General features: G+C 34.4%; 1 protein-coding gene across 1 annotated transcript; it reads right to left on the minus strand.

Annotated features, from left to right (window-relative positions):
- Positions 1-45,077: 45,077 nt before the first annotated feature.
- On the minus strand, positions 45,078-47,461 carry LOC121205033 (uncharacterized). The gene is made up of 5 exons (XM_041075962.1): positions 47,378-47,461; positions 46,421-46,762; positions 46,083-46,167; positions 45,537-45,982; positions 45,078-45,227 (listed from the first exon to the last, which is right to left on the minus strand). Exons 1-5 carry the CDS (start codon positions 47,459-47,461, stop codon positions 45,078-45,080), a joined length of 1,107 nt encoding a protein of 368 aa, XP_040931896.1.
- Between the last annotated feature and the right edge of the window lie 17,960 nt (positions 47,462-65,421).

Consider the following 65,421-nt stretch of genomic DNA (forward strand, 5'->3'; position numbering starts at 1 on the left):
AAAATAAAAAAATAGTGAAGGAAAAGAAGTTAAACTTATAAGGAAATTCATTTAAAATTATAAGATCTATATTACGGAGAAGTGCAAAAATAATATTCCTTAATGCACACGTAGAAGTTCGAACACAGGACCAATGAAACAGATAAATGCTTAATTATTGAACCACTAGGCTCATCGTTGACACATCAGCGCACATGATTTAACTTATGTGACACATGAAAGTCTAAAATTTAATTAAAAAATACACAAAACTTCAAAAGATGTCACTCGACCCTCAGACCTTTAGTGAGCAACCAGAGCACATTACCACAGAAACACCCACATTTTCATTGACACAACTTAATAAGAAAAGTCACTTTTTTGGGGCGTTACAGCTTAAAAGTAGCCTAAACCCCTCTCTAAATTCTGAGTGTAAGCTTTCTTATTCCTCTCATTTATTTTGCAAAAGTTGTGACTTTATGTTGTGGATTGAGTAGTATGATGTATAATGTGATATGTAATATATTTTATGTTAGTTTTTGTGAAATGTTTTAGTTGTGAGCATGCTAAACATACCAAGTGATAGTGATGATGTTGTGTTAATAATGTAAATGTGCAGTGAAAGTGTGCAGAAAATAGTAAGTAAATATGTGTTTTATTGTGGATACTTTGGACTTGTGATCTTTTGAGACCGTTGGATGTAGTTGACATGCCATAGGATTTTGTGAGTACTCACCCTTGTGTTGTGATTTTGGAGCATTAAGGTTCAAGATAGTTTGGAGAGATAAAGGAATGTGATATAAGCTCCATTCATCAGGATATGTTGGTGTGATAGAGAGTGTTAGCTTGATGCTACACTTTTGGGATATGTTTGACTCCTCAAGTCATTGGTTTGTTGGACATCCATGCATCTAAAGTGTGATGATAGAACCCATGTTTATATTTCACAATCTCAAGTTGCCAATATATCAATTAATGAATCATTTGTGAAATATAATGCATGTGTAAATATGTGATTACAAAGTTAGATGTATAAGTAAGTGATGCATAGATATGTTAGTTTGGCACTATAGTTAAACTCTGTTGTGAAGTGTCTTTTGTGGCTTACGTTTAAAGTATGGTATTATGCATCTTTTCGTAATTCTGTTCATTGAGCTTGTTTAAGCTCACACACTCCATTCTAAACCATTTTAGATATTTAGCGTTGCGATGTAAGCGATGCAGTCCCAAGGAAGTGATCCAAGTTAAGCTTAGTAAATTGAGTAGGTGACATTTGATTATTCTTTGAACTGTGGAAATAAAGGCAATGTGGCTAGAATTTTGGTTGTTTATGTTATTATGTCCTTAGTGTTTTGATATGATTATAGACTTTTAAGATTTGATGGATGTTTACCATTATTCTGCTGGTTTTGTTATAGTTTAATTAAATTGAGGTAGTAATATTATTTTAGACTATGATTATGATCATTTTGATGTTGGATAGTATATTAGTTGATGCCTATTGGATAGGAAGATGTTTAAGTATGAATTTTTGCCCTGTTTTGTAGTGTTTAAATGTCTTGTGTAGATGTATCAATATTCGGGCATAAGTATTGATACCTCTATATTGTAACGATTGTGAAAGAAAACAATAGCTCATTTTGGTATCGATACCCTTTCACAAGTATTGTTACTCAAGGTAAAAATATAAATATTTTGCTTTGTATTGATAATTTGCTTGGTTTTAAAATTTGAGGAAAAATAGAATGCTAAAAAGGTGCCGATTTTCCTAATGGTATCAATATCAATCTTCATAAATACTGATACCTGCGATTGAGTATTGACGCTTACGTGAATGTCTTTGAAATTGTTAATTGGTCCTTCAACATGATTTTAAATTGTTCCTAAAGCCGATTAAAGGTTGTCAAGTCGTGTGAATGATGCCTAAGGTGTTTTAGCTTCAATACTCTTATAAACATTTGAATGTGACGATGGTTGTACGTAAATGTGACTATACAAATGTGTATGAAGTTGCGAGGTTTGATGTAGTGTCTTGGTACTCGAGTTTGGTGGTCGGGCCGGGTGTACAGTGTTATACTTATTTTGGTATCTTTTGTAGATACTCGAAGGTTTGATGTTAGTTCTTTGATTTTAATTTTTAAATTTCTTTTCTTAGACTAACAAAGTCACTCTCTTAAGCTTTATTTGTTGATTTTTGATATAACAAAAAGGGGGAGAAGAAAAGAGAAGAGAAGAGAAGAGAAAGGTAATTTTAATTGGTATTTGGTTGAGATTTTTTGACTAATCTTTTAATGCCAACACCTAAGTGACCAGTTTTCACTCTCAAGTCTTTGTTTTAAGTTCATAAAATTAAGTTGTTGATTCAAGTTAAGCTTTAACAAGGGGGAGTAACAAATTCAAAAACAAATTTACCAAAATGCTTTGTTATATAAAAAAGGGGGAGATTGTTAAACTAGCTTTATTTGATAAATTGTTTTGATATAATAAACAAAAATGCTTTTGAGTAAAGTTTGTTTTTGAACAAAGAAATTATAAAGTTCAAAGCATAAAAATCATTTCAAGACTTTCAAAAATCTTAGAAAATGTTTTGAAACACTTAGAAAATTTTTGACAAAGTTCAAAAACAATTTTAAACTCTTTAACACAATTTAAACATTTTTAAATCGATTGAAAAACTACTCTCTACAAAAAGTATCAATACTCATACAATTTTTATTGATGCCCTTTTCTATATCAATACCAAACTTGCTCACTGACTTGAAATAAAAATTAAACAAAAGTAAAAAGTATCGATACTTTTCAAAATATATTGATCCTATGGTGTTTTATCGACACCATCATTTTATATCGATACCACTTTTGCATTCTGTGTAACACCCCGTACCCGAGACCGTTTCCGGAGTCAAACACGAGGTGCTAACGGACTTAATTCCTTACTTAAATAGCTCATACAATTCATTTTTAAAATTTCCAGACGAGCTGGCTAACTGTATCACAGTCACTCTAAAAATCATATCTCGATGTCCAAAACTTGAAATCCAATTCTGTAAATTTTTCCTGAAACTAGACTCATACATATATTTACTAATTTTTTTCTAGAATTTTTGGTCAGGCCAATTAGTATAGTTTATTAGTTAAAGTCTCCCCTGTTTCAGGGTTCGACTACTCTGACCTTCATGCATTACGACTTGGATATATCCCTGTACAGGGCTTCAATACTTATGCCATTTGTTTTTGATGAAACTAGACTCAAAAAAGAATCTGTAAATATAAAGCATGACTTCTAATTATCTCTGATTAATTTATGGTGAATTTCCAAAGTTAGAATAGGGGATCCAGAAATCGCTCTGGCCCTGTTTCACGAAAACTTAAACATCTCATAAAATACGGCTCATATGGTCGTTTTGTTTCTTTCATATGAAAATAGACTCATCAAGATTCAATTACGTAATTTATTCATTATTTAATTCCATTTCTACTATTTTTAGTGATTTTTCAAATTCTCATCACTGCTGCTGTCAGCATCTATTTTAAGGTAAATTTTACCTATTTCATAGTTTTCCATGAATCAACTAGTAATTTGACATACATTATTTCCAAGTATAATCACGATTAGCCATGACATACGTAGCACCAATAGGACCATGATTGGCCATTCCAATGGCTAATCATTACCAAACATTTCCACACCACTTAATAACCATATCATAAGACCATATATACAAAATGATCATAATGTTATACTCAAAATATACAAGCCATTTTCGCATGGCTATACGAATATACATTACCAAAAGACACTTAATTAACAACAAGGGTCAGCCCTATACATGCCATTATCAAGTTCAACTGAAGAGTACCAAAAAGTGGCTTAGATAGTGTGGATGACTTCGACTTTGACACCTCCGAGTCCGATAGCTGACGAACAAAATCTATAATACAGAGAATTTAAGCAACAGAGTAAGCGTTTCGTTGCTTAGTAAGTTTATAAGTAAGGAACTCATTTGAAACAAAAACACAAAAGAAATAGCATTCATAAGGATAAGTAATGCCTATGCACAAGATCACGTATTCGTTTTAATTTACACTTTTATCAATAGGTTTATACATTCGAAGTCAAACTTAACTAAATTTCATTTGATTCAATTTCATGTAGCTCGAGTGAGCTATATAGACTTCATATAATCCTAAGAAATGGCCGGAAGAGCATTATTCGATTATGTAATCATAACTGACACTGTACCAAATTTTTCCAATGTATATACGATCCATACATGGTCATATTAGGGATTATGAGCACATTAATCGGAATTATTACGACAGAGTCGCACCTTTCCAAACATAAATACCTTCGGAATTTGGCTCGGATGTAACAACCAGCACAAATGCCTTCGAGACTTAACCCGGTTATAATAACCCGCACGAATGCCTTCGGGACTTAACCCGGTTATAATAACCCGCACGAATGCCTTCGGGACTTAACCCGGTTATATTCTTTTTTTCCAGCTCATAGCCTGCGGACCTTTAGTTTGGATAGATTCTATCAATATACATATCATCATTCACATTTCAACTCCAAAGTTATACTCAAATTCACATGTTCATAACACCATTACAACTTAACTCCAAATGATCCTCACTATGAATCGCATACCCACATTAATTAATGAACAATTTTATTCAAGTGCCAACCAAAAATTTCGATTCATTTACCATATTCTTATAGGCATCTTTAATTATGTATACTAGAAGAGCCTACTTAAAAACTTACCTCGGTATATTGAAACGGTTGTGGATTGATTACTCTATTTCTTTCTCGTTTCCCCGATCTAACTTTGATCCCCCTTGCTCTTGAGCTTAATGAATACAAGTAGAAGTATTCAATATTTTTACCAATAATGTTTACTTGTTAGTCACATTCGGCAATCACATATCAAACTCATTTTACTCATGTGGCCGATTATACTTGGTCATACATACACATAATCAAAAATAAATTCCAAAATTTTCACATCATTTATGTACTAAGCCGAATTCACTTGCCAAGTTCATATACATTCTTCAATAATTCCTTCTTTGAACAAACACATATTCGGCTAAAACAATGAAAATTTTAGCAGCTTTTAATTTAACACCTAATCAATTATAACACCTCTAAGCATTCTTTTGATTTTACCAACTCTAACCACATGCATTACTCAAGCATAACATTTTCATATTCGGCAATAGTATCAAACTTAGTAGCCGATTCTTCCCACTTTGTATCTATGCACCTTAATGAAGACTTGAAATGGCCGAATGGCTCCTTTCTTCCCAACTCCCCTTCACTTTCGGCCTTTTGGAATGAACAAGGTGAACACTTTGTTGTTTTCACCCACTTTCTATATTTTCTTTTCATTAATTCATGGTATTATGCCATTTAGCTAATTAAAGTTAATAGAAAATTCATATTTTATTATATAATTTGTACCATGGCCGGCCACTACCTATAGTTTGGCTAATTTGACATGCAAGTACAAGCACTTTCCAACATATATTAATAGGCCACTTTAGCATTTGCCTAGCACATTTCTAAATTTTCTCATACAAGTCCTATTTAATAAATTTCACATGCTATATACAAAATTTAAGCATGAATTTTTCACACATGCATATTCATATATAATAAGCATCAAATATGACTGTTAATTATTTTTATGACTCGGTTTCGTGGTCCCGAAACCACTTTCCGACTAGGGTCAATTTAGGGCTGTCACAATTCTCCCCCACTTGATGATTTTTCAAACAATCACAAAAAGTATCGATATCTATTCAAAAATATCGATACCTTTTGCCATGAATAGATAAATGGTCTTTGGTATCGTTGTAAACTAACTTTAACGGCCACTGAATTAGACATTAAATGATAATAGTATCGATACTAATAGAAAAAAGTATTGATACTTTTTGTTGTAGGTGAATTTAATGATCTGATATTTTCATCCCCAACGATTCTATTTAATTCCTTAGCAACCACAACAATTGGAAATGAATTAGAGGGTATAAATACCAACTTCTAAAGGTCTTACAACAAGAAGAGAGAATATTCAAGCTTAAAGATCAATTAAACAACCTTTGTGCTAAAATTCTCTATACTTTTCTTACAAGCACTTGTGAGCTTTATTGTTATTCTATCAGCTCAAGTGTTCTTCTTTGTAATTGAGCTTAATTTGCAAACATTCTAATATTGTAAGGGTTTGTTCTTAGTTTGCTTATTTGTATTTCTTTGAGAGGGTTTGTGTTTTAAGCTTTGGGTAGAAATCTTAAGGAAGTTTGTAAAGTTAAACCTTATCCTCAAAGGTTGTCAAATTAGTGAATTTGAGAAAATCCTTAGTATGAAAGTTGAGGTAGCGGAGTAGGCAATTGGGGTCGAACTGCTCTAAATTTTTGTGTTCAATTTTTCTATCCTTATTCTCTAGCTCCCACAAAATTTTAAAAAACCAATTCACCTCCTCCCTTGGCAATTTCGATTTGATTATTTGAGCTAACAGAAATAATTTTAAAATAAAATAGATTACAATATTTTTAAATTGTCAACGTGTTCACATTATAAAAATTTAACATGGGGTAAGGAAAGAGAGTAAGCATTTGTGGAGGGAAAATTTACAACATAAATCCTTCCGCCTTTTTTTTTGTATAATTTTTAATGGTGTTTTTTAAGTTATATTTTCATAATAAACCCTTTCATTTTGCTTTTATTCAATAATTTAACGTGCAAATTTACATAATAAACTACAGTAAATTTTAAAACAATTAAAAAAATCTTTTTAAGTTTATCATTCTTTTTACAAATTAATACACTATTAAAATTGAAATAGATATTTAAAAATATAAATAATGATACAATAAATTTGTTAGTAGTCACAATATTTAAATTTAATTAACAATTTACATTCACTAATTAATAATTAAAATTATGTTAGAAATTATATATAAAAATAGATTTTTCGTACAATCTACTATTATAATATTTATTCTTTAAAGTAATTTCAAGATATTGTTTATTTAAATTTAGTCTTCAGATTATATTGTATTTTTAAGATTAAACTTATATATTATTATGCTTTAATTTTAAAATTATATTATTAATGAAATTTTACAAAATTTAAGAAATAATTAAATGTAATTTTATTAATACATACAATCAATGTATAGATCGTGCAAGTAAAGAAAACTAATCTATATTTATATCTATACTTTAAGATTAAACTTATATATTATTATGTTTTAATTTTATAACTATATTATTAATGAAATTTTACAAAATTTAAGAAATAATTAAATGTAATTTTGACGGACACCTGTCCAATTTTTTTTCGACATAATGACTTATTTGACCCTTCAACTTTACAAAAAGAAGAAGAAGTAGTTTTAGCCGTTTATTTAATCTTTCGATTTTTTTTTAGTATTTAAACTTACTTTGTTTGTCAAATTACCTAAAAATAGATGAAAAAGTTAGCATTGCTGATGTGGCATACATGTGGATTACTACATGGATGCCATGTCAGCAATTAGTTATATTTTAAAATTTAATTTTTTTAAAAAATTAAAAGATATATTTTAAAAATTAAAATTAATAAAAAGTTTTAAAATATTTTTAAATTTAAAAATAATTAATTAATTGCTAATGTAGTATATGCCATGTTAGCAAAGTTAACAAATATTAACTTCCAATCATTTTGAAATGATTTGACAAATAATATAAATTTAAAAATTAAAAAAAGACTGAAAAATTTAAATGGATAACTTTTTTTTTTTTTCAAATTAGAGGCAAAAATTCGCGGCAAATTTTTATCATTATTTTCTAAACGATGTAGTTAAAGAGATGTACAAGTTTGATTTAATATATGCATCTTATTTACTCAAGAAAATAATTAAAAGGAATTTATTATATTAATTAATTTTATTTTTTAGATTAATTTTATTTTTTTAATTTTTTATAAATTCTATTTTACTTTTAAATTACACTTAGGGTTGATTGACATTTGTTGTAGACCCATTGGAAAATAAAAAAAAGGATATATTTTATTTATTATTTATATTATTTGTATGACCCGTATTACACTTGTATTTAAAAATATTAATTATTTTAATCTTAAATCAATATTTAACAGAATTAGTTTGAATCTTAATTTATTTATTTATTTATAAAAGGTACCTTTTAATCTTAAAAAAAACGTCGTTAATTGGTAATTTAATTAATGAGATTAGTGAATTAGAGATGCTGTTTTGGTGATTGTCAATTCTCATAATTTATGATTCATTTTTCTTTTCTCATAAGATAAGCTTTTAATTATGTGAACAAGAGGGGCTACGCCGACTAAGCTCAAGAAAAAAGATGCATGTGATTCACAATCATTTACATGCACATTGATACACTATTATTTTCTTTTTCCTTGTTTTGATACATAAAAACAACATCAAAATCCACAATCATACATATCTTTCATATTTTTACCCTACATTGTTTACAAACACCTACGCAGGATTTGTTGGCTTAAAGAGAAAATGGCATGCCGTCTACTCCAAACCTCATCTCCTTTTGTTCTCCTATGAGGCTAAAATGATTCTCTAGTGGAAAAAATTGATTTATCTAATTATTTATTCAAGTTAATGAGCATCTTTATCCTTAAATGATAATTGCCAGACTTGGTAAATGAACAAAAATTCTTTCACTATATATATATACATAAATGGATTATCACTCAACATTGAAAAAGTTTGATTCAATAATTTTGTTCAGATTTTAGCTATCTTATTATTGATATTCATCTCATGATCAAACAACTTTTTGAACTATTTGCTTATTCTTATGTTTGAACAGATGTAAACAATCCGGATGTGTCTTCAAGACAACTCAAGTAAGATTAGTTGTTGGTCTTTTTATTTTTTATTTTTTTTTATTTTGACCACTATGGTTCATTTCTCTATAAGCAAATGATCCTAAGAGTATGTTTTATCCTTTCTTAAATGATCGTGATTGAGATTGACTAAAGAAGAGATTGGAAATCGACTAAGGCTTATATATCCTTAAGCCATTTACTTGGTGATTATGTTGTTGATTTTACTTGGCTTAAAAAACTTTATTTTGAGATAAATATTGGAAGTTTTTATCTAGGATAATCATATAATTAAAAATAATAATTCTATCTTCACATAGTTACTTGAGGAAACTGTCATATTATTCTTATAAATAGGTTAGCTTATTCATGTAGCTTCACACATCTTTGAGAGAGTGTTTTTGTATTATTTTCTTGTGTAATTATTGTCAGCGTTTACTTTGTTGTTTGCATTCTGTTTTAAACATTCTTGGAGAGTTAAAATTTATTGTAAGTGAGTTGATTTGGGTAAGTGGTTGTAACAAGTTGGGATTATCTATTAGGCTGCGTTTGCTTTTTGTGGAAGGTTATTAGGCTTTAACCAATAGTTTGTTGGAACGATTGTTGAATAAACCATTCACTAAGTAAGGGCACACAGAGTAGATTGTTTCCAAACTATGTTGTTAGAGATTGTATGACCTGAATCCTGTCACTTGTTGAAGAAATAAATACAATGGAAAAATATGTGTGTTCTTATTTTTCCTTTTCTTATTGCTTTGCGATTGTTCTACCGCCATTAGGTACGTTTAATATAACAAACTGGTACCAGAGCTTTTCGGTTTGCTCATCTCGATCACGGTAATGACATCAATGAAGTATGATATTCCGCTATTGGATCGCAACACTAGATTCACGTTGTGGCAGGTAAAGATGCAGACAGTTCTTGTGCAGATGGATTTAGAGGATGCCCTGCTAGGGGTAGATAAATCCCTTCGACATTGATGACTGAAGAGAAGTAGCATAAGGATTGAAAGGTTCTAACGCAATTATATCTGCATCTGTCAAATGATATTCTATAGGACGTGTTGAAGGAGAAAACCACCGTTGCATTATGGGCAAAGTTGGAGTAGATTTGCATGTTAAAAACCCTAACTAGCAAGTTGCATTTGAAGCAACATCTTTATTCTCATTGTTTGGAAGAAGGTACGTCTTTGGTCGAACACTTAACTGTGTTTAAAGAAATCATCTCAGACTTAGAAGCCATGGAGGTTCAGTATGATAAAGAGGATTTAGGGTTAATTCTGCTTTGTTTGTTGCCTCCGTCTTATACAACCTTTAGAGATACGTTTTTGTATAATCGTGAATCTCTCACAATTAATGACGTTTATGATTCCTTAACTTCGTGTGACAAAATGAAGCATTTTATTGCTGGATTCGACTTTCAGGGAGAGGGTCATATTGTTCGTGAGAGATAAGAATGAAATACTAGTGATAATCGTGGGAGGACACAAAAATGAAATCCTGACAATAAATCTAAGGGTAGATCAAGATCTTTAAAAAGAGGTAAAACCTATAACTTCTGCAAAAATAAAGGGAAAATTAAGTCTGAGTGCTATAAGTTGTAGAATAAGATCAAAACAGAGGTTGCGAATCAAAAGGGAAAACAACCAGAATAGTCTGTTGAAGCTGATGTAGAAGAATACTACAACGATGGTGAACTCCTAGTTACTTCTAATGGCAACTCTAAAGTGAGTGAGGAGTGAATCCTCGATTCTAGTTGCACCCATATGAGTCCCAATCAGGCTTGGTTTACAACATATTAAACAGTGTCTAATGGTTTTGTTTTGATGGAAAATAATACTTCATGTAGAATTGCAAGCATTGGTAAGATCAAAATTAAAATGCTCGGTGGAGTCATCAGAACACTTAGTGATGTCTGACATGTACCAAAATTGAAGAGAAATTTGATTTTATTAAGTACTATTGATTCAAAAGGGTACAAGTACACAGTTGAAAATGGGGTTCTAAAGATTAGCAAAGGTTCCCTCATTGTGATGAAAAGGAAAAGAAAGACTGCCAAGTTATATGTTTTGCAGGATTCAACTTTTACTGGTGATGCAGCTGTTGTTTCCTCTTCTTTGTTAGATGGTGATGTAACTAGACTTTGGCATATGCGTCTAAGGCATATGAGGGAGAACAACATGATAAAATCAAGTAAAAGAGGGCTTCTTGATGGACAAGGTATTAGCAACTTGAAGTTTTGTGAGCACTGCATTTTTGGAAAGCAAAAGAGAGTTCAATTCACTAGAGGAATCCATAACACGAAGGGAACACTAGATTATATTCATTCTGATATTTGGGGACCACCTAGGTGCCTTCTAGGGGTGGTGCTAACTATATGTTGACAATTATTGATGATTTTTCTAGAAAAGTTTGGGCATTCTTCTGAAGCAGAAAAGTGATGTGTTGCTCACGTTTAAGCATTAGAAGACTATGATCGAGAAGTAGAAAGGAAAACAGATAAAACACCTTCACACATATAATGGCTTCGAACTCTGTTCTAATAAATTTAATGAATTGTGCAAATCAGAAGGGTTCTTGAAGCATTTGACAGTTCGCCATACTCCAAAACAAAATGGTGTTGTGGAACGAATTAATAGAACAATTATGGAAAAGGTTCGATTTATGTTATGGAATGCTTGTTTACTGAAGTCGTTTTGGACTGAAACAACCTCTACTGCATTTTTCTACTGCAAGTTTTGCCCAAGCTCATCCATATTTGACAATAGCCCACCCATTTTATTTTTAAAAATATTTTATTTCTAATTTAATATTTATTAATTAAATATTTTTCTTTTCTTTTTTTGAATTTCTTTTAAACATAGATAACTTAACATATCCTTTAATAAGGCTGAGCAACAGATCAAATCAATAAAATTAAGTTGAACCGATAATTTGGTTCAGTGTGATTTGGGTTTTTTATAGTTCAATTCGATTTCGTTTCAATGATGCCATCGAACCACATCAATTTTGTCCGTGTCTGATTTATTCTTTTGGACACCAAAAAGTCTAAAAAAAACTTGATTAAAAATTCCAAAAAGAGACCAATATGTTTTTAACAAATAAACCCAATATATAAATTCATTTAAAACCCAAAACAAAAAGTTATTGCTTCTAAATTTTAAATATAGTTTTTATCATACTTTTACATATTCTATAATTAAATAAAAACCTTAAATCAAATTTCATTCTCAGTCTCTCACGATTTCATTGTTTTCTATTATTATTGTTAAAACTTTTAAGAATTCGAGTGTTAATCTCTTTTTTGCTTATTATGTATTATGTTTTTTTTCTATTATTTTTTTCATTATACGTTAAAAGGTATAAAATAAAAAAAATTTAACATTTGATTATGTTCAATGAAGATTGAGAGTAATTAAATCAAGATTTAATTAGATTTTTTTATAAAAATTTATAATTATAGATTTCACAAATTATTTTTCAGAAAAATATATTAATTGAGATTTTATGTATAATTGAAAACAATTTGTCAAATAGTGCCTTAAAAACATAAAACAAATATAATTTTATAAAATTAAAGTTGAAAAGTCCAAATCCAAAGTTAATTTTGTCTAAATAAAGTCCAACTGCTCAAAGCCCAAAAACAATATAAAAACCCAAAGCCCTAGTTCAGTTCAAAAACTCAAAAAAACTTGATCGATCTCACCCTATCCTTTAATGTTTCTATTATAGTATTATATATTTAATTCTACTTTATATAACTCACATACTGTATAAAAATATATTACAAAGTAGAAAACAGGTTGGGCTTGTGTGGCACCTCAAACTTGGCCAGGACAGCCCGACCCGAATTCGAAAGTCACATTAGTCACTTACATGACCAAACTACAAACCACCATTCACACCACAACGATATCATGCATAATTAACAATAAAAAATTAAGGATAGTTGTTCAAACCCTAATAGCATGCTTTATCTAACAAAATCATTCAAACGATATCTTAGGGCAATTTTGTCATTTTACATTCATCACACAAAAACACTCATAAAATAACAAATTAGATATACCTTTAGTTCTTAGAATTCTATTAAAATCATTATTGAAAGAATAAGTTTAAATTGATTAATATTTCTTATCTAATTTCAAAAAAAAAAAATTTAGGGACTAAATTGTAAAAACAAACAAAATGTACAAAATAACCATATTACAAGATTATTTATGAAATTATGAAATTAAACATCTAAATCTTAAGTATACAAATTTTCAAAGAATTTTATAGCATTTTTGGACTCCAATTTCACTGATGATATGTTGGACTAAATAGCAAAGAAAGCAAAAGAAGACACAAACAATTAGCGTGCCGCATCGTAACAACACGATCTGTAACCTCACTGACTCGGCCTAGATGTTAGACCTAAATTCGAAAGATTACAGTAGCCACCAAACTAACCCAATAAGCTATCGGGAATTTGAAAACAATCATTTTAAAACATTTGTTTATTTTAGAAGAAGACTTAGTTACATACTGATTTATTATTCCTCAAAATTTTAATTATGGTTTAGTAGCGGAAAAGTAATATCTATTAGTTTTTAACAAAAACCAGGTTCATGCATACTAATCAATAATCATAACATATTGTCCTAAAATTTTAAAATAAATGTCGTGCAAGATAAAAAACAAACTTCAAACCTAAGTCTCATGCCACAGTTCAAATTAAAATAAAAATAAAACCTCTGAATAATAAAATATCAAATAATATATTTAAAAATATTTTAACAAAACCGAGCCGAGACCCTTCGAATGCCACGTCTGCATCCTAAACTTGTAGGTTATCTATAAGGATAGACATTTAAGGGGGAGTGAGCTACCACGCTTAGTGTGAGTTCAATCACAAGAAAATCAGTGTGACAACCAGCAAGGCATATTAATAATAATGCATAAAGTAATCGCAATAAAGTAGCAATTCAGAATATCAATTCTCAATTTAGCCATCATTAGCATCAAGAATTCACTATAGCAATATTAGAATATTGATTTCATAGATAACTCATTCAAATAGGTAAATATAAATATATCCTACTAAAAATTCCAAGTTTGTATGCACATGCTTTCATAGATGCCATAAAATATCGGTTTTAACAAAAAAGATCCTACCCCATTGTTACACACCACAATGGGAGTTCCCCAGAACTCCAACTACCAACACACCAGATTGTAGATTGACCACTAATAGTTTACAGTTTTACTACTAATGGTTGTGGACACGCAACAAAGCTAAGCTAAGCTTCCAAATAACTCATTAAATTATGCTTACAAGCAGCAACTCCATATCACTCACCGGTTTAGCTTTCGCTTGACTGTTAGAAGCTTAAACGATCTTCTCTTTGCCTTTCGCCTTACTTGTAAAGGACTCCGATGGATTTGTAACTTCACATACACATTAAACATAGTATAATATGGCCATTAACAACCACAACACATCAAAATTTCAACAAAAATGTAGATCCGTCCTCTCCCCTCTTAAACCAAAAATTTGACTAGATTTATTGAAATCTTAGTTTTCCTTGGTTAATTCTTGTTTCTGTTGCTTAAACCTGATTTTAAAAATCTTATGTATCATTTTAGAATATACCTAAAGACACATTTTCAATTTTTTGAAAAATTTACCACATATAAAAATTTAAGATTAACAATCATTAAATCTTTAAGATCTCTTAATGGTCTGTTAAATTAAGTTTAAAAAACCTTTTAATCACTTCAAAAGAATAAAATCATTTAAAAGTAGAGTTTAACTTAGAAATCCAAATTTCACCATTTTAGAGCTCAATTTTGGCTTAAATCTTTAGATCCATAGAAATCTCGTTATAAAGGATCAAATCTTGATTTGAAAAAGCAATATGCATAAAAACACCATCAAGAATCAGAATCTAATCTTGCTTGGGCAAGAAAAATGAATTGAAGCTTGAATTTCTTGAAAATCCTTTGGAGAAGAATAAGAAAATTGATGAAGAAATTGAGAGTTTACTAGAAATTTGAGAGAAAATTGAGTGTTTGGGAGGTAAGAAAAAAAAAGGTTTAGTTGTTTGGAGAGAAAGATATATAGATTTGTGTTTGGAAAAAAAAATCAAATGAGAGAACAAAGGAAGGAAGAAAACATGAAAGGGGGTTTAAACTACTTGAAAAAAAACTTATTTTTAAATCTTGAATTAATTGCTTTTGAGCAACTCTCAAGTTTGACCCTTTTACAAATTAGTCCTCTTTTAATTAAAATATATTTTTCTTAATTCTTTTTAAATATGATTTTATTTATTTTATAAGAAACCATTTTAAGGTAAATAATTTCCGAAGTTTATATTCCCGAACCTAATTTTAGGCCCTCAATTTTTGAGATTAATTTTGAGATCTAAATCGGATACTTGATCCACTAACCCAAATTTACTAGACCAAATTTTGGGATATGACAACTTGAGTTTTAAATGTTGGAGCGCAAGCCTGATTCATATTTCAAACGAGTCTAATTTTTTCTTAAGCCCATTTTTCGAGCCTCATACTTTTGTCAAAATCTTCCCATACCTTTGAATAAGTCTATTTTCAAAAAAAAAGTGTGAATATCATATAATGAGTAGAACCTCACACAAGTGAAAAATATATATTATATATAAATTTACATTTAAAAAAATAATATGTCGTATATAAAATTTACATTTAAAAATAATAATATTGAAAAAAAGGCTAGATGTTGTAAATTAAATGGATCTCTTAACCCCCTTTAAGCATATTAAAGTAATGAGATAAAACTCTTTACTTAATTTATAATCAAGAGATTATTAAATAGAGTAATTAAGAAACTTTAATTCATTAAATGTAATACCTTTATTAATTGAATGTAAATGAACTTATAAATAGCACATTGTAAGTGAAAATAAAATAATGAAATTCTCTCGTATTTTCATCCTCTTTTATTTATTGTTTTATTAATTTTTCTATAACACGTTATCAGCACGAGCTTCTATGAGTTCAGAGTGAAGTTCACGTCATTTTGACTTTATATAATTTGCCCGTGTAACTCCCGTTAAACTATATACGGTATACGTATTTTCATAATTCTTTTATTTTATTTTCTAGATGAAATATTTGCTTTGGGTAACATTTGCACATTTATTTTTACAACTAAAATCTAATAATGATAATTATATATACATTTTTTTATTTAAAGAAATTTCAATTAATTTAATTTGTGTCAAGTTATTGTTATGACTATTCCTCTTTATGCCAATATTTGACATACATATTATTTAGCAAATTTGGTATATATAATTGAATTATTTTACGATTGAAAATACTTATTAATTTACTAATATTTTTTTTATTTTGATTCAAGTGATTATAATGTCAAATCTTGCCAAACTTGAATTTGCGGCCTTAGACATCTCAGGCAAGAACTATTTGTCATGGGTGTTTGATGCTGAAATTCACCTAGATGCTAAAGGTCTAGGAAATACTATATTAGCAGATAAAGAAGCATCTAATCAATACAAGTCAAAAGCAATGATTTTCATCCGTCATCATCTGGATGAAGGATTAAAAATGGAATATCTCACTGTGAAAGGCCCTCTTGAGTTGTGGAAAAATTTGAAAGAACTATTTGACCATCAGAAAACTGTGATACTCCCTAAAGCTCGTTATGATTGGATGCACTTACGGTTGCAAGATTTTAAGACTGTAAGTGAATACAATTCAGAACTTTTCAAAATTAGTTCTCAACTAAAATTATGTGGAGAAAACATAACTGATAAGGACTTGTTAGAGAAAACATTTTCAACCTTTCACGCTACTCATGTGCTCCTGCAGCAGCAATACCGTGAAAAAGGTTTTAAAAGGTATTCTGAATTGATTTCATGCCTTTTGGTGGCTGAACAAAATAATGAGCTATTGATGAAAAGTCATGGAATTCGTCCCACTGGTTTTGCACCATTCCCAGAAGTGAATGTAGCAGTACACAATAATTATGAAAATAGAAAATATAGAAGTCGCGTCCGTGGTCATGGACGTAGTGGGGGACGTGGTCGAGGACGTATTAGTAATCGTTATCATGGTGGTCATAACAATGATACTTCTAACCACTAGAAAAAGAATAACAATGAAAGACAAGAAAGAAGTGGTCAAAATAATCCTTCAAAGATTGCTGAGAATATATGCTACCGATGTGGTATGAAAGGGCATTGGTCACGTACCTGTCGTACGTTTGAGCATTTAGTGAAACTTTATCAAGCATCCATTTAAAGGAAGGGAAAGCATATGGAGACAAATTTTATATCACAAAATGATGAAATAGAGGCAAAAGATGAAGATATTCACTATAATAATAAAACTGACCATGCCTACGAGGATGATAAATTTAATGACCTTAATAATATAACTCACCTAGATGTGGCAGATTTCTTTGAGAATCATTAGAAAAATTGATGTTATTTTGACATTTTTTTAAGTATATTTTGTTTTCTTGCATAAAAAAATAATTTATATTTAATAAATATTTGTAATGTTTCTCATATTATATTTTGTTTGTTTTTATGAAGAATATGAATATTCAACAAAATTTCGATAGACCCAAAATTAATAAAGACATGTGTCTTGCAGATAGTGCTACAACACATACGATACTCAAAGATAAAAAATATTTTTCTCATTTGACAATGAGTAATGCCCATGTTAATACAATATCAGGTAGTTCAAAACTTATTGAAGGCTCTAGAAGAGCTATTATATTATTACCTAAAGGTACAAAATTTATCATTGATGATGCTTTATATTCCACCAAGTCTCAAAGAAATTTATTGAGTTTTAAAGATATTCGTCTTAATGGATATCATATTGAGACTATGAATGAGAAAAATGTTGAATATCTATATATTACAAATGTTGAATGTGGAAAGAAATATATTTTGGAAAGGCTACCTACTTTTTCATCAGGTTTATATTATGCACATATTAGTGCAATTGAATCATATGTTACTACAAACCAGAAATTTGTAGAACCACATACGTTTACTATTTGGCATGACCGATTAGGCCATCCCGGATCTATTATGATGTGAAAAATCATCGAGAATTCAATTGGACACCTATTAAAGAACCAAAAGATTCTTGAATTCAAGGATTTATCTTGTGTCGCTTGTTCTCAAGGAAAATTGATTATTAGACCATCACCAGCTAAGGTTGGGATTGGATCTCCAACATTTCTGGAACGTATTCAAGGTGATATATGTGGGCCCATTCATCCACCATGTGGACCATTCAGATATTTTATGGTATTAATAGATGCATCTAGTAGGTGGTCACATGTATGCTTATTATCGACTCGCAACCTGGCGTTTGCGAGACTACTTGCTCAAATAATTCGATTAAGAGCACAATTTCCAGATTATGCAATCAAAACTATTCGTCTTGATAATGCTGGTGAGTTTACATCCCAAGCTTTTAATGATTATTGTATGTCAATTGGGATAAAAGTTGAACATCCTGTAGCTCATGTTCATACACAAAATGGTTTAGCTGAATCATTTACCAAACGCCTCCAACTAATAGCTCGGCCATTGCTTATGAGAACAAAACTCCTTGTTACAGCTTGGGATATGCTATTTTGCATGCAGCAGTACTTGTGCGCTTAAGGCCAACAAGTTATAATAAGTACTCCCCATTACAATTGGCTTTTGGTCAGGAGCCAAATATTTCCCATCTTAGAATTTTTGGATGAGCAGTATATGTTCCAATTACTCTACCACAATGCACAAAGATGGGTCCTCAAAGGAGGTTGGGAATATATGTTGGTTATGAATCTCCTTCTATAATTAAATATGTTGAACCATTAATTGGAGATTTATTTACTACACGATTTATTGATTGTCATTTTGATGAGACAATATTCCCAACATTAGGGGGAGAGAAAATACAACTGGTCAAAGAAATTACATGGAATGGATCATCATTATCTCAATTAGATCCTCGTACAAGTCAATGTGAACAAGAAGTTCAAAGGATTATACATTTGCAAAACATTGCCAATCAACTTCCAGATTCATTTACTGACCTAAAGAGAATCACAAAATCTCACATACTAGCTGAAAATGCTCCAAAACGAATTGATATCCCAATAAGGCAAATTGTTAGTGCAAAAGAAAGTAATCCACGCCTGAAGCGTGGAAGGCCAATTGGTTTCAAAGATAAAAATCCTCGTAAAAGGAAAGGATCAATTATTCAAGATGGTACTATTGTGGAGGAAAGTTCCCCAGAAGAGTCCAAAGATATAACTGATCAAAAACCCCCAGAAGAGGTTCAGGTACCTGAAAATGGTGATAACGAAGAAATCTCAATAAGTTATGTTACTTCAGGAAAAAGATGGAATCGAAAAAATATAGTTTCCGACAACAATTTTGCTTATAATGTTTCTATTGAAATAGCAAAAGAAATTGAGGATCCTGAGCCTAAATCTATTGAGGAATGTAGAAATAGAAAAGATTGGCCAAAATGGAAAGACGCAATTCAAGCAGAATTAAATTCACTTTTTAAACGTGAGGTTTTTGGACCTATAGTCCAAACACCTAAATATGTAAAGCCAGTAGGATATAAATGGATATTTGTGCGAAAACAAAATGAGAAAAATGAAGTCGTGACATATAAATCACGACTTGTAGCACAAGGATTTTCGCAAAGGCCCGACATTGATTATGAAGAGACATATTCTCCTGTGGTGGATGCAATCATGTTTAGATACCTTATTAGTTTAGCAGTACGTGAAAAACTTGACATGCGTCTAATGGATGTTGTTACAGCCTATTTGTATGGTACACTTGATAGTGAAATTTATATGAAAATCCCAGAAGGATTTAAAATCCCTGAAGGATATAGAGTTTCCCGGGAAAATTGCTCAATCAGATTAAAGAAAAGTTTATATGGATTAAAACAATCTAGGCGTATGTGGTACAATCGTCTTAGTGAATATTTGTTAAAAGAAGGTTATAAAAACAATCCAATCTGCCCATGTGTTTTTATAAAAAAGTCTAAATCAAACTTTGTGATAATTGCTATTTATGTTGATGATCTAAATATTATTGGAACTCCTGAAGAGCTTCAAAATGCAGTAAATTATTTAAAGAAAGAATTTGAGATGAAAGATCTCGGAAGAACAAAATTTTGTCTTGGCCTGCAGATCGAGCATTTAAAAGATGGAATTCATGTCCATCAGTCAACTTATACGAAAAAGATCTTAAATAAATTTTATATGGATAAAGCACATCCATTGAGTACCCCGATGGTTGTACGATCGTTAGATGTTAATAAAGATCAATTTCGTCCTTGTGAGAATGATGAAGAGTTTCTTGGTCCTGAAGTACCATATCTAAGTGCCATAGGAGCATTGATGTATCTTGCAAATAACACAAAACCTGATATAGCTTTTGCTATAAACTTGTTAGCAAGATTTAGTTCTTCTCCAACACGTAGATATTGGAATGGAATTAAACATGTATTTAGATATCTTAGAGGGACCATTGATATGGGGTTATTTTATTCAAATGATTCAAAATCCCTATTAGTTCGTTATGCTGATGCTGGATATTTATCGGATCCACATAAAGGTTGATCTCAAATGGGATATTTATTTACATGTGGAGGTACTGCCATATCATGGCGTTCGACAAAGCAAACATTAGCTGCTGCCTCTTCAAATCATGCTGAAATAATTGCAATGCATGAGGCAAGCCGAGAGTGTGTTTGGCTAAGGTTATTAACCCAACATATCCAGAAGATATGTAATTTGCCTTTACAGGAAAATATGCCAACTATCTTATACGAAGACAATGCAGTATGTATAGCTCAATTAAAAGGTGGTTATATCAAAGGTGACAGAACGAAACATATTTCACCAAAATTATTCTTCACTCATGATCTTGAGAAGAAAGGTGACATAGAAGTTCAACAAATTCGTTCTAGTGATAATTTAGCAGATCTTTTTACCAAGGCATTGCCAACTTCAACATTTGAAAGACTACGAAACAAGATTGGAATGCGTCGACTCAAAGATATAATGTGATGTCGCCATTAGGGGGAGTCTAAAACATGTTGTACTCTTTTCCTTTAACCAAGGTTTTGTCCCACTGGGTTTTCCTGTTAAAGGTTTTTAACGAGGCAACTTGTAATAGGAGATTGTGTACTCTTTTTCCTTCATTTGGTTTTTATCCCACAGGGTTTTTCCTAATAAAGGTTTTAATGAGTCACATTCTTATTTAAAAGACATCCAAGGGGAAGTGTTGTAAATTAAATGGATGTCATAACCCCCTTTAAGCATATTAAAGTAATGAGATAAAACTCTTTACTTAATTTATAATCAAGAGATTATTAAATAGAGTAATTAAGAAACTTTAATTCGTTAAATGTAATACCTTTATTAATTGAATGTAAATGAACTTATAAATAGCACATTGTAAGTGAAAATAAAATAATGAAAAACTCTCGTATTTTCATCCTCTTTTATTTGTTGTTTTATTAAATTTTCTATAACACTAGATAGTTTCTTTTCTAATAATTAGAAGTTTTTCTAAAGCACTAATAACTAGAAGTTATGTATATAAGTATGGATAGATTATTTTTTGACAAAATCAAATAGATTGATTTAAATAAGATTTATTTTTGTAGTTAGTTTAAGTGTACTAGATAAATTTAATTTATAAAATGCGTAAATGATGTATGTTAGGCCGCCAAGACCTACGAAAATAAAATGATGTATGTTAGGCCGCCAAGACCTACGAAAATAAAACTTACTTGAAAAAGGTGAATTAGTAGAAAGTGGTGATAATGCACATATGACCTAGTTTCTTTAACAAGATCGTATCCATATAAACTGGTGATAATTTTATTTCTTTAATTAAAATAAAAATAAATGAGGGTTTTGTAACATCTTTAAAACTCCCTTAGTAGAAAATTATATGACCTATATTCTTAGTGAAATAAGATATAAAGAATGTAAGTGGTAAGGGATGTTAGAGAAAAATGAAATAAGAAGTCTGTTGTGAAATATTAATTTGATTCAAGGACTAATCTAAAGATATGAAAAGTTTTATGGTTCAAGTGGAAAATTTAAATGTGAGGGGTTGAAGTATAAATATGAAAAATTTGAAGGGTCGATAATGCAAATATTTTAAGGGTTGAAGAGCCTAGAAAATAAGGAAAATGGATGATAAAGACTGAATTGAATAAATGGAGAATTGTGAGGGACTAAATTACAAATTTACCAAATTAAGTGATGATTTAAGGATGGAATTTTTAAGGATTATAAAGGGGAAAATGATCAATTAGCATTAGAGAGAGTTCAGTGTAATGATAACATGAGATATATTTTAATGATATTTTAAATTAAATAATTAGATAAATGTTATAATATTAATATTGTAATTAGATTTTTGTTAATATTTTATTATCAAAGTGATTGGTATAGAAGGAGAGGAAAGATAAAGAGAATTCATCATCTTTTCACATTCCAACGTGAGAGATAACTAGAGAAGAGAAAGTTTTATTTTTCTTACAATTTAGTCCTTTGCCATGAAAACCCACATTTTCAACAAAATGTTTTGAAAATTTCCTTATACACTAAAGAGAAAAGATGAAGTAAAGAATTTAAAAAATATATATTCATCAGTTTGGAAGCAATAAAATATTAGATGAAAGTGAAGAAAATAAGAAAACGGAAGGAAAGTGGTGAAGATGAGGAAGGAAGGGAAATGAAGAAAAAAGAAAGAAATTGTTGACAAAAGGGGTAAGTTCCATACTAACCCTACTTGTATTTCACTGGATTAAGTTAAATATGTAGTGAATGAGATGTATAAAAAAATGTTTTTTAATCTAAATAATAGAAATAAAAAGTATTTGATGAAGTACAGATATTTAAAACACTAAATTTGTAAGTAAGAAAAAATGTGATTTGTGTTGTGAAAAATATTAAGATTAAGAAATGAATATGTAATATACACATAATTATTAGTGATTAAATTTAATAGTAATCAAATTATGATGATTATGTTTGATTGAATGAAAGATAGTGCAAAGAACCATGGAAAAGAAAATATTTTCATTAAAATAGTTTGGACAACAGTAATGGCTTAACTTTGAAAATTCAACAAAAATCATATAAACTTATTTAGAGGTTGAATTAAATATGAAATTAAAACTTATTGAGCCTAGTTTTGTATGGAAGAAACAGTGTAAGCAATGAAGTTGTATATTTTGAGATATATTAGTTTTTTGGGACAAGGTTAAAAAGGATTCTGGTTCCTGTAACACCTCAAACCCGACTTAAATGTTATGGCCAAATCTAGATATGTCACAAGGTAGGGTTTTGAAAACAAATTCATTTCGTCAAGTCATTCTAGTTTCATAGTTCATATATGTTTATAACTATTTTCGAAAGTGTTATTTAATTCATTTATTTACCAAAACATAATTTACAGCGGAAGTTTTAAAACCGCTATATTTTAGAAATCTAGTTCGTGTTTTCAGAAAAACCTTTGCTTTCATAAAACCGTATTTTTCATCATGCATCTCAATGAAAGAGTCAAAAACTGCGTCCAAAACAAAAATAAACTCCAATAGCACGGAGAGCCCTAAAAAGTACAAACTCTCTCTAATGAAGCTAGAATTATAAATAAATAAGAAAAACATAATTTACTAAGTAAAATAGTTTTCAATCAAGTGGTCACCGCTGAGCCTCCGTCACACCGACCCGTCTAAGCTTGTGGATTACCTGAACAGAACAGATAAACAGATGTGAGTTTTCGTAATCTCAGTGTGTAACCCAACAAAAATAGACATGCAATACATACAGTGAACTCATACATAGTCTGATACAGATTCAGGTTAGGACCTAAGCCCTTTACAGTTTCAAATAACAGGACAAATATGTAGATCAGAAATACAGAATCCTACCTCCATCCTTTACACACCAACTCTGACCATTCCATCACACCATGTGGGGTTAAAAACACCCACCCATCCCTACACACCATATCGTGCTATTACGACATGTCAGATAATGTGCAGCCAAGCTGCCAGAATATAGGCGATGATAGCCATACAGAACACTTCCTCCACATATACAAATCCCACCCCAATTAGATATATATAATCAGAGTTATCATGCTCACATGTTTATATACAAATATCAGATATATATACATCAGACTAATCAGACATGCATAACAGTAACATATTCAAAAAAAAATATCAGACTAATAGATCACATAGCTTTAGGGTTTAGTTAGCCCTTACTGACCATACAGTAGGCCCACAGTCGATCGAAACGACTCGAGCGACCCTAGGGAAAATTTCAGAAATATGGGCCCACATGCCCGTGTGGCCCACACACCCAGATTGACCTTACCTATGTGGCTCACACAGCATGACCCAAACCCACACGCCTGTGTGGGCCCACACGGCCACACTCACACCACCACACGGCCGTGCCCTCATCAACCATACGGCCATGTCTCACACACGACCAACCACACAGCCAGGCACACGCCCGTGTGGCTTCCACAATGTAGTTTTTCGGATTTTGTCGAAGTTTGATTTTCTGTATAAAAGGTACACACCTATTACGATTTTGATGCAAAACAAACCTGAGCCTTTCGAAACCTAAAAACAGAGTACCCAACATCGGTTTAGCAGATTAGTTAACAATTTCGACATAAGAATCAACATGGAACTGACTTACCACCAATGAAAAATCGCCTCTAACTCGCACTAAACCGTTGAAGTGCAATTCCCTGCTCCACAATTTGCTCCTAAACACGAATTACCACTAATCAATCATTATAGATTGTCATTGCCAAAATCCCAAACAAAAGTCATAGACACACAAAGCTCACTTACCAATCAATTAGAGAACCCCACAAACCAAATGCACGATTAAACGATTGGACCCCTAACAGAATCAAAAAAGGAGAACGAATTAATGATTTTACCGAAAAGGGAAAAACGTCAGAAACCATAAATAAAAATTAAAAAAAAAATCAGAGGGAAAATTTAGGGAGAAAAGAGAAAAATTTGGAAAAAAATAATTAAAAAGTAAGAATATCTATTAAATTCCTCAATTTAATCCCCACTAACGCATTAACAAACAACTTTCTCTGTAATACCCCTAACCCGTAATCATCGCTGGAATAGGTTAAAAGGCATTACCAGACTTATAACCCGGTTTAGAATGATAATTTATCAAATAACATTACATTTCAGTAAATATCACTCATTCACATTCATTATATACTTAAATCAAGCATACAAAGCCTTAATCATGCATTTGGGACTAAATTGATAACATATAAAAATTTAGAAACTTATAAAATTTTCAACCTTTCAAGCGTCACATGCCCGTGTGAATAGGCTGTGTGCCTCACACGGCTAATAGACACCCCCGTGTCTTAGACCGTATGGAAACAGGGCATACATATTGACTTGTGCCACACGGCCAAGGACACGCCTGTGTGCCAGGCCATGTGAAAACTGGAGAGGATACTGACTTGGGTCACACGGCCAACCACACGCCCATGTGTCTAGCCTGTGTGCCCTTTGAAATGGCCTCACACGCCCGTGTGCTAGGCCATGCACCATTTAGAGGGTATACTGACTTATGTCACACGATCAATCACACGCCCGTGTGTGAACCCGTGTGACACACACGGCCAATAGACATGCCCGTGTGTCTGAACTGTGTTAGACCTGTAGGGTATACTGACTTAATTTGTAGGGTACCCTAGGGGACGTACGGCCGTGTAACTTAACCGTATGTCGCACAGGGCTGAGACACACGCACGTGTGGACAAAAATTGGCCATTTGCAAAGCCATATTGCCACCCTAAATACACAAACAATTACAAACATAATTTACCACATTTATGCAACTCAATGGGCAACCAAAATAACCATTTCAATACACATTATAAGTCATATAAAAACTTACCATTTACAAATCCAAATGCCTATTTAACCACATGTATAATCTATTCATCTAACATCTATATATCAAGACTTCATTTGCATAATTTTATTCCATCTTTCCTTGATAAAACATACCATAATTGAACACTTCAATTCAACCAAAATATAACATCAAAATAAGCCAAATCACATGGCTTAGCATATACACACAAAAATATGCTAAAGTCAAGATATCAAGTAGCATAACTATCATCCCTTAAACTAGCCTATACATGCCATATTTACATATTTTTACAAGTTCAAAATACCAATTAGAATTTGGATAGTGTGACGTGCAACTCCGACTTGTTCAAAATGAGCGAGCTAACGAACCTCTATAAAACATAGAAAAAGAAATAGAGTAAGCTTATAGCTTAGTAAGGCCGTATAATTTAGAATTAAACTTACCATTTATACACAATTAAAGCATTACAAATATGCAACCTATTCAATTAATCAACACCTAATCACAAATATTCATCAAATGTTAGTCATTGTAAACATACATGAAATCATCCATTAATACAATGCTTTTCATCATTCTAGATTCATATATCATGTATAACATTAATAACATTTATAAATTGTAACTCGTCAATATAACATTATTTAGGCCCGTTGAACTTATTAGAACTTCAAAGGATAGTCGAGTGAACAATGTCAGTAATCTGTCAATTCATCATCATAAATGCTCTTTCGATTCATGGTCGGTAAGCTTCTTCTGAGCTGATAAATAGTAAGCTCTATTGAGCTGAAAACGGTAAGCTCTATTGAGCTGAACAGTAAGCTCTTTTGAGCTGAATCAGTAAGCTAAGCTCTTTTGAGCTGAATCGGTAAGCTCCAATGAGCTAAAACAGTAGGCTCTTACGAGCTGTGGTGAGTCCGTAACAAATGCAGGAGCTCAACCAATACGGTAATCTCAATAACAGGTCACTCGCATCCAATGAATTCACATAGTTCAAACGGGGCTCGGTAACGAATATAATATATCATTAAGACATTTATATTTCAAGTATTTCAAATATATACATTCAATTCAACAATTACAAGTATAGAAAAGTTTGATTCTAATTATACGAACTTACCTCGTATTAACTCATATAACCGTCGTATACTCGTCAACCTTTCGTTTCCCCCGATCTAATTTTGGTAATTGTTTATCTTGATCTATTTGATGTCAAATTAAATCATTCAAACTTTCATTCTATTCAATTTAGCCTAAAACATTCATTTTGGCTAATTTATAATTTTACCCCTAGACTTTTGACTACTTTGCAATTTAGTCCTTAACACATAAAAATGCAAAATTGCACAATTTGACCATAATCCATGGTAGCCAAATTTCCTATATACTACTAGGAGCCCATATCTATCATTATTTTACACTTTTAACCACAAAATTTAAAATTTCACAATTTAATCCCTATTTTGCATTTTTATCAAAAATTACTTTGTAAAACTTGTAAAACTATCATTAAACCTTCATAATATTCCATTAAACATTAAATAACTCAATTATTCAATAATGGAATCCTTCAAAATCATGAAAAAATTCAAAAATTAAGGTACGGGCTAGCTAATATACGAAGCAACGATCTCAAAAACATAAAAATCATCAAAAATCGAGTTCAAATCACTTACCAATTTGATATTCAAGTGACCAAACCCTAGGAGAGAAAATTTTGTTCTTTTTCTTCTTATAGAATCGGTTAAGTGAGGATGATAACCAAAAATTATGTTTTTGTGTTAATTATCATAACATTTATTAACCATTTACCATTTTAACCTTAAAAATAATTCAAAATTACACCATTTTCCATGCTACCATCATCCACTAACCACAAATGGACTATTTATCACTTAAGGACCTTTACTTTAATGTTCTATAGCTATTTGACACTTTTAGCTAATAGAACACAAGTTTTATGCTTTACGCGATTTAGTCATTTTTACCGAATTAAGCATTTAAATGGTGAAATTTCTTAACGAAAATTTCACATAATCAATCTATCATGCTTTAAACCTTATTAAAATAATAAAATAAATATTTTAACTTTGAATTTGTGGTCCCGAAACCACTGTTCTGATTTGACCTAAAAACAGGCTGTTACATTCTAAGAATCCCAACTCCACCAAAATTCCATTAGACAACTGAGCAAAAATTAACACCCTTGCCAATGCAGGAATCAAATACAAGACGTCCAACACACTAACGCCCTTACCACTCAAGCCAATAGGCTCGTTCTGATATGATTTAATAGAAAATTTTCTATAAACCCACTCAACAAGGGTAAGGCTTAGATAAAAAATAACAAAAATTGCCAAAGAGGGAATTGAACACAAGACCTCTCACATACACCTAGAACACTCAACCACTGAAGCAGACACATATTTCTGCAAGATATTTACAGAAATAGAAATAAATTATTTAGGGCATTACAACTCTACCCTAAAAGAAATTTCGACGTCGAAATTTACCTGATCCGAACAGATGAGGATATTACTGACGTATCGAGTCCTCAGGTTCCCATTTGGCTTCCTCAGTGCCATGATTCCTCTACAGAACCTTCAATAATAGTATTGACTTCCTCCTCAGAACTTTAATATCACGATCCAAAATCTGAACCAGCTCCTTCTCAAAAGACAATCTGGTCTAATGTCGATCTCCTCAACAGAAACAATGTGAGATGGATCAGACAGATACAGCCTCAACATCGAGACATAAAGTACATTATGGATACGGTCCAACTCTGAAGGTAGCTCCAACTGATAAGCGATCGGTCCCACATGCTTCAAAAGCAGATATGGCCCAATGAACCTAGGGCTTAACCTGCCCTTATGACTGGACCTCAAAACTTTCTTCCACGGAGAAACCGTAAGAAAGATGAAGTCACTCACAGAGTACTTAATATTTCTCCTTTTCAGATCTGCATAAGACTTCTGTCTATCAGAAGCCGCCTTCAGACAATCCTGAATCAATCTAACCTTATCTTTGGTCTCAGAAACCAACTCAGGACCCAAAACCTGATGCCACGCAACTCAATCCAACATAGCAGAGTACGACACTTACGACCATACAAAGCCTCGTAAAGTGCCATCTGAATGCTAATCTGGAAACTGTTATTGGAGGCGAACTCAGCTAGTGGCAGATAATCCTTCCAACTACCTCAGAAGTCTATCAGACAACTCCGAAGCATATCCTCTAGTATCTGAATCACCCTTCTAGATTGACCATCGGTCAGAGGATGAAACACAGTACTGAAGTCCAATATTGAACCCAGAGCTTTATGTAATTTCTTCCAAAATCAAGAAGTGAAACGAGGATCTCTATCAGAAATTATCAAAACAGGAACCCCATGCAATCTTACAATCTTGGGGATATAGAGCTTTGCTAGCTTCTGTAGAGAGTAGTCCGTCTGAACTAGAATAAAATGAGCGGATTTGGTCAATCCATCCATGATGACCCAAACAGAATCCTTCTTAGTGGGTGTTAAGGGCAACCCATTAACGAAGTCCATCATCACTCGTTCCTATTTCCATAAGGGAATCTTAACAGTTGTAGCAAACCCGAAGGCAATTGGTGCTCGGCTTTAATGTAACACCTCTAACCCATATCCTTCACCAAAATAGGGTTACGAAGCATTATCAGATAATACACATTATTAATATACATTTATGCAATCATAATAAAATTCCATTCATCTCAATCAAATTGTCCCTTATAAGGTCTTACGAGACCTTAAAATATGCTTAGAAGGGGCTCGGGACTAAACTGGTAACATTTGCAAACTTTGAGAAACTTATAAAATTTTCAAACACTAAAGGGTCACACGTACGTGTGAATAGGCTTCATAATTCATCAAAAATCACTTAACAAAACTTTAATATCTATCATCAAGCTTTCATAATTCATCAACAATCATTCAAAAGCTCAAGCATTCATTAATGGCAACTCACAATTTCATCAACAATTTTAGAAATTAGGTTACGGGCTAGCTAGATTATTACTAAGTAACGATCATAAAAACATAGAAATCATAAAAAAATCGAGCTAAAACTGTATCTTAATGAAAGCCTCAAGCTGAAACCCTAAACACATTCAAGCTTTCTTTTCTTCTTCAAATTCGGTGCAAAAAGATGATAATGGACTAATTTCATATTTGATTTATTTTAATTATACATTAATTCTATTTTTACCATTTTAACCTTGGTTTATAAACACTTAAAACATCAAATATAAGGCCATTAATGTCCATCTCCACTATCAACGGTCTAATTACAACATAAGGACCTTCCATTTAATAAGCCATAGCAATAAGCACTTTTAACTTATTGCAACAACCCAATTTAGACCCTAATCGGAACGGTGGTTTCAGGACCACGAATTTGAGTCAAATAAAAATTATATTTTATGTTTATTTTGTGTGAATTTATATCTATAAAATTTTCGTTATTTAATTTTGTCGTTTAAGTATCCGATTAAGAAAAATGACTTAATCGCGTAAATTGAAAATTTGGTAGTTAAAAGCATAAAGGGCCAGATTGTTATTGGCTTATTAAATGGAAGTCCTTAAGTTGTGAATAGCCCATTGACATAATAAGTGGACGTTAAAAGACATATATTATATAGTTTTGTTATTATTTCATTAAGGTTATTTAAGTAATTTAGTTAATAAACATATATTAGTTAATAATAAAGTTATCAAAATTATTTAGTTTCATTTGCTCTTCATTACCGAAAGTTAAAACAAGAAAAAAGAAAGAAACCACGCTAGGGTTCGGCTGGTTCTAAGCTCAATCAAGGTAAGTGTTCAGCTCGGTTTTTGATAATTTTTACGTTTTTGAGATTGTTGCTTCGAGTACTACAAAACCCATGCTTGAATTTTTGATTTTGATGAATATTTTGAGTTATGCCATTGATGAGAGCTTATGATTTTTGTTGTTTGATAATGAAAATGAAAGATATGTTTTAGATTAACATGCTTTGTATTGGAGTTTTTGATGATTTTGAGTAATTAGGACTAAATTGTAAAAATAATAATTTGAGGGACTAAAATGTGAAATAAATGAAATATATGGACTTGTATAAGCATGGGTAAAATTCGGCCCAACATGAGTATAGGAAAATTTTGTGTATTTTGTGTTTTGTGCGATAAGGACTAAATTGTAAAAATTGTAAATTTTAGGGGTAAAATGGTAATTTTACCATTTATGTGTTTTTGAACTAAATTGAATGAAAATATGTTTGAATAAGCTTAATTTGAATATGTTTAGATCAAGAACTAAAGAAATCGGATTTAGATAGGGGAAAAATGAAAGTCGTCGACTAACTGCCCTGTTCAGTTTATAACGTCCGAGGTAAGTTTATAAGCAAATAGATGTACTTAATTTTAATCTAATGTAAAGAATATATGCTGATATGAAATATATGAATTAATATGTGCTAATGCCGAATGTATAAGCATGGTAACTATGTTCATGAAATCGTTTCGACCGAGTTACGACGTCTGAAAGCCCTGTATGAACCTTAGGAATAGTTAGGATATATATGTCATGACATAGGATTCTGATATATGTGTGCGAGTAAGATCATGGCATCGATATGTGATTTCGATATGTGTGTATGAGTAAGACCCTATCTGGGATAGTGGCATCTATATGTGGCTACATGTAAGACCACGTCTGGGATGTTGGCATTGTACGATTTATGTGACTATCTGAGTGTCCTATCTGATTCCGAATGGTTCATCGGGCAAATATAAGCTATGATTGAATGTGTAAAATGAGCTATATGCCAGGTATGGGTTAACTTGTTACCTATTCAAAGTAAGGTAAGTAAGTATTTAATGTTTGATACAAATGACTTATGAAGTAAATATGGAATGTGTAATTATAAAAGTGTAATCGATCTTGATAAGATATATATATTGTGATTGTCTTCGAAATGATATGAGATATGTTTATTGATGTAACCATGTGCATTTGGCCATTTAGGTAATGTGTACATGATGATATATTAAGATGCTTGAGTTGGTGTTTATGAGTATAAGTATATTTGACTGTCAAATGATATATTGGCTTTGTAAGTGAAATGTGTATTACTCATATTGGTTATATAGGCATTCGGCTAAAGTGGGAATTTTGTATAAAAATGAAAATATCATGTATGAAATTGGTAGGTTGAGACTAAGCATACTTATACTAGTATAATTCAGTTAAGTTTAAAATGAGTTGGTTATATCGCTAGATTGTTTATTTACTTATGGCTTACTAAGCTATGATAGCTTACTCTGTGTGTTATGTTACTTTGTTTTATAGATTTTGGAGTCAAGCTACGAGCTCGAGGACTGCCAGCCAAGTTCATCACACTATCTACTATTTTGGTACCTTATAAGCTAAACTTAAATTATGGCATGTATAGACTGGCTTTGGGGATTAATTATTTTGAAAATGTTTGTATATTAGCCATGGAAAATGGCTTAACTACCTTGCTTGATTTTGGTTTTGATTTAGTTATGGTTTAAGTCTATTTTGGGTCAAGATGTCGTATGCTATGAACATTTATAAATGGTGCTATGTGATTGTATATTAAGGTTGGTTTATGACTTAGTAAGTGACATGGTAGAATCGGTCATAAGCATGTTAAATTAGTTTGGATGTGATTAAGTTAGATGAAGTATACATATGTGAATTTGCTTTATATGCTTTGGCTTAGGCTTGTATGTGCATAGATATAATGCTTAGTGAGCTTAGATTTAAGTATTACCATTCGGTGATGAAAGGTAACAAGTATTAAATACATTTTAAAATTGTTTTGGTTAATTATTTGACATGTACGCATAAGTTAATGGTGGCCTTAAAATTTTGGATAAATGAGCATTAGTTACATATATATATGTATTGATAGTAGGTATGGCCATGTTATATAGCACCAATGATGCATATGTGATTTTTATTTAAATTATGTACTATGACTTCTTTTAGTTTACATAGAAGTGTATGCAAAGGTTGTTATTGTGATTTAATGGCAGCTTGATAATATAATGAATTTTTCATGATGTGATATTAAATTATCATTAGGGTTCTTTAACGGGTTTATGCTAAATGGTAAAATGTGTTTGAGCTCTATAACATATGTTGCGTCTCTTATGTGATGGTGATTTGTTAAGTTGAAATTATGACTTGCCTTATAGTTTTATTCAGTTATGTTTAGTTATACCTACTTACATGTTTATATATATATATTTAATGGGTGTATTAGATAGCCTTAATGAATGACCTATGAACAACATAATAATTAATAAAGTAATGCCACATGAATAAAAAAAAAGAAAGGTAATGACATTTGTTTTAATTAATGTAAAATTTGTGCATACGCGCGACATTTACAAAACAAGTCTAACAGTCAATAATGAAGTTATGGATGTGTTCCATGCTCTGTATATGTATAAAATGTTTAACTTATATATATATACATTTTAGGACATACATTATTTATGCTGCGTTGTGCAGGTAATTTTTTTTTAAGATTTGATATTGGATTGAGTTATAAGCATATATGTGATCTGAATCTCGAATTGCAATTTATAATGAACATTTTTATGAATAATAGTAAGATCGGTAATACCTCATAACCTTAATCCAGCGATGGATACGGGCTAGGGGTGTTACACCTATAGCATGCTATTTTTTCCTTTTCTCAAATTAATCACTTAAACGATAAAATTATTTCACAAAAATTTCACACATATCTAATTTCATGCCATAAACATCAAAAATAATATTAAAATAATTTTACGACCTCTGATTTATGGTTCCAAAACCACTGCTCGCATTTAACTAAAACTGGGCTGTTACAACTCTCCCCCTTAGGGATTTTCGTCCCTGAAAATCTTACTAGTGAATAGGTTTGGATATTGCTTTCTCATAGCATCATTGGGTTTCCATGTAGCTTTTTCAACCCCGTGTCGATGCCATAATACTTTTAATAACGCTATTCTTTTATTTCTTAGTTCTTTGATCTCACGAGCTAGAATTCAGATTGGTTCCTCACTATATGATAAATCTGACTGAATCTTAATTTTAGTTGGGGAAATAACATGCGAAGGATTAGATCGGTATCGTCGAGGCATCGATACATGAAATACATTATGTATCATTTCTAACTCAGACAACAATGCTAACTGATAAGACACTCGTCCAATTCACTCGAGAATCTTATATGGTCCGATGAATCGCGGACTCAAATTTCCTTTTCGACCAAACCGTAATATTTTCTTCCACGGAGATACTTTCAAAAACACTTTATCCTCGATTTGAAACTCTATCTTTCCATTTCAAATCTGCGTATGATTTCTGTCGATCTAACGCTACTTTTAGACTATCACGAATTACTTTTACTTTTTCTTCTGTTTCTCTAATTAGATCAACCCCGTGAATCTTATTTTTGCTAAGTTCAGTCCAGTACAATGGTGTTCGACACTTTCGACCATATAAAGCTTCGTATGGTGCCATTTAATACTAGATTGAAAACTATTGTTATGTGCGAATTCAATCAACAGTAAATACCTTTCCCATGTACCTTTGAACTCAAGAATGCAACATCTCAATATATCCTTGAGTATCTATATAACTCACTCGGATTGACCATCCGTCTGCGTGTAAAATGAGGTACTAAAATGTAGTTTTGTACCCAGTGCATCTTGTAGTTTCTTCCAAAACCTCGATGTGAACCTCGGATCTCTATCCGAAACAATAGAAACAGGTACTCCGTGTAATCTCACAACCTTAGATATATACAACTCAGCTAACTTTTCAAGCGAAAAGTCTGTTCGTACTGGAATGAAATGAGTCGATTTTGTCAATTTGTCAACTACAACCCCGATTGCATCTTTCTTACTTAGAGATAGGGGTAAACCCAAAACAAAATCCATAGTCACTCTATCTCATTTTTACTCGGGGATCATAATCGGTTGCAATAAGCCAGACAGTACCTGATGCTCAGCTTTAACTTGCTAACAAATCAAACATTTCGAAACAAATTCTGAAATATCACGTTTCATGCCATGCCACCAATAAAGCTGTTTCAAGTCATTATACATTTTCGTGTTTCCCGGAGGAATAGACAAATGACTACTATGTGCTTTATTCAAAATAATTTGAATCAACTCTAAATTTCTCGGAACACATATTCAGCCTTTGAATCTTAAACAATCATTGGAATCAACTTGAAACTCTGAATTAGGGTTTGAATCACATTGAGCTCATTTTGCTAACATTTCATTATCAACTTTATGAGCATCGTAAATCTGCTGTATAAACGACGGTCTCGCTTTCAACTCAGCTACAATTGAGTCGTCGTCAAATAGAGTCAACTGAGTATTTATTGCACGTAAAGTAAACAAAGATTTCCTGCTTAATGCTTTAGTAACAACATTTGCTTTTCCCAGACCCCTAACCCGTATCCATCGCCGGAATAGAGCTACGAGGTATTACTGATCAATCATAACACAAAAGCATACATTTAACATACATTAAGGATTCCCATATAAACATCAATCAAATATAACCACATTGTCCCTTAAGAGGGCCTATGAGGCCTTACGACATGCTTAGTATAGGTTTAGGACTAAACCGATCACATACAAATATTTTCGAAACTTAGAAAATTTTCTTACATTTAGGGGTAACACGCCCGTGTGAACAGGCCGTGTGCCTCACACGACCACCAGACACGCTCGTGTCACAGGCCGTATGAAAATAGGGCATACATACTGGCTTGGGTCACATGGCCGACCACACGCTCGTGTGTCTAGCCCGTGTACCATTTGAAATGGCCACACACGCCCATGTGCCAAGGCTGTCTGCCTCACACAGCCACCAGACACGCCCGTGTGTCTAGGCCATGCTCAAGACTGACTTAAATTTGAATGACTATCCTAGGGAATACACGACCATATAACATAACCGTGTGTCGCTCACAGATGAGACACACGCCTGTGTCTTTGCTTGTGTGGACAAAAATAGGCTATTTGCAAAGTCAATTTGCCACCCTTTTCTCATGCACGACTAGAAACCAAAATGGTACCATTTCATAACGTTTATAGACAACCAAAACATATTAATTCATACACATATCATGTCATCTATATTCGACCATATAAACTAATTAATTCCATATTCAAAAACAGACCAAAATAAGCCAACATAGAAGGTATTATATACATCACATACATATCACTTGACAACATATAAATCAAGCCAAATTCAACTTCATCAACAACACCATTTACAAGGCAACTCACATGGCTAAATTCAAAGTTCATAACATACCAAAATGACACTAGCCTATACATGCCATATACCATATATACAAAGCTTCAAAATACCAACGAGTAGTCAATAGTGTGATGATAGTTCCCGATGATCCCCAATGTTCGAGCTAGCTTCGATACTCTATAAAACAAAGACAAATAACACACAGTAAGCTTCATAGCTTAGTAAGTTCGTATGATATAAACTTATCTAATTACTAATATATCATTCATCAATCTAAGGATAATAACATGTAACTCATGATTATTAACAAACCTTTCACATTCTTGTTCTTATGCTATATATATAAACTTCATGACTTCTTCTATTTGAATTTCATGCTTTATATGTACATATCTGTACAAATTCATATCGAACTCATACCTTCTTGTATTACTGTAAATTATTCAATATCTCGCACACTAAGTGCCAAAACAAAGCTGAAACTATTATTATCTCGCACACTAAGTGCATCATATAGCGAAAGCTATCTCAGTCTCACACATTAAGTTCCACATAAAGCTGAAGCTACTCCAAATCGCACACTAAGTGCTTTATATAGCCAAAGCTATCTCAAAACGCACAGTAAGTGCAAAATATAGTCGATTTGTCATTGAACATTACCGTAGTCTTGTAAATATACAATTTATGTAATAACAAAGAATTAAAAATATAATTGTAACAAGTTTATCTCGTACGAACTTACCTCAGACGTAAAAACGATGAAGCTAATCGATTAATCAAGTACTTTGCTCTTGCCTCGATCTAAGTCCGGGTTCCTCTTTTCTTGATCTATAGATAATCAAATTTAACTCTTTTATTCATTAACACATTCAATTTAGTCCACAAACACATATTTGGGAATTTTTACACTTTAGCCCTAAACTTTCACATTTCTTACAATTTAGTCCTTAATTCACAAATACCCAAAATTACACAATTTCTTTCAAATACATGCTATCTGAATTTCTATAGACTCCATAACAGCCCATATTTATCAATATTTCACACATTTAACCCTTTAATTTACACTTTTCTCAATTTAATCCTATTTAGGCATTTTTACTCAAAATCACTTAACAAAACTTGATAATCTATCATTTATTTTCCATTTTTCATCATCATCTAACACAAAGCTCATGGATTCATCAATGTAATTTTTCAAAATCACTAACACTTTCAAAAATTAAAGCATGGGCTAGCTAGAATACAAAGCAAAGATCTCAAAAACGTAAAAATATCAAAAACCGAGCAAAGAACATACCTCAATCTAGCTATTAAAGTGCCGAATGCATAAAAGCATCCTATCCCTTGTTTTCTTTCTATTTTTGGTTGAAAAGATGAATGAATGAATCATATTTTTTTTTGGTTTTGTTTAATTAAACTTAATTTTACAATTACAAAAATAACCTTTATTAAAACATTAATAAAACACATAATGGTTGGTCATTTATGACAAATTCCACTAACCATAGTCTAATTACATCATAAGGACCTCTCATTTAATAAGCCATGACAATTAGACACTTTTATCAAATAGAATGCAACTTTTGCATTTTACGCGATTTAGTCCTTTTTCTCAAATTGAGCTATTAAATGATAAAATTAGCTCACGAAATTTTCACACATATATATTCACATGTTGTAAACACAAAAAATATTATTAAAATAATTTTAAGACATCAGATTTGTGGTCCTGAAACCACTGTTCTAATTTAAGCTAAAATCGGGCTGTTACAATAATGAATAACTAGATCGTAATCTTTTTATAATTCTAGCCATCTCCGCTGTCGCAAATTCAAATCTATCTGAGTCATCATATATTTCAAACACTTGTGGTCTGAATAAACATGGCATTTCTCACCGAAAAAATAATGGCACCAAATCTTTAACGTAAACACAATGGCTGCTAACTCTAAATCGTGCGTCGGGTAATTCTTTTCATGTGGCTTCAACTGTCTTGAGGCATAAGCTATAACATTGCCTTTCTGCATCAAAACACAACCCAGACCATTCAACGATGCATCACTATAGATCACAAATTCTTTACCCGATTCTGGCTGTACTAACATTGGAGCTTCAGTTAAAAGAAATTTTGCTGATCAAAACTTTTCTGACATTTCTCAGACCATTCAAATTTTAGATCTTTCTGAAGCAATCTCGTCAACGGAGTCGCAATCATCGAAAAGCCTTTCACAAACTGTCTATAATAGCCAGCTAATCCCATAAAACTGCGAACTTTGGATACATTTCTTAGAGGCTTCCAATCAATAATTGCAGATATCTTGCTCGGATCGACTCGAATACCTAATGCTGACACAATATGCCCCAGAAAACCAACTTTGCGCAACAAAATTTCACATTTGTTGAACTTTGTAAATAATTTCTTATCTCACAGAGTCTGTAATACAATTCTTAGATGCTCAGCATGCTCGAATTCATTTCATGAGTATATCAATATATCATCAACAAACACAACAAAAAATTGATTTAGGTACAGTCTGAAAATCTGATTAATTAAATCCATAAAGACAACAGGTACATTTGTTAGTCCAAAAGGCATAACTAAGAATTCATAATGACCATACCTCATTCTAAATGTTGTCTTTGGCGCATCAAAATCTTTAACTCGCAACTGGTAATAACCTGATCTCAAATCTATCTTTGAAAATACTGTAGCCTCTTTTAACTGATCAAACAGATCATCTATTGTGGGTAGAGGATACTTATTCTTGATTGTCATTTTGTTAAGCTGTCGGTAGTCTATGCACATTCTCATCATGCCATCTTTCTTTTTCACAAACAATACAGGAGCACCCCAAGGTGAGAAATTCGGTCTTGCAAACCTCTGTCAGTTAATTCTTGCAACTGAGCTTTTAATTCTTTTAACTTTGTCAGAGCCATTCTGTAAGGAGCTATCGATATAGGAGTCGTTCCCAGCACCAATTCAATGCCAAACTCAATTTCTCGAATAGGTGGTAATCCCGACATATCTTCAGGAAATACATCCGGATACTTACACACAACTGGCACTGATTCGATATTCTTTTTAGTCAATTTTGTATCAAGCACATAAGCAAAATAAGCTTCGTAACCTTTTCTCACATATTTCTGAGCTAACATAGATGAAATCACCACTGGCAAGCCATTCAGATCATCAGACTTAATCCGGATAATCTCATTATTCTGACATCTCAAATCAATCATCTTTCGTTTGCAATTCATAATGGCATCATGCAACGTTAGCCAATCCATACCCAAAATTATATCAAATTCATAAAATGGTAACAACATCAAATCAGCTGGAAAACAAAAATCTCGAATCATCAACGGACAGTTCTTGCTCACTTTATCAACCAACATACACTTCCCTAAGGGGTTTGATACTCTAATTACAAATTGAGTAGACTTTACAGGAAAAATCTTACTGGATACTAAATTCACACATATATAAGAAAGAGTTGGTCCTAGATCTATCAATGTAATAACTTTAGTATCATAGAGAGTGAAAGTACCGGTGATAACATCTGGAGATGATGCTTCTTCGCGAGCGTGAATAGTGTAGACTCGTGCAGGTGCTCTAGCATCAGATCTCGCAGCATGTCTCATGTCGCACCTCTACCACCACTCACATTTACCTCATTACAGGATGGCCTCCCTCTAACTAAAGTGTTATTTGGCCTTATACTCTGAACATTATCTTTTTCAGCTAACTCTGGGAAATCTCTGATAAAATGATCTAATGATCCATATTTAAAACAAGCCTAATCATTCGATCTACAATCACCGGGATGCCATTTACCATAATGTTTACATTCAAGTCGGTTAGGTCTCACACTCCCAACACTAGCTATTGAAGTAGCTGGAGCTTTAGAATTTACAGGTTATTTTCACGATCTCTGTTTGAATGTCTTACTAGTGTAGTAGAACGATTAAACGGGTCTCAAAATTTCTTCGATGCAGACTGATAAGATTTACTAGTTGATCTCTTTCTCAAACCCCTTGCTTCAAAATCAACTTTTCTCTTTCCTTTGCTGAGATCCTCGGCTTTACAAGCCTTCTTAACTAAAACAATAAATTCTTTGATTTCTAGAATCCCAACTAGAAGTTTTATATTTTCATTCAACCCATCAATGAACCGCTTACACATAATCTCTTCGTTAGAAATATATTCCAGAGCATATTTGCTTAATCGTGCAAATTCTCTTTTGTACTCGGTCACAGTCATTCCGCTTTGTTTCAATTCTAAAAACTCTTTATGTTCCTGATCAAGAAATCACTGACTTATATACTTCTTTCAGAATTCAGATTGGAATAACTCCTAGGTGACTCGTTCCCTTGGAACTACATATATCAATGTTTTCCACCAATAGTATGCATTGTCTCTAAGTAAAGATACAACACACTTGATTCATTCATCTGGAGTGCAGGAAAATTCATCAAATACTCTAATTGTGTTCTCGAGGCAGAACTCAGCCCTCTCTGCATCATTATCAACTGTAGCCTGGAATTCTTCAGCCCCGTGTTTCTGAATCTTATCAACAGGCGACTTACTCAATCAAATTGGATCTATCACTGGTGGCACAACTGGGACTTGTTGAGTAACAGGTGAGGATAGAGGTTGTTGAGCAGCAGGATTTGTTCGAACGAACTCCGTAAACCACTCACTAATCATCTGAAAGAAGGCTTGCTTAACCTCTCCCCCTTAGCTACTAGATACGAGTCTAGAATCAGATTGCTCTACTCTTTGAGCGGGGGCGAGTGCATTACTTTCCACATCATCAGCTAGGGCTCAATCGGGATCCATTTTCTATACAAAAAACACATTTTTATTTGTTAGGAATCATTACACTATCACAGTTTATATATATGACATTTATAGCTAGACTCTGATATGCTACGTTAGTCCTAGAATCAACTAAACTGTAACTCTAATACCAATAAAATGTAACACCCCTAACCCGTATCCTTCGTCAGAATAGGGTGACGAAGCATTACCGGATAATTTACATCATTAATATACATTTATGCAATCATAATAAAAATCCATTCATCTCAATCACATTGTCCTTTATAAGGTCTTACGAGACCTTAAAACATGCTTAGAAATGGTTCGGGACTAAATCAGTAACATTTGCAAACTTTGAGAATCTTATAAAATTTTCAAACATTAAAGGGTCACACGCCGTGTGAACAGGCCGTGTGCCTCACACTGCCACTAGACACGCCAGTGTCACAAGCCGTGTGAAAATAGGGCAGACATTCTGACTTGTACCACATGGCCGAGGACATGCCTGTGTGCCATGACCGTGGGAAAACTAGAGGGATTACTAACTTGTACCACACGGGCGACCACACGTCCATGTGCCAGCCCGTGTGCCACACACGGCCAGTAGACACGCCGGTGTGTTTAGGCTGTGTCAAACCTATAGGGTATACTGACTTAATTTGAAAGGGTACCCCAAGGGACCCGTGTAGCATGACCGTGTGTCACACACAATGAAGACACACACCCGTGTCTCTACCAGTGTGGACAAAAATAGGCCATTTGAAAAGCCAATTTGCCACCCTTTTCTCATGCACACAAAATAACCATATTGGTACCATTTTAACACATATATAGACAGCCAAAACATGTCAATTCATACACCTATCATGTCATCTATACTCAACCATTTCAACTACTTAATTCCATATTAAAAAACATAACAAATCAATGTGTCACAATCATCAATATCACATAACTTTGCTATTTATTTTCATCACCTTTCCATCAACTAAATCATGCCTCCTAAACATATCAATTCATCAGCTACAAAACATACCATAATATACCATTCCTCAAGCATTAATACACCAACTTACAACTATCCAAATAGCCAACCTATAACCATACCAAAGCAAACCAACATATAAGGCATTATATACATCACACATATATATTACTTACAGAACACAATTCAAGCCAACTTAAATAGCCATACACACCAACATTTACAAGGCAAATCACATGGGTAAAATCATAACTCAAAACATACCAATATGACACTAACCTATACATGCCATATACCATATATACAAAATTCTCAGAAGTACCAGTGAGATTATCAATAGTGTGATGACGTTTCCCGACGATTCCCGAATTTTTTGCTAGCTTTGATAATTTATAAAATAGGGAAATAGCATACAAAGTAAGCTTCAAAAGCTTAGTAAGCCATATACAAATAAAGTAAACACATGGATATTTTCATATCAATTCAAATATGCTAAACATAGCTAATCACATTCAAATTTACAAACCTTTCTCATTGAACATATATTCAATGTCTTAATCAAGTTCATCAAATACTTTCCCTTTTCAATACTCGTATGAATTTCGTACGTACCTGAGTCACTTAGTTTATTCACATATTCTTTCTCGACTTGAATTTGCTCCTTGAACCATTCGGAATCGTTAAGGATACTCGAAAATCACATAAGCTTGTACAATGCCATATCCTAGATATGGTTTTACATATTATCACATATCGATGCCACTGTCCTAGACAGGGTCTAACATGTAATCAATTAACGATGCCAATGTCCCAGACATGGTCTTACACGTAATCGCAATACAATGCCAATGTCCCAGACATGGTCTTACATGTAATCACATCTCGGTAACCTAATGTCATGACATTCGTATCCTATACTATTCATAACGTTTTTACGAGACTTTCGGATATTGTAGCTCTGTTGATTCTTGATCATAAGTGCTCTTTCAACATTTATAACATTTCCATGACAAGTAAACACATGTAATTAAATTTAAAGATATTTATTTGCATATGAACTTACCTCGTAATCGGAATAGAGGGGCCAAATTAACTATTCAATAACTTTCGACTTCCCTCGATCTAAATTCGATTTCTTTTGTTCTTGATCTATATACATTCAACATTAACTCTTTTATTCATGAACACATTCAATTTAGTTCATAAACACATATTTGGGCATTTTTGCACTTTAGCCCCTAAAGTTTCACGTTTCTTACAATGTAGTCCTTATTTCACAAATACACAAAATTACCCAATTTCTTTCAAATACATGCTAGCCTAATTTTCCTAGTATATATATCAGCCCATATTTCACATTTATTTCACATTTTAACCCTTCAATTTATACTTTTCAGAATTAAATCCCTATTTGACATTTTTGTCAAAAATCACTTAACAAAACTTTAATATCTATCATCAAGCTTTCATAATTCATCAAAAATCATTCAAAAGCTTAAGCATTCATCAATGACAAATCACAATTTCATCAACAATTTCAGAAATTAGGGTACGGGCTTGCTAGATTACTAAGCAACGATCACAAAAACATAAAAGTCATTAAAAATTGAGCTAAAACCGTACCTTAATCAAAGCCTCAAGTTGCCAAAACCCTAAACACATTCAAGCTTTCTTTTCTTCTTCAAATTTGGTGCAAAAAGATGATAATGGACTAATTTCATGCTTGTTTTATTTTAATTATACATTAATTCTGTTTTTACCATTTTAACCTTGGTTTATAAACATTTAAAACATCAAATATAAGGCCATTAATGTCCATCTCCCCTATCAATAGTCTAATTACAACATAAGGACCTTTCATTTAATAAACCATAGCAATTAAGCACTTTTAACTTATAGCATGCTATTTTTGCATTTTACATGATTAAGTCCTTTTTTCAAATTATTTACTTAAACGATAAAATTATTTCACGAAACTTGCACACATACTAATTTCATGCCATAAACTTAAAAAAATATTAAAATAATTTTACGACCTTGGATTTGTGGTTCTGAAACCACTGTTCTGGTTTAACTAAAATCAGGATGTTACATTTAACTTGCTGGCACTTCAGACAACGAGCAACAAAATCTGTAACCTCATGTTTCAATCCCGGCCACCATGCAGTTCACAAAGATCCCAATACATCTTATTACCTCCGGGATGCATAGCATAAGAGCTACTATACGCCTCCCTCAGAATTGATTGCCTTAGATTAGGATCATTTGGCACACAGATCCGACCTCTATCCTCAATTTGATGAAATTGCTGAACCAAGGACTCCTCTCCCAACTGCTTTTCTCGAATATGATCAATCTAAGTTAGCTTAACTTGCAACTCGGCTAATAGACCCCCATAATCAAATAGACTAAAACGAGCGTACATCGTCCTTAAATTAGTCATCACTCTACGACTGAGAGCATCGGCCACCACATTGGCCTTACCAGGATGATACTTTATCGTGAAGTCATAATCTCTGAGTAGCTTAATCCATAGACGCTGTCTAAGATTCAACTCCTTTTAAGTAAGGAGGTATTTGAGGCTCTTGTGATTAGTGTAAATGGTACACCTTTCACCGTACAGATAGTGCCTCCAAATTTTTAACGTAAAAACCACAGTAGCTAATTCAAGATCATGTGTCAGATAATTCCCCCGTATGTCTTAAGCTGACGGGACGTATAAGCCACAACCCTACCATCTTGCATCAGTACACATCCCAAACTGATGTACGATGCATCATTGTATACCACAAATTTTTTACCAGATTTAGGCTGTATCAAAATAGGAGCCTGAGTCAGAATAGACTTGAGCTTCTCGAAGCTCGATTATTACATATCGGTCCAGAAAAAAAGGAGCGCCCTTGCATAGGAGCTTAGTCAAAGGAGCTGCAACCAAAGAGAACCCCTTGGAAAACTATCGATAATAACCAGCAATACCTAGAAAACTGCAGATCTCAAATACATTCTTAGGCTGTTTCCATTCAAGTACCGCCTCAGTCTTTCTAGGGTCAACTCAGATCCTCTTAGCAGAAACTATGTACCCTAGAAAAGTTACCTCACGGAACTAGAACTCACACTTGCTTAACTTAGCGTAGAGTTGTTTCTCTTGAAGTATTTGAAGCATTACTCTAAGATGCTTATCATGCTCATCCTTGGTCTTAGAGTAAACCAGAATATCACCGATGAAGACCACAACAAACTGATCCAGATATGGCTGAAAGACTCGATTCATTAGATCCATGAATGCAGCCAGAGCATTCGTCAGACCAAAAGGCATAACTAGGAACTCGTAATATCCATAACGAGTCTTAAATGCAGTCTTATGAGCATCAACTTCCTTAACTCTAAGCTAATGGTACGCAAAACAAAGATCAATTTTTGAGAACACAGAAGCCCCTCGAAACTAATCAAACAAATCGTTGATCCTTTGAAGAGGATATTTGTTCTTCACAGTCAGCTTATTCAATTGCCGATAATCAATACACATCCTCATGGTCCTATCCTTCTTCTTTTCAAACAGAACCAGTGCCCCCCACGGAGACATAGGGGGAATGAAACCATGATCCAAAAGCTCTTGAAGTTGAGTTTTAAGCTCTGCAAGCTCCTTCGGTGCCATACAGTATAGAGCGATAGACACCGGAGCTGTACTCGGTAGAAGCTTAATGCCGAACTCAACTTTCCGATTCAGAGGTAAACCAAGTAACTCCTCAGGAAAGACATCTGAAAAATCGCTCACTGCTCTGATATCCCCGATAGAAGAGTCCCTAGAAATAGAAACACTGACGTAAGCCAAATACGCCTCACACCTTTTTTGAACCAGTTTTTCAACCATAAAAGTAGAGATCACATTGGACAGATAATCTCGACGCTCGTCGATCACAATCACTTCCTTATCATCCTCGGTCCTCAGGACGAACCTCTTAGTCGCGTAATCCAAACTAACTCGGTGGTCGACCAACCAATCCATACCTAGAATAAAGTTAAACTCCCTAAATGAAAGCTCCATCAGATCTGCCAAAAGTACAGCCCCTGGCAACACTAACGAAACATTCCTATAAAGTTTACTAACCCGAACAAGACTGTCCCAATGGACCGAGTACAGTAACCTCACTAGAAGTGCTCTCAACACCCCAGGTTTTCAGAAACAGAACTAGCTACATAAGAGTGTGTAGAACCTATGTCTATTAAAGCAGTATAAGGTACATCAAAAATAAAGAACGTACTGGTGATAACATCAGGAACATCTTTATCCTCTCAATTTCAAGCAGCATAAACCAGTGCAAGTTGCCTCGCCTCTGTCTGACTAGAACCTCTGCCCGGTGCTCTCTATCCACGGCTCATACCATTACCACCCCTAACCAGTACATGGCCCTTAAGTGGTTGTTGGAATGCCCTCTAAGGCTGTACAGAACCTAGTCTCGAAGCTTGCATCTGATCAGCCCGCTGAGGATACTCTCGAATCAGGTGCTCTAAAGACCCACACTTTAGACAAGCCTGTAGCCTCTTCCAACGCTCGCCCAGATGGCGTTTACCACAGTCACTACATAGCTGAATCCTAGTAAGAGTTATAGAAGCCCCCACTCTAATAGGCCCATCAGGTCTGACCCATTTCTTAGGCCTCTGAACTAAACTAGAGGGCTCTGAATCATTTTTATTCTTGTCTCTTTCACGGTCCCTATTCTGACACTCCACAAGCTTAACCTCTTCGACGATATTCGTCTTATCAACTAGAACGAAGTCTCGCTCCCTCTACGGAGCAATCAAAACCCTCAAACTAGGCCTCAGACCATCTTCAAAACGAACACATTTCTTGTAATCAGATGCCACTATGCCTCGAGTGTAGCGGCTCAACCTCAGAAACTCAGCCTCATACTAGACCACAGATCTATCACATTGTATGAGTTTCATGAACTCACGCCTTCAAGCATCTACATAGCTCGCACCCACATATTTCCCCTGGAAAGCAATCTTAAAGAAGTCCCAATTCAGACGATCGAACTGAGTACCCTCCTTAACCGATAACTACCACTGATAAGCCTCGTCGCAAAGCAAGAAGACTGTACCCTTAAGTTTTTGCTCCGGTGTATAGTCAATATCGTTTATGATCCTTTTAGTGGCCTCCAACCAATACTCGGCCATAGTAGGGGCGACTCTAGTGACACCCGTAAATAGCTCATCCCCATTGGACAAGAATCGCTCAGTTACCGACCCACGACCTCGAGATCTAAAATAGGGTCAGCGACCCTTTCCAATACCCTCGGCATGGCTTGGGATAGTGCGTCATCCCTAGCTGAACGACTTTGAGACCCAGTCTCAATAGCAGGCGAAACCGATGTCTCAGCCTATCTAAATTTGGCATACTACCCAGAGAGGAAGACTCAGCTCGAGCCCCCTACGGCCTTTACCACGGCCATGAATACCACATTCATGAATTCCACGAGCGCTCATCATAAATTTCAAAGCTTATCTACATTATAAAATTTTATGTATCAGTTCCAATATTTATTAGCAGATATTTTAAGCAAAAATTACTAGAAGTTCAGAAATATTTTCAGAGGTTTCAGTCTCTAACTATTTTAGTACAGTTTCAGAAAGTACTATCTATATTATTTTTAGAATATACTATCTAAGTTCAGAAATACTTACAAGATCGGCACCGGAGACTCGGTGTACCACATACTTTTTTAAAATTACTCTAACTATTTGAAAATTAGTTCTTTTTGAAACAAAATTTTTGGAACCCAAAATTTCACAGCCCGAGTTTTGCAACCTACCTTTGATGTTATGGCCGAATTCAGAGATGTCACAAGGTAGGGTTTTGAAAACAAAGTCATTTTGTCAAGTCATTCAAGTTTCATAGTTCATATAGGTTTATAACTATTTTCGAAAGTGTTATTTAATTTATTTATTTACCAAAACATAATTTATAGCTGAAGTCTTAAAATCGTTACATTTTAGAAATCTAGTTCGTGTTTTCAGAAAAGCTTTTATTTTTGTAAAACCATATTTTCCATCATGCATCGCAATAAAAGAGTCAAAAATTGCTTTCAAAACCAAAATAAACTCTAATAGTCCGGAGAGTCCCAAAAATTACAAACTTTCTTTAATGAATCCAAAATTATAAATAAATAAGAAAAACATAATTTACTAAGTAAAATAGTTCTTGATCAAGTGGTCACCCCTGAGCCTCCATCACATCGACCTATCTAAGTATGTGGATTACCTGAATAGAACAGACAAACAGATGTGCGCTTTTGTAAACTCAGTGTGTAACTCAACAGAAATAGACATGCAATACATACAGTGAACTCATACACAGTCTGATATAGATTCAGGTTAGGACCTAAGCCTTTTATTGTTTCAAAACAAAATAGATATACAGATCAGAAATACAGAATCCTACCCTCATCCTCTACACACCAACTCTGACCATCCCATCATACCATTTGGGGTTAAAAACACCCACCCATCCCTACACAACATATCATTCCATTACGACACATGTTAGATAATGTGCAGCTAAGCTGGCAGGATATAGGTGATGATCGCCATACAGAACACTTCCTCCACATATACAAATCCCACCCCAATCAAATATATATAATCAGAGTTATCATGCTCACATGCTCATATACAAATATCAGATATATGTACACCAGACTAATCAGACATGCATAACAATGTCATATTCAAAATAGAAGATTAAACTAACAAATCACATAGTTTTAGAGTTTGGTTAGCCCTTACCGACCCTACGGTAGGCCCACAGTCGATCGAAATGACCCAAGCGACCCTAGGGAAAATTCTAGAAATATAGGCCTACAAACCCGTATGGGCCCACACACCTGTATGGCTGATACGCCCAGATTGGCCTTGCCAGTATGGCTCACACGGTTTGGCCCAAACCCACACGCCCGTGTCGGCCCACCGGCCCGTGTGTCTCACACGCCTAAATTGGCATAGCTCGTGTGGCCCACACGGCCACACTCACACCATCATACGGCCGTGTCTTACACGCGACCATGCCTTTGTCAACCACATGGTTGTGTTTCACACACGACCAACCACATGGCCAGGCACATGCACGTGTGGTATCGACAGTGTGGTTTTTCAGCTTTCGCCGAAGCTCAAATTTCTGCGTAAGGGGTACACGTCTGTTACAATTTCGATGCAAAAATAAAATCGAGCCTTCAGAAACCTAAAAATAGAGTACCCAACATCGATTTAGTAGATTGGTTAACAAATTCAACATAAGAATCAACAAGGAACCGACTTAGCACCGATGACAAATCGACTCTAACGCGCACTAAAACGTTGAAATGCAATCCCTTGCTCCACAATCTGCTTCTAAACCCGAATTAAAACTAATCAATCATTACAGATTGGCATCGCCAAAATCCCAAACAAAAGTCATAGACACATAAAGCTCACTTACCAATCGATTAGAGAACCCCACAAACCAAAGGCACGATTAAACGATAGGACCACCAACAAGATCGAAGAAGGAGAACGAATTGATGATTTTACCGAAAAGGGAAAAATGTTAGAAACCACAAAGAAAAAGTAAAGAAAACGTCAAAGGGAAAATTTAGGGAGAAGAGAGAGAAAAATTTGAAAAAAATAATAATTAAGAAGTAAGAATATCCACTAAATCACTCAATTTAATCCCTACTAACCCACTAACAAACAACTTTCTCAGAATCCCAACTCCACCAAAACTCTATCAGAAAATCGAGTAAAAATTAATACTCTCACCAATGCAAGGATTCGAACACAAGACCTCCAACACACTAACCCTCTTAGCACTTGGACCAACAAGCTCATTCTGATATAATTTAAAAGAAAATTTTCTATAAGCTCACTCAACAAGTGTAAGGCTTGGATAAAAAATAAAAAAAAATTGCCAAAGTGAGAACTGAACCCAAGACCTCTCACACATAGCTAGAACACTCAACCACTGAAGCAGATATACATTTGTGTCAAATATTTATAGAAATAGAAATAAATTATTCAGGGCGTTACAATTCTCTTATTTTAACTTTGGAAAATCATCAAAAACTGTAAAAAAATTATTAGGGAATGAAATTTATATTTTTAAATTCTTAATGGGTCTATTTTTAAAATAATCAAATGGAAACATCATCTGTAAACCTTACTAAAAGATAATTAATTTTTAGTGAGGAAAGGTAGAAACTATCAAGCAGTAGAATAGGGGAAATTTTGAAGAATTTACTTTATTGATTGGATTAAGTAGAAATTCTGAAATTTTTATGGTAAAATATATTTTAGTCTAGTTTTAAAAACATCAAGCGGGTCTTAATTTCAAAATCTGTAGCTCAATATATAAATAATTTAGTGACTTTGACACAAGTGACAGCTTTGATATGAACACTTAAGTAAATAGTGAAATTATAGTTAATGTTACATAGAAGCATGTTATATTAAAATCTAAATATTTTTATATATATACATAAATGATGTGGTGTGGAGAAGAGGAGAAGGAGGAGGCAAAATAATAGAAGAGTTATAATATTAAGAAATTATTGTAAATGATATCTATTGAAGTATCAAATGAGTGAATGTTTTAAGGAATTTTTAATTGATTAATTGATTGATAAATGTTGACAATAATGATGGTATGCTGATACAAATCATCTAAATATCAAATCACAAGGTTATATTTCCAGACATATTTCGGATCAGAATATCATATTTTCATAAACATATATTAAACTAGAATGTCATGTCAGACTAGAACAAATGTAGACACAGATCCTATCCCTATCCATTATACATCAACTCCGTCCAACCAATCACACCAATTAGGATTATAAAAGTCCATCCATCCAATCACATCGGGTCGTGGTGGCATGCCACTCATACAAGTGCAGCTGAGCTGCCAAACAAAAAAATTATGGTAATTTTCCATAATCAAATATATGTAGTCAAACCACTATAATTGCAATCAAGATGCCATATCTGATATTGTAGATACACCACCAGAAGACGTAACAATACTGCCAAAATCAAACTTCCTCCATCACATAACATATCCCACCCCAATGCTCATGCAAATATTAACAGATATCATATGCACATATGACATACATGTTTCTCACATTAGAACATGCTAACAAAATTATCAAGTTATAGATCATATACAAATTTCACATTTTAAAAATACCTTATCCCTATCACGTACATTTGAAAAAAATATCAAATTTCATATTTTAGAATCATATTTAAGCCAAACGGACCCCACGGAAGGTCTAATTACGAATTTTAGAGTCTAATGGGCTTAAGTAAACTTTTTCAGAAAATGGGCCCACACGGTCATATGGCCTACACAGCCCAAATGGCCCCACCCGTATGGCTCACACGGCCCAAATAGCCTAGACCATGTGGTTTACATGATCTACCACACGCCCGTGTGACGTAGAATAGTTTTAAAAACATTATTTATTTTCGAGTTTTCCCGAGTTTCTAACGTAGTTCTGGGTTATTTCTAATTAACTACATAATAAAGCACTTTAAAACCTACAACCAATCATTAAATCACAACAATCAACTGTAACAACCCGATTTAGACCCTAATAGGAATAGTAGTTTTGAGACCACAAATTTGAGTAAAAAATATTTAAATATTATTTTTCGTGTTTATATTATGTGAATTGATATTTGTGAAAATTTCGTGAATTAATTTTATCATTTGCATGTCTGATATGTGAAAAAGGACTAAATTGCATAAAATGTAAAAGGGGCTAGCTATATGTTAAAAGTGTTTAATGTTATGGTTTTGTAAATGGGAGGTTCTTAAGTTTTAATTAGACCATTGATAATGTTAGTGGACATTAATGGCCTTATATTATGTGATTTTTATATGGTTTATTAAAGGTTAAATTGGTAATTGATGATTAATGTTATATTAAGTAAAAATAAAATAAAAAAATGGTTTCATTATCATCCATTAATGGCCAAATGAAGCAAAGAAGAAGCTAAAAATAGAGTTTGATATTTCAACGCTTATTTAGCTCAATTAAGGTATGTTTTGAGCTCGGTTTTTGATGATTTATATATTTTTGTGATCGTTGTTAAGTGCTCTAGCTAGCCCATGCTTAAATTTATGAAATTTTTGATAATTTGATGAGATGCCATTGATGAATTCATGAGTTTTGTGATATAAAATGGTAAACTATGAAAGCTTAGTGATAGATAAACATGTTTTGTATTGTGATTTTTGATGAATTTGTTTATTATAGACTAATTTGAGAAAATGAGATTTTGAGGGACTAAAATGTGAAATAAATGAAATGTGTGGGCTTGTATGAGCTAATTGAATATTTAGCCTAATATGTGTAAAAAGGAATTTTGTGTATTTTGTGATTTGAATTAAGGACTAAAGTGATAAAATGTGAAAATGTGAAGGCTAATTTGTAAAATGCCTTAAATATTTGTATATAGATTGAATTGAATGATTTTTTTGAATAAAAGGGTTAATTTTGAATACATTTAGATCAAGAAAAGAGGAATTCAGATTTAGATTGAGGAAAATCAAAGATTATTAAGTAAACGATTTGAATCGTCAATTCTAAGCACGAGGTAAGTTCGTCCGTGATAAATGATGTTACAATTTATATTTTAATGTTTTGATAATATATAAATTGTATATATTTGATCTTGGTTTGAACACGATGATAAATCGACTATATTCGACACTAAGTATGCAATTCAAACAGCTTCGGCTATAAATAGCACTAAGTGTGCGATATCGAGATAACTTCAGTTAATTGAGATGGCACTAAGTTTGCGAGATCTTTATAGCTTTAGTTAATCATTAATACACAAAGTGTGTGAATTCTTAAAGCATAGAAAGACTTCTGAATGAATTAATGTTTTTGAACGAGATGTGAGAATGGAATGAATAAATACGGGAAAGTTCAGGTACGTTCGATACCTAGGTGGTAGATGATACTATGTATATGAAACTTGATGAATTCATATGAACATATTAAATGAGATGAAATAGAATTGATGGATGAATTGTGAACTATTAAGTGTTTCTATTAAATGAACATATTAAAGCTTACTGTGTGAAATGTTCTCTGTTTTACAGTGTTATAAAGCTAGCTTGGATCTGGGGATTGTCAATGACATCAATCACACTATCGGACATCTATTTTGGTACCATTTTGAGAGTTGTACATATGGTATATGGCATGTATAGGCTAAAAGTATATGAATATGTTCTGTAAAGTGTATATCATGTCATGTGATATGGCTAGATTATGATTGAATTTATAGTTTGATTTTGGTATTTGATATGTGATGCAAAAGTGGTATATTTGATATATATATTTATATATGAGCTAGTGAGAAATGATCAATTTGGTAAGTTAATAATGTGGTTTGGTTATAGAAATGGTATGATTTTGATATGAGAATGAATGCGAAACTTTGTGATAAGAACATGAATAATTGAATGTGTTTGGTAGGGAAATATGGTATGTTTTAGTTTGGATAATGAGCATGAGTTTAGTTGATGAATATATGATATGAATGATGAGTGTTTTATGGTTGAAATTGATTGGAAATATGATGTATTTGATGCTCGAATGGTATTTGTAGGGAGGACCCTAATTGGGTGGCAAATTGGCATTATAAATGACCTATTTTTGTCCACACGAGCAGGGACACGGGCGTGTGTCTCAGCCGTGTTGCTCAATGGGCATTTTGAAATGAGCTTGGGTCGACCAAACAGTCGCACACACGGGCGTGTGCTAGGCCATATGGCCAAGTCAGTTTTGAGCACGGGCTAGACACACGGGCGTGTGACTGGCCGTGTAAACCAAGTCAGTAGCCTCCCTAATTTTCACACGGCCTGGCACACGGTCGTGTCTTGTGGTCGTGTGAACAAGTCAGTATGTATTCCCTATTTTTCCACGGCCTAGACACACAGGCGTGTCTAATGCCATGTGAGGCGCACAGCCTATTCACACGGGCATGTCACCTTTATAACTTTGAAAAATGTTTAAGTTTTGAAAAATTTGTATGAGCTCGGTTTAGTCCCGACCCCTTTTTAAAGCATGTTTAAGGTCTTGTTGACCTACGTAAGGAACTCTATATTGATGTGTGACTTTGATGCTATGAAATTTGTGAAATGGATGCGAAATGTTTAGAAGTGTCCGGTAATGCCTCTTTACCCTAGTCCGGCGATGGATACAGGTTAGGGGTGTTACATTTGATTGGTATCAGAGTTACAGTTTAGTCGATTCTAGGACTAATGTAGCTTATGCGAGTCTAGCTATACATGCCATATATATGAACTGCGATAGTGGGATTATTCCTGACAGTTAAAATGTGTTTTTCATATAGCTAATGGATCCCGAATGAGCGATAGCTGATGTTGTTGAGAGTAATGTGCCCGCTCCCACTCAAGGGTAGCGCAGTTTGAATCTAGGCCGATATCTAGTTGTCAAGGAGGAGAGGCTAAGGAAGCCTTCTTCCAAATGATGACTGAGTGGTTTACAGAATTCGTAAAAATGAATCCAGCTGCTCAACAACCTCCACCCTCACCTGTTTCTCAACAAGTCCCAGTTGTGCCACAAGTAATAGACCCTATTCGATTGAGTAAGCCACCTGTTGTGAAGATTCGTAAACATGGGGCTGAAGAGTTTCGAGCTACAGTTGATGATGATGCCGAGAGGGCTGAGTTGTGGCTTGAGAACACTATCCGAGTATTTGATGAATTGTCCTGTACTCCAGAACAATGTATCAAATGCATAGTATCTTCGCTTAGAGATAATGCATATCACTGGTGGAAAATGTTGACATTGGTTGTTCCTAGAGAACAAGTTACCTGGAATTCTTTCAGACCAGTTTCGAAAGAAGTACATAAGTTGGAGATTCCTCGATCAGAAAAATAAAGAGTTTCTGGAGTTGAAACAGGGTCGGATGACTATAACAGAATCGAAAGAGATTTTGTATGTTTGAGCAAGTATGCTCGAGAATACGTGTCTACTAAAGAGATCATGTGTGAAATATTTGTTGATGGATTGAACGAAGACATAAACTATTAGTCGGGATACTTGAACTGAAAGAATTCGTAGTATTGGTTGAGAGGGCCTAAAAAGACAAGGATCTCAACAAAGAAAAGAAAAAAGCTGATTTAGAGGCTAGAGATTCGAGAAAGAGATTAATGAATAAAACTTATCATTCCTCGTCAAACAAATCTAGAGATTTTATTGATCCATCGATAGCTTCAACGGGATATCAGAATAGAGATCGTGGAAAGTAATATACCAACCCTAAAGATCAAATTACCTCAGTATCGAGTGTTGGTAACGTAAAGGATGTAAAGCCTGAGCGTAAACAATGTGGAAGACGGCATTTTGGAGATTACTAGGGAAAAAGTAATAATAGGGCTTGTTACAGTTGTGGTTCACGAGATCATTTTATAAAAGATTGCCCAGAGTTAGTTGAAAAAGATAATGCTCAGAACATGAGGCCGATTAACACTACAGCTAGAGGTAGACCACTAAGAAATACAGGAAATGTGAATGGTGGTAGAGGTGTGACATGAGACAGTGCTGCGAGATCTGATGCTAGAGCACCTGCACGAGCCTACGCTATTCGCGCATGCGAAGAAGCGCCATCTCTAGATGTTATTACCGATAATTTTACTCTTTATGATACTAAAGTTATTATTTTGATAGATCCAGGGTCTACTCATTCGTATATATGTTTGAATTTAGTATCCAGTATGACTTTTGTGACAGCCCAAAATTGACCCTAGTCGGGAAGTGGTTTCGGGACCACAAAACCGAGTCATAAAAATAATTGATTTCCATATTCTATGCTTATTATGTGTGTACATGAGTATGTGGAAGTTTCATTCTCCAATTTTGCCAATTGCATGAGAAATTATTAAATAGGGATTGATATGAGACATGGTGAAAATATGATAGGCTAATTTAAAATGGTCTATTAATGCATGTTGTGAAAATGATGGGTTTGCATGTCAAATTACCCAAAATTTGAGCTAGTGGTTGGCCATGCTATGGGTGGAAACATGTTGGGAACATGTTGGCCTAGTGAGGTATGTAGGAAAAAAAATAAAATAAGGGGCATGGGCATAAAATAATGAAAAGTAGTATGATGAATACAAAAAAAAATGTGTGTAGTTGTTTCCCCCCCCATTGTCGTGAGCTAAAGAAAAGAAAGGAGAAAATTTTTGTTCATCCTTTCTCATCTTCATTTAGCCGAAACTAGAAAGAAAAAAACAAAGAAAAAAAATGCTCATCCTTTGGTTCATCCTTGGCCAAAAATTTTAAGGAGGAAGGAAGAAGAAAGGTTGAAGAGGTTCGGCCATGCATGTAGCTAGGCTAAGGTATGTTTGATGATGTTCCATGAGATGCATGCATGTTTTAGTTGTTAGCTTGAGTTCTACCTAGCCCATGGTCTAAATCTTGCTATGTGATGGAAATGACACTCGGCCATGGATGCATCATTCTGGGTTGATGTTTGATGTTGTGGTGATGAGGCATGAGGATGAGTTAAGATTCGGCCTAGGTGGAGTTTGTGTTAATGCCATTGCATGCTAAATATGAAGCTTGTTAATGATGCATGTGATGGTGGCTTGATGATTCTTGAACCTCCTTTTTAGCATTTTTGAGTGAGCACATATGTGCATTGGTTGCTAAATGGAGAAGAATCGGCTAGCAAGTTGTGTGCTAAGGCCGAATATAACTTTTGCATGTTAATGAGCAATGCATGTGTTAAATTGATGGAAAGGGAGAGGATGCTTTACTAGTGTGTATATGTGTGTATTAGCCAAGTTTTGAACTTGAAACAAAAGGGTGTTTAGTCAATACAAGTGACCATACTTGTAGAATGTATTAAGTGTTGAAATCGGCCCCAAAATAGACATGCATATTCGGCCAAGGGGGAAAAATTAGCTAAAATGTTGAGTTTGATTCATGATTCCGTACATATGTGACTTTAATGTCTAATGTATAAATATGGGCTAAGTGCCTTGTGTTCCTCTTTTCGATGCTCAAATGATTAAATCAATTTATTTGTTTAATTAAGCTCAAGAGCAAAGGGGAACTAAATCCGATAAAGGGAAGGAAAAAGTGGTCGAATAGCTATCGGAATCGTTCGACAACACCCGAGGTAAGTTCGTGAGTAAGAGAGCTTAAATTATGATGTGATTAGATCATGTTTTAAGCAAATTAAAATCATGCTCTTTGTGTGGCTATTGAGCCGAATTTGCAAGAATGATAAATGTCTTGTGTTTGAGTTTTGCTAACGAAAATGAAATACGAATGGGCCATGATTTATTGTTAAATGTGCATGGTTATTTGAATGATGTCCGGGCTAAGTCCCGAAGGCTTGTGCTAAGTGACAATATCCGGACTAAGATCCGAAGGCATTTGTGCGAGATACTAATTCCGGGCTAAGCCCGAAGGCATTTGTGCGAGATACTAATTCCGGGCTAAGCCCGAAGGCATTTGTGCGAGATACTAATTCCGGGCTAAGCCCGAAGGCATTTGTGCGAGTTACTAAATTCGGGTTAAGTCGCGAAGGCATTTGTGCGAATTACTATAACCGGGCTATGTCCCGAAGGCATTTGAACGAGGAGCTATATCCGGTTAAATTCCGAAGGTACGTGATTTGGGAATGAATGAACTTGCTGTAAAATTCCAGTTAATACCCTCGAAACATCCCAACATTGAGGTATGTTTCGTATGTGCTTGAATTTAGTTGAGCCCTTACAAATAAGTATTCGCTCAGTTGATAAACGAGCTACCGGCCTTTGGCTGAGTTGATCTTTTGTGTATGTACATAAGGGTTGATAATGTGAAGCAAGTACGATATCGTAAATTTGTGCATATGAAATTATCCGTTTAGCTATATGAATGCTATACTTTTGTTGTGCTGGAATTCCTTGCTCAAAACTTACTAAGCATAAATTGCTTACTCCGTTTCATTGCTCCTCTGTTTTATAGATTTGGTTCTCCAGCTATCGGACTCGGGATCTTGAAGTCAAAGTCGCCCACACTATCAAAGCCCCCCCTTTTGGTACAATTTTGGTTGAACTTCGAAATGGCATGTATAGGACTACCCGTTTGTTGTGGGTCGTGGACCCTTTGGACTTGTATAAATTTTGGATAGCCATGCGAAAATGGCTTATATGTGTTTGAGTATAATGTTATAATCATTTGGTGTGGATATGCTTGACAAGGATTGGCCACGGGGATGGTTAATCACTTTCATAAATTGTGCTATTTATGCAAAAAGGGCTAGTTGAATCATGGAAACCATGAAATAGGTAAAGTCTACCTTAAAGGCAGATGCTGACAGCAGCAGTGATGTAGATTTGGAAAATCACTAAAAATAGTAGGAATGGAATTAAATAGTGAATAAATTATTTAAACAAACCTTGATGAATCTACTTTCATAGGAAAGTAACGAAACAATCATACGGACAGTATGTTAAGAGATATTCAGGTTCTCGTGAGACAGGGCCAGAACGATTTCTGGATTCCCTGTTCCGACTTTGGAAATTCATTATAAATTAACCAGAGATAATTAGGAGTCATACCATATATGTATAGATTTCTCTCTGAGTCTAGTTTCTATAGAAATAAACGGCATCAGTATTGGAGCCCTGTACAAGGAGATATCCAAGTCGTAATGCGCAAAGGTCAGGGTAGTCGATCCCTGTAACATGGGAGACTTTGACTAATAAACTGTACTAATTGGCCCGACCAAAAATTCTAGAAAAAAATATGTAGATGGGAATATGAGTCTAGTTTCAGGGAAAAATCACGAAACTGATTTTCGAGTTGTGAAACTCAAGATATGATTTTTAAAGCGACTAGTACGCAGATTGGCAGTGTCTGGGAAATATTTTTATAAGGGGTTTAAAGTCTGTTAACACCTCGTGTTCGACTCCGGTGTCGGTCTCGGGTTCGGGGTGTTACATTTGATTGGTATCAGAGCTACGGTTTAGTCGATTCTAGGACTACCGTAATGCGTTGGGTCTAGCTATACATGCCATTTTATGTGATTACTTGATAGTGTGGTGATTTCTGACAATTGTAAATGTGTTTATTTATAGTAATGGATCCCGATCCCAACCGAGAGGTAGCTGATGATCTTGAGAGTGTAGCGCCTGCTCCCGCACAAGGGACAGCGCCGGCGGACTCTCAACCTAATGCTAGTAACCCGAATGATGAAGCTAGACAAGCTTTCTATAGCGTGATGAATGATTGGTTCAACCAATACATTCGAACTAATACGGCTGTCCCACAACCTCCATTCCCAACTAATACCACCCTCGCACCTACAATACCTTCGGTAACTGACCAAATAAGGTCAAATAAGCCCCCAGTTGACAGAATCCGAAAACATGGGGCTACTGAATTTAAAGCTACGGATAGCGACGATGCCGAGCAAGCTGAATTTTGGTTGGACAACACTATCCGGGTACTCGATGAGCTATCTTGTACACCCGATGAATGCCTAAAGTGTACTATCTCCTTGCTACGTGATTCTGCCTATTATTGGTGGAGTACTCTGACTTCTGTGGTGCCCCGAGAGCAAGTAACTTGGGAGTTTTTCCAAACTGAGTTTCGGAAAAAGTATATCAGTCAGAGATTTGTTGATCAAAAACGGAAGGAATTTCTTGAGCTTAAGCAAGGTTCCATGTCAGTTACTGATTACGAGTGAAAATTTGTTAGACTTAGTAGATACGCTCGGGAATGTGTTTCGTCCGAGGCTATCATGTGTAAACGCTTCGAGGATGGGCTGAATGAAGATATAAAAATGTTCGTTGGCGTTCTTGAAATATGAGAGTTCGTAGTACTGGTCGAGCGAGCTTGTAAAGCCGAAGAGCTTAGAAAAGAAAAACAAAAAGTTGATGTGGGAACTGGAGAGTTTCGTAAAAGATCTTCGGGAAAGTCTCTTCAACAGGCATCGAAGAAATTTCGAGATGATGCGGGCCAGTTTAGAGGCACTTCGGGCCTTTTTAGACGAGATCGTGATCGACCCCCTGTGGGTACACGAGGCACTTCGGTCGCCAGTGTTGGGAATGAACGTCGAGATAGAACAAAATGTCGATATTGCGGTAAATGGCATTCGGGGAGTTGTAGATTCCCTGACCGCTCCTGTTACAAGTGCGGATCAGTTGACCACTTCATTAAAGATTGCCCGAGGTTGTTTGAACAGAATGAAAATCAGAGTGGGAAACCGGGTGCTACCACTGCTCGAGGTAGACCATTTGGAAATACGGGCAATGCTAGTGGTGGTCAGAGAGGATCTAAAGATGCTACGACCAGATCCGAGGCTCGTGCGCCTGCTAGAGCTTATGCTATACGTGCCCGCGAGGATGCTTCTTCGCCTGATGTTATTACCGGTACTTTTACTCTCTTTGATACTAATGTAATTGCTTTGATTGACCCCGGTTCTACTCATTCTTACATATGTGAAACCTTAGCATCCAGTAAGACTTTACCTATTGAGTCTACTGAGTTCGTAATTCGGGTGTCAAATCCCTTGGGTCGTTACGTGCTTGTCGACAAAGTGTGTAAGAAATGTCCCCTAGAAATTCGAGGTTCCTGTTTTCCGGCGGACTTGATGCTTTTTCCGTTTGATGAATTTGATGTTATTCTTGGTTTGGATTGGTTGACCGCGCATGATGCGGTTGTGAATTGCAAAAGCAAGACTATTGATTTGAGGTGTGCAAATAACGAAGTAATCCGAGTTGAGTCTACGGACTTGGAGGGGATGCCAGCTGTAATATCAGCAATGTTGGCCCAGAAATATGTAAGAAAAGGGTGCGAAGCATACCTTGCGTATGTACTGGATGACAAAAAATTAGACAAGAACCCGAATCTGTGCCGGTGGTTTGTGAATACCCGGATGTTTTTCCTGAAGGATTACCGGGTTTACCACCTGTTCGGGAGGTAGAGTTTGGTATTGAGCTTGTACCTGGGACTACGCCGATTTCGATAGCTCCGTATCGTATGGCACCAACCGAGTTAAAAGAGTTGAAAGCTCAGTTGCAAGAATTGACGGATAGAGGTTTTGTTCGACCAAGTTTCTCACCTTGGGGTGCACCAGTATTGTTCGTGAAAAAGAAGGACGGAACCATGAGGTTGTGCATTGACTATCGTCAACTGAATAAAGTGACGATAAAGAACAAATATCCGTTACCGCGTATCGATGATTTGTTCGACCAACTGAAGGGAGCCTCAATGTTCTCAAAAATAGATTTGAGATCGGGCTATTATCAGTTGCGAATTCGAGATTCGGACATACCCAAAACTGCTTTCAGAACGGGATATGGTCACTACGAGTTCTTAGTGATGCCGTTTGGGCTCACAAATGCCCCTGCGGTATTTATGGATTTGATGAATCGGATCTTCAGACCATATTTGGATCGGTTCGTAGTTGTGTTCATTGATGACATCTTGGTCTATTCAAGAGATGAGACCGAACATGCTGAGCATCTGAGGCTAGTGTTGCAAATTTTGCGGGATAAGCAGTTATATGCTAAGTTCAGTAAGTGTGAGTTCTGGTTAAGAGAGGTTAGCTTCTTGGGTCATGTGGTATCCGCATCGGGTATTCGAGCTGACCCGAGCAAAATTTCAGCCATACTTAACTGGAAGCCTCCAAGAAATATTACCGAAGTTCGGAGCTTCCTGGGACTCACCGGTTATTACCGACGATTTGTCAAAGGTTTCTCGATGATAGTCACACCAATGACGAAGCTACTTCAAAAGGATGTTAAGTTCGAATGGACGGAGAAATGTCAGAAAAGTTTTGATCAACTAAAAACTTATTTGACTGAAGCTCCAATTTTAGTGCAACCCGAATCAGGCAAAGAGTTTGTCATTTATAGTGATGCATCCCTACTTGGGTTGGGTTGCGTATTGATGCAAGAAGGTCGAGTGGTGGCCTATGCGTCGAGACAATTAAAGCCACATGAGAAAAATTATCCGACCCATGATCTTGAACTAGCTGCCATCGTATTTGCTTTAAAAATATGGCGACATTACTTATTTGGTGAGAAGTGCCATGTATTTTCGGATCACAAAAGTATCAAAAATTTGATGACTCAAAGAGACTTAAATCTGCGACAAAGACGTTGGCTTGAGTTGTTGAAAGATTACGAGCTTGTCATTTATTACCACCCGGGAAAGGCTAATATGGTTGCGGACGCCTTAAGCTGGAAATCATTGTTTGCTTTACGAGCGATGAATGTGCACTTGTCTGTTCTACCCGACAATGTGTTAATAGCTGAATTAAAAGCCAAACCATTATTGATTCATCAAGTTCGTGAAGCCCAGAAAGTTGATGATGAATTGGTTGCAAAACGGGGTGAGTGTGCTCCGAACAAGGAATCGGAGTTTCAAATTGATGATGATGATTGTTTGAGGTTCAGAAGTCGTTTGTGTATTCCAAGGAGTTCGGAACTCATTTCGATGATTCTGAACGAAGCCCATTGTAGCCGAATGTCAAGTCACCCGGGGAGTACGAAAATGTACAACGATTTGAAACGTTGGTTTGGTGGCATGGTATGAAACGAGACATCTCCGACTTTGTTTCGAGATGTTTAATATGTCAACAAGTGAAAGCGGAACATCAAGTGCCTTCAGGATTACTTCAGCCGATCATGATACCCGAGTGGAAATGGGATCGAGTCACAATGGACTTTGTGTCGGGATTGCCATTGTCAACAAGTAAGAAGGATGCGATTTGGGTTGTTGTTGATAGACTGACTAAGTCGGCTCACTTTATCCCCGTGTGTATGGATTTTTCATTGGATAGACTAGTTGAATTGTACGTTTCTCAGATTGTGAGATTACACGGGGTACCTATTTCTATCGTGTCGGATAGAGATCCGAGATTCACCTCGCGATTTTGGAGGAAATTGCAAGAAGCTTTGGGTACCAAGCTGCATTTTAGCACTGCTTTTCATCCCCAAACCGATGGTCAATCTGAGCGGATAATTCAGATACTTGAGGATATGTTGAGATGTTGCATCCTCGAGTTCAGTGGTTCATGGGAACGGTATTTACCTTTGATTGAATTTGCTTACAATAATAGTTTTCAATCAAGTATTAAGATGGCACCTTACGAGGCTGTGTACGGTCGTAAATGCCGTACACCGTTGTTTTGGACCGAGCTCGGTGAAAGTAAAATTTTCGGAGTTGATTTGATTAAGGATGCTGAACAGAAAGTAAAGGTAATCCGTGAAAGTCTGAAAGCAGCCACAGATCGTCAAAAATCATATGCGGATTTGAAACGAAAGGACATTGAATATCAGGTGGGAGATAAAGTGTTCCTTAAAGTTTCGCCTTGGAAAAAGGTACTCAGGTTTGGCCGTAAGGGCAAGTTGAGCCCGAGATTCATTGGGCCGTACGAAATCTCCGAACGAGTTGGTCCGGTTGCGTATAGATTGATTTTGCCCCCTGAGCTTGAAAAGATTCACGACGTCTTTCATGTTTCGATGCTTCGACGCTATCGATCTGATCCATCGCACATAATTAGCCCATCAGAGGTTGAAATTCAAGCCGATATGAGTTATGAAGAAGAGCCGATGCATATCCTAGCTCGTGAAGTGAAGGAGTTGCGAAACAAAAGGGTTCCGTTAGTGAAGGTGTTATGGCTCAAACACGGGATCAAGAAAGCTACTTGGGAAACCGAGAGCTCGATGAAAGAACGATACCTAAACCTATTTACCGGTAAGATTTTCGGGGACGAAAATTTCTTAAGTGGGGGAGAGTTGTGACAGCCCAAAATTGACCCTAGTCGGGAAGTGGTTTCGGGACCACAAAACCGAGTCATAAAAATAATTGATTTCCATATTCTATGCTTATTATGTGTGTACATGAGCATGTGGAAGTTTCATTCTCCAATTTTGCCAATTGCATGAGAATTATTAATAGGGATTGATATGAGACATGGTGAAAATATGATAGGCTAATTTAAATGGTCTATTAATGCATGTTGTGAAAATGATGGGTTTGCATGTCAAATTACCCAAAATTTGAGCTAGTGGTTGGCCATGCTATGGGTGGAAACATGTTGGGAACATGTTGGCCTAGTGAGGTATGTAGGAAAAAAATAAAATAAGGGGCATGGGCATAAAATAATGAAAAGGAGTATGATGAATACAAAAAAAAATGTGTGTAGTTGTTTCCCCCCCCCCATTGCCGTGAGCTAAAGAAAAGAAAGGAGAAAATTTTTGTTCATCCTTTCTCATCTTCATTTAGCCGAAACTAGAAAGAAAAAAACAAAGAAAAAAAAATGCTCATCCTTTGGTTCATCCTTGGCCAAAAATTTTAAGGAGGAAGGAATAAGAAAGGTTGAAGAGGTTCGGCCATGCATGTAGCTAGGCTAAGGTATGTTTGATGATGTTCCATGAGATGCATGCATGTTTTAGTTGTTAGCTTGAGTTCTACCTAGCCCATGGTCTAAATCTTGCTATGTGATGGAAATGACACTCGGCCATGGATGCATCATTCTTGGTTGATGTTTGATGTTGTGGTGATGAGGCATGAGGATGAGTTAAGATTCGGCCTAGGTGGAGTTTGTGTTAATGCCATTGCATGCTAAATATGAAGCTTGTTAATGATGCATGTGATGGTGGCTTGATGATTCTTGAACCTCCTTTTTAGCATTTTTGAGTGAGCACATATGTCCATTGGTTGCTAAATGGAGAAGAATCGGCTAGCAAGTTGTGTGCTAAGGCCGATATACTTTTGCATGTTAATGAGCAATGCATGGTTAAATTGATGGAAAGGGAGAGGATGCTTTACTAGTGTGTATATGTGTATTAGCCAAGTTTTGAACTTGAAACAAAAGGGTGTTTAGTCAATACAAGTGACCATACTTGTAGAATGTATTAAGTGTTGAAATCGGCCCCAAATAGACATGCATATTCGGCCAAGGGGGAAAAATTAGCTAAAATGTTGAGTTTGATTCATGATTCCGTACATATGTGACTTTAATGTCTAATGTATAAATATGGGCTAAGTGCCTTGTGTTCCTCTTTTCGATGCTCAAATGATTAAATCAATTTATTTGTTTAATTAAGCTCAGAGCAAAGGGGAACTAAATCCGATAAAGGGAAGGAAAAAGTGGTCGAATAGCTATCGGAATCGTTCGACAACACCCGAGGTAAGTTCTGTGGAGGCTTAATGTATGATGTGATTAATCATGTTTTAAGCAAATTAAATCATGCCTTTTGTGTGGCTATTGAGCCGAATTTGCAAGATGATAATGTCTTGTGTTTTGAGTTTTGCTATGAAAATGAAATACGAATCGGCCATGATTTATTGTTAAATGGGGTTATTTGAATGATGTCCGGGTAGTCCGAAGGTTGTGCTAAGACAATC

The sequence above is a fragment of the Gossypium hirsutum genome, chromosome A08 (assembly GCF_007990345.1).
Source record: "Gossypium hirsutum isolate 1008001.06 chromosome A08, Gossypium_hirsutum_v2.1, whole genome shotgun sequence".
Classification (NCBI taxonomy): Eukaryota; Viridiplantae; Streptophyta; class Magnoliopsida; order Malvales; family Malvaceae; genus Gossypium; species Gossypium hirsutum.

Bases quoted from the DNA above. Each gene is read 5' to 3' on its own strand.
- LOC121205033 (XM_041075962.1), bottom strand. From the start codon at position 47,461: ATGAGCGCTCGTGGAATTCATGAATGTGGTATTCATGGCCGTGGTAAA. The intron at 46,763-47,377 runs GTAGTATGCCAA...ATTGCTCCGTAG, and splicing joins AGCTGAGTCTTCCTCTCTGG to AGGGAGCGAGACTTCGTTCT. The intron at 45,228-45,536 runs GTTCTGTTTGAA...CGAGTCTTTCAG, and splicing joins TGTCTCCGTGGGGGGCACTG to CCATATCTGGATCAGTTTGT.